We start from the raw sequence: 55,039 nt of genomic DNA, 5'->3' as shown, positions 1-55,039 counted from the left end.
TCTCTCTGACTCTCTCTGTCAGTCTGTCTGTCTCTCTGTCAGGTTTTTTGTTACCTGGGTGAATTTGGGACTTTCCATAAGTTGTATTTAAGGTAGAGAGAGAGGGAGAGAAAGAGAGAGAAAATAAAGATTAACGGAAAAACAGAGTTAGTGATAAAGTCCCCAGAAAGCCCAGAAATGCACTAATAATAATGATGAGTATTATTGTAACCCATAAGCAGCTGCAGTGGAAACGGCACCGGCCACATAGAGAGAGAGTGTAGGGACCTGCACATCTCCCTGAACTACACAATACTGCAGTACACTGCAGTGTAGTGCAGTTTAGTGTAGTGTAGTGTAGTGTAGTGTAGTGTAGTGCAGTCCCAGTTGACACACAACATTGCCAAAACATTGTACAACGTTGTAGCAACGTAAATTACATTGCTGCAATGTTGTGGCAATATTGTGTGTTAGCTGGGGTGTAGTGCAGTATAGTGTAATGTAGTGTAGTGCAGTGCAGTGCAGTGCAGTGCAGTGCAGTGTAGTGTAGTGCAGTGCCGTGCAGTACAGTACAGTACAGTGTAGTGTAGTGTAGTGTAGTGCAGTACAATGTAGTGTAGTGTACTGCAGTGCAGTACTGTGTAGTGTAGTGTAGTGTAGTACAGTGTAGTGCAGTGTACGTAGTGTAGTGCAGTGTAGTGCAGTGCAGTGCAGTGCAGTGTAGTGCAGTGCAGTACAGTACAGTACAGTGTAGTGTAGTGCAGTGTAATGTAGTGCACTACAGTGTAGTGCAGTGTATGTAGTGTAGTGTAGTGCAGTACAGTATATGTAATGTAGTGTAGTGCATTGTACAGTGAGGGAAAAAAGTATTTGATCCCCTGCTGATTTTGTACGTTTGCCCACTGACAAAGAAATGATCAGTCTATAATTTTAATGGTAGGTGTATTTTAACAGTGAGAGACAGAATAACAACAAAAAAATCCAGAAAATTGCATTTCAAAAAAGTTATAAATTGATTTGCATGTTAATGAGGGAAATAAGTATTTGACCCCTTCGACTTAGTACTTGGTGGCAAAACCCTTTTTGGCAATCACAGAGGTCAGACGTTTTTTGTAGTTGGCCACCAGGTTTGCACACATCTCAGGAGGGATTTTGTCCCACTCCTCTTTGCAGATCCTCTCCAAGTCATTAAGGTTTTGAGGCTGACGTTTGGCAACTTGAACCTTCAGCTCCCTCCACAGATTTTCTATGGGATTAAGGTCTGGAGACTGGCTAGGCCACTCCAGGACCTTAATGTGCTTCTTCTTGAGCCACTCCTTTGTTGCCTTGGCTGTGTGTTTTGGGTCATTGTCATGATGGAATACCCATCCATGACCCATTTTCAATGCCCTGGCTGAGGGAAGGAGGTTCTCACCCAAGATTTGACGGTACATGGCCCCGTCCATCGTCCGTTTGATGTGGTGCAGTTGTCCTGTCCCCTTAGCAGAAAACCCCCCCCAAAGCATAATGTTTCCACCTCCATGTTTGACGGTGGGGATGGTGTTCTTGGGGTCATAGGTAGCATTCCTCCTCCTCCAAACATGGCGAGTTGAGTTGATGCCAAAGAGCACGATTTTGGTCTCATCTGACCACAACACTTTCACCCAGTTCATTGGCAAACTTCAGACGGGCCTGTACATGTGCTTTCTTGAGCAGGGGGACCTTGCGGGCGCTGCAGGATTTCAGTCCTTCACGGCGTAGTGTGTTACCAATTGTTTTCTTGGTGACTATGGTCCCAGCTGCCTTGAGATCATTAACAAGATCGTCCCGTGTAGTTCTGGGCTGATTCCTCACCGTTCTCATGATCATTGAAACTCCACGAGGTGAGATCTTGCATGGAGCCCCAGACCGAGGGAGACTGACAGTTATTTTGTGTTTCTTCCATTTGCGAATAATCGCACCAACTGTTGTCACCTTCTCACCAAGCTGCTTGGCGATGGTCTTGTAGCCCATTCCAGCCTTGTGTAGGTCTACAATCTTGTCCCTGACATCCTTGGACAGCTCTTTGGTCTTGGCCATGGTGGAGAGTTTGGAATCTGATTGATTGATTGCTTCTGTGGACAGCTGTCTTTTATACAGGTAACGAGCTGAGATTAGGAGCACTACCTTTAAGAGAGTGCTCCTAATCTCAGCTCGTTACCTGTATAAAAGACACCTGGGAGCCAGAAATCTTGCTGATTGATAGGGGACCAAATACTTATTTCCCTCATTAACATGCAAATCAATTTATAACTTTTTTTAAATGCGATTTTCTGGATTTTTTTGTTGTTATTATGTCTCTCACTGTTAAAATACACCTACCATTAAAATTATAGACTGATCATTTCTTTGTCAGTGGGCAAACGTACAAAATCAGCAGGGGATCAAATACTTTTTTCCCTCACTGTATGTAGTGTACTGCAGTGCAGTGTATGTAGTGTAGTGTATTGTAGTGCAGTGTATGTAGTGTAGTGTTGTGCAGAGTAGTGTCATACCAATCCACAAGAAAGGGGACAAAACTGAACCAGAAAATTACAGACCAATCAGTCTCACCTGCATTACTTGTAAAATGTTGGAAAATTAGACATTATTATTATCATTATTATCATTATTAGAAAAATAGAGGAGCATCTTAAAGAAAACCATATTCTTGGAGATAGTCAACATGGGTTTAGACAAGGCAGATCAATTAATTTATTAGAATTTTTTGAACATGCAACTGCAGCTGTAGATCAAGTGAAAGCATATTATATGATATACTTAGATTTTCAAAAAGCTTTTGATAAGGTTCCACACCAAAGACTGATCCTCAAATTGGAAGCTGTAGGCATTTAGGGTAATGTAAGTAGATGGATTATGAACTGGTTGATGTATAGGAAACAGAGGGTGTCGATAACAGGAGTCACTTCTAACTGGAGTGAGGTTGTTAGTGGAGTTAGTGGGATTCCACAGGGATCAGTACTAGGGCCTTTGCTGTTTCTATTCTATATTAATGATCTGGTCTCTGGGATAGTTAGAAAACTTGTCAATTTTGCAAATGATACTAAAATAGGTGGCTCAGCAGATACAATCTTGGCAGCACAGGCTACTTAAAGGGACTTAGATAATATTCAGTTGTGGGCCAACACCTGGCAGATGAAATTCAATGTGGATAAGTGCAAGGTATTACATGCAGGTAACAAAAATGTCCACTTTAATTACACTATGGGAGGAATAGAACTAGATGAAGTAACGCATGAGAAAGACCTAGCAGTCTACGTGGACTCCTCACTTTCTCCATCCAAACAATGTGGGGAAGCAATAAAAAAGGCAAACAAAATGTTAGGGCAGGGGTAGTTATTTATTTTTTTGTCAGGGTCCAAAATTCTTGGTAAAGGTATAGTCAAAGTCCAGACTCCAGAGGGGGGGGGACTGGACGGGATGACGACATCACACCTTCAAATGCCCCCCCTGCTAACACACAACGTTGTAGCTGGGTTTCCAACACATACACACAATTCTGTGAATTAATAATATACCCCCCGTTGCTTATATTTAGTAAATTAATTTGACAAAGTACAAAAATAAAACTTTTAAATAAATGTAAATATTAGTACTAAAACGGTTCAGACCACTTTTAATTTGTATTTGTTAAAGAATATTGTAGGCATAAAGATTAACATAATATAAGCATTTTGTGTCTTAAATCAAGTCTTTACCACTTCCCTTTGCACTGTCCATTGCACACAAATAAAGTTAAAAAATGAGGGCAAAGAGGATTGAATAATTCAGGGCTGAGGGTCCTCCCCAATAATATTTTGAAAATTTGAGAACTGAAATGCTCAATTCTGAGTCAGTTCGAAGTCAAAAAACTTTGCTAAAAATTTCCATGAAATCAGGCAGATTTGGACTCAAGCATATCTTTGCTTCACAACCACATATCACCAGTGAAAAATCACATATCAACCGACATTATGCAGGCATTATTGCTTGTCAATCACAGATCAATTTCGGTGGAGCTGTGTAATTGAAACGGGTGAGGATTCACAACTGTCAATTTGTGTGCCTGTTAGAAATATGCGTCTTCCTTGAAAATAAGCTGTTTCCACCACTGATGTAGCAGTTTCTAGGTGAATACAAGCTATGGCACCATGCCCCCCTTCCCTAGTTGTGTGTATGCACTTTTATATTTTGGGGGCGAGGTTGAAATATATCCACACAACAAACCATCCGCAGTTTAGCTGTTTATTTATAGAAATCAGGAAAACAAACCAAATACCTGTGTTTTTGATTAGTAAAAAGTACCAGTACGAGTATGAGTAAGAGTACGCTCTTGCCCCAGTCCAGAACGTGTATAGAAACACCCGAACTGGGAATGTGCGAGCAATCACTAACTAACACAAGCTCTATATAGGACATCCCATATTAATATGTAACATCCTATTGGTTAATAACCAGGAAGGGCTGCTACTAGGTTACACACAATAACAAGCACTGAGTGCAACAAACATAAAAAAAAAAAATCAAACATGATAATAAGTTTAATTACAATTATTCTCGCGGTCCATTCAAAAGCGTCTGGCGGTCCGGATTTGGCCCATGGTCTACCTATTGACTACCCCTGTGCTAGGGTATATTGTCAAAAGTGTAGAATTTAAAACAAGGGAAGTAATGTTAATACTGTTCAATGCACTAGTTAGAGCTCATCTGGATACTGTGTGCAGTTCTGGGCTCCACACGTCAAGAAAGATATCGCTGCTCTAGAGGCAGTTCAGAGGAGAGCAACCAGACTTATTCCAGGTCTGAAGGGAATGTCCTACTTAGAGACTGAGGGACCTGAACCTTTTCACCCTGGAACAGAGATGACTACGTGGGGACTTGATTCAAGTCTTCAAAATCATGAAAGGCATCGACCACATAAAACCAGAGGAGCTTTTCCAGATCAGCAGGGACACACGCACCTGACGAGGGGGTGATCTGTGGAGTGGGGGGGTGCTGACGCTTTGTCAAAGTGCTTGAAAACAGTTTCCACATGGTCATAAAGTCTACAGGTTAGTTCTTCCACTTATCGATTAATTAAACAGTTATTTGATTGTAATATTTTCGGGGAAACTGACAGAAAATAGATGCCACTGGAACATGCACTTTGAGCAGGGGGGTGCTGTCAATATGGCGGGGGGGATGTGTCCCCTATGCCTGTGGTTCCAGGCACACATTATTGGGGTGGGGGGGTGCGATTTAAAGTTCTCTCAACATTGGGGTGCAGTGTGTAGTGTAGACCAAAAAACAGAGAGCTTCACTCTAGGCAACACCACCCTGGAACACTGCGCACACTGCACCGACTTTGGTCTGACTATCAGTGCATCAGGGAGCTTGAACCTGGCAGTGAATGCATTAATAGAAACAACACAAAGTGCTTTCTACTCAATACAAAGGCAAAGCTATATAGAGTGAATATACGTGTCAAACCTAGTTCAAAATAACAGCATCATCACGCCTTATTGGAATGAGATGTGGGGCCCAGTCAGCCATCCCAGCCTGACGGACACACATGTGTATACGCATATATGTATATATATACACGATCAGCCATAATATTATGACCACTGACAGGGGAAGTGAATAACACTGATAATTCGTTATCATGGCACCTGTCAGTGGGTGCGATATATTAGGTAGCAAGTGAACATTTTGTCCTCAAATTTTAGTGTTAGAAGCAGGAAAAATGGGCAAGAGTAAGGATCTGAGCGACTTTGACAAGGGCCAAATTGTGATGGCTAGATGACTGGGTCAGAGCAAAACTGCAGCTCTTGTGGGGTGTTCCCGGTCTGCAGTGGTCAGTACCTATCAAAAGTGGTCCAAGGAAGGAAAAGCGGTGAACCGGCGACAGGGTCATGGATGGCCAAGGCTCACTGATGCATGTGGGGAGCGAAGGCTGACCCATGTGGTTCGATCCAACAGATGAGCTACTGTAGCTCAAATTGCTGAAACAGTTAATGCTGGTTCTGATAGAAAGGTGTCAGAACACACAGTTCATTGCAGTTTGTTGCGTATGGGGCTGCATAGCTGCAGGCCAGTCAGGGTGCCCATGCTGACCCCTGTCCACTGCCAAAAGCGCCTACAATGGGCACGTGAGCATCAGACCTGGACCACAGAGCAATGGAAGAAGGTGGCCTGGTCTAATGAATCACGAGTTCAAGGTGTTGACTTGGCCTCCAAATTCCCCAGATCTCAATCCAATCGAGCATCTGTGGGATGTGCTGGACAAACAAGTCCGATCCATGGAGGCCCCACCTCGCAACTTACAGGACTTAAAGGATCTGCCGCTAACGTCTTGGTGCCAGATACCACAGCACACCTTCAGAGGTCTAGTGGAGTCCATGCCTAGATGGGTCAGGGCTGTTAGGGCGGCAATAGGGGGACCTACACAATATTAGGCAGGTGGTCAAAATGTTATGGCTGATCGGTGTATATATATACAGTACTGTGCAAAAGTTATAGACAGGTGTGAAAACATGCTGTAAAGTAAGAATGCTATACACAGACCAAAGGCAACCTTAAAGGAGCTACAGGACTTTCTGGCAGTAACTGGCCACTCCCTGCATATTATAACTATTGCAAATATTCTCCACAAGTCTGACCTGTGGGATAAGGAAGCCATTGCTGCCAAAAAATAACATCCTAGCCTGTCTAGTTTTTCAATAAGACACATTCAGTCTCCCAAAAACATGTGGGAAAATTATGGTCTGATGAGACCAAGGTAGAACTTTTTGACATTAATTCCAAAAGATATGTTGGCACAATGCCAACATGGCTCTTCACCCAGAGAACACATGGATGTCCACAGTGTGTACAGATGTAATGTTTAGTGTTACTGTTGATGTGTGTAGATGTGTAATTGCTTTGGCAATACTACACATGTTTTTTCCAATAAAACACAATTTTGAATTTGAATTTGACAACCCGACTAACAGATAATAAATCGCAAAACAGCACAGTGAAGAAACGGCGCCCTCAGGTGGCGATGTAGAGACTTAACCACGATTACAGTCACAACCGGCTATGGGTTTGTCAGAAAGTACGCAGTGAAAGTGATTTAAACTAAACATTTATTTAAAAGCTATATATTTATTTTGTGAATCAGAGATTTAAGATTTTTGTTAAATATTTGTTTCAAAGTGAAATGTTTAGTTTGCAAAGCCCATAATTAGGATTTAGCTAAATATTTAGTCAAACGATATAAGGGCAGTGGCTTGTAGTGGACAATAGGACATTCTCTGGACCGTATGGTCTGTGTATGTGTTTGTGTGTGTACTATATTTTACCATATTTTTACCATTATTTTACTATGTCTTGTTTACCATGATCATAATATTATGCCATATTGGAACATGATGTTACCGTGTTTTACTATATTTGTACCATGTTTTACCACGTTTTTTGTTTCCATGATTGTACCACTATTTTGCCACATAGATTTTACCATGTTTTTTTTAACTTTTGCTAGGATTTTACCATATTTTAGCCATGCTACACTTATACACAATACAGCCACGCATTATCTGAATTTTGAATCGGTTATAATTAAAATCATTTTTGATAATTTTATTCTCCGGCCTCTAGAGAGGGCAAATTCACAAAATAATTATTCCACACATTAACAATGTGCACAAGGTACATTTTATTTTTGCTACTACAAATCCAGACTCTAATTGTTTAAAAGCATAACAGAAAACAATTACTTGAATTACATTCTATAAAGGAGTGTGAAACTATATACATTTACATTACATGCTCGCTGTAATTCATCCTCAGTGGATATCTTCCAGAGATATGGACTGTCCACCTAGTGTGTTTTTGAATGCAATGCTTGAAGCCAGGGCTGTTCGATATGACGTTATATATCGTGTGACGATAGAAAAACGTCAATCATTTCATATTATGCTCTATCGTTTATAGAATTGTGTTGCAAATCCCATTCTTTACCGCAGTATTTTCGTCATTTGGACAAGGCTTAGCGTTCTTCCCGGTTCTTCCACACGTGCCAGTGTAGCAGGCAAGAAATGTGCATCAGAAACGCAAACAAACATAGAGGAGAGTGACCTGGACATAGAATAACCACAATAACAAAAAGATACTTTAATGCACAAGCGCACACGTTGCGCCCTCTCGTCGGCGGGCTAAACTCGATCTGCAAGCACACCCCACCCCCGCTAATTTAGATTTATACAATTTGTATAAAATTAAAGAATAATAAAGTTTGTATTTTAATAAATTGGAAAGCAATGCAAACACATGCAGAAAGTTTCATTTTATTTTTTTTAAGATGTTGAAGTGGTATTATTATTATTATTATTATTATTATTATTATTATTATTATTATTATAACTATCTTGTATTAACATGCTGTACGCGAAACGCGAGTCAGAGAAGATATGTACCCCTTTAGCAGATGTGTTATTAACTTGTGTTATTGTTGTTATGTGACAGTAAATCATACGGTGTATATGTATGTGTGTGTGTGTATATATATATATATATATATATATATATATATATATATATATATATACACTCACCTAAAGGATTATTAGGAACACCTGTTCAATTTCTCATTAATGCAATTATCTAACCAACCAATCACATGGCAGTTGATTCAATGCATTTAGGGGTGTGGTCCTGGTCAAGACAATCTCCTGAACTCCAAACTGAATGTCTAAATGGGAAAGAAAGGTGATTTAAGCAATTTTGAGCGTGGCATGGTTGTTGGTGCCAGACGGGCCGGTCTGAGTATTTCACAATCTGCTCAGTTACTGGGATTTTCACACACAACCATTTCTAGGGTTTACAAAGAATGGTGTGAAAAGGGAAAAACATCCAGTATGCGGCAGTCCTGTGGGCGAAAATGCCTTGTTGATGCTAGAGGTCAGAGGAGAATGGGCCGACTGATTCAAGCTGATAGAAGAGCAACTTTGACTGAAATAACCACTCGTTACAACCGAGGTATGCAGCAAAGCATTTGTGAAGCCACAACACGTACAACCTTGAGGCGGATGGGCTACAACAGCAGAAGACCCCACCGGGTACCACTCATCTCCACTACAAATAGGAAAAAGAGGCTACAATTTGCACAAGCTCACCAAAATTGGACAGTTGAAGACTGGAAAAATGTTGCCTGGTCTGATGAGTCTCGATTTCTGTTGAGACATTCAGATGGTAGAGTCAGAATTTGGCGTAAACAGAATGAGAACATGGATCCATCATGCCTTGTTACCACTGTGCAGGCTGGTGGTGGTGGTGTAATGGTGTGGGGGATTCAGACAGTCACAGATCATTCAGTTTCAATTGGAATTCTTTGCAAATAGGCTTGTTTGTTCAGAACAACCTACCGATTAATCCAGTGTATATTTGATGTTCTATCAAACACACTGAAGTTCAGATCCAATAATGTAAAATCGTACACTATAAAAAGAGTTTTCCATCCTGACATTTTGAGCTCTCTACGGGTGTGTGTTGCTTCTGCCAAATCATGGATGGTCTTGTTAGGATCAGTAGATTGTCTGGTTCCAGAATATGTCATAATTGTCAATATTGTCTAAGATTGTGTATTCCTACTCAGACCATGTATCCCCCCACCCCCCCATTTCAAATTACCGGGGAGGGGTCGTAAATGTGGGGGGAGCATATAAAAAACAAAATGTTCAAACCAGAGAATGCTTCACATCGTTAGAAAGCTCAGAGTCTCAAACAACACAACAGTAGAGAGTGCACATGGGATTAAAGAGAAGCACACAGATTTGGTGCCCTTTTAAGGGTACTACAGGGGTTTGTCAGCTTAAGGGGTTACATTTTGTTAAATAAAATGATTACATGATAGCTTTTTTATCTGCAGTTGTTTATTTGTTCTATGCTTTAATTTCAGAGTACATTGAGACATTAAATTGTGTACATTTCAATACAAACTGGAAAAATTGAGGGGTTTGACTTGTAGTGTATACAAAGAGATAACAGTTTGCAATGAGCAGAGCCAGCACTTTCCACCACAGCTGCATGCAGTGTACACTCTTAACTGCACAATACAGGAGGGAGCAACAGCAAGATGATTTATTGAAGAACTTAATGTTCCCTAAAATAAAGTTTGGCCCTAGACATGCAATACTGAGGTGGTCCACTAGATGGCAGCACAGTCAATTTAATCTCTTCCCGACTCGTGGCAATGGCAATGACAATAGAATGGTTACTCAGAGATTCAGGAATTCCCCCTTCCGTCTCCCCTGAACTATTGTGTATGTTTACTGTGTGTTTAATTTCTCTCTCAGACAGTTAGTATCAGTCAATCTCTCTCTCTCACTTAATTCAAATAAGCTTTATTGCTATGGCATTATGGTGTTGCCAAAGCATAAAACAAATATTGTAGTCACAGAAATACATGATAACAATAAGGAAAAACAAAACAAAAACACACAATAAATCTCTCTCTCTCTCTCTCTCTCTCTCTCTCTCTGACACACTCCTCTGACTGTGTCAGACTCACTCCTCTCACTGTATCAGACACACTCTTCTCCTTAGTGTAATACATTTTTTTTACTGCTCCTCATTTTATGACAAAAGAGTGAGGTATAAATTTGATTACATGCCGAACAACCTGGAGGGGTGTGAGAGGCTGTGGTGTGTCAGGTAGGTCTGTGCGCTCACTGACGGGGGGGGTTGTGTTTTTCTGATATAATCAAGAAGAAGGGTGTTTGGTGTGTGTGTGTGTGTATGTGTGTGAATGTGTGTGTGTGTGCGTGCATGCGTGTGTGTGGGAGGGAGTTTCAAGGATTTTTTTGTTCTTTATTTTTGACTTTTTTTTGTCAAAGGCTTTGTTATAAATAAATAAATATCTCTTATCTTTCTCTCTCTCTCTCTCTCTCTGTCAATGTGTGAAACTTATCTCCCTACATCTCCTCATCTTTTCTCCCTTCCCCTTTCATTTTGGCTGTCTCTTTTTCTGTTCAAATCCCACCCCCTCTCCGGACAGTCTGTACTACAGCTACCCTGTAAATAGCTGTTCAAGTCCTCAGTGTAAGACCGTCTGTCAATGCTCTGCCATCACTTAGTCCTGCCAATAAAGCTTTTTCACATTTGAATTGACACCATCCCCACCCCTCTCTCTCTCTCTCTCTCTCTCTCTGTGGCGAGTAGTGATGTGTCTCCACAGCACTGACAGAGGGCTACACTACAGTACAGAGGGACACACTCTTAAACACAATACTTCCTCTATCTCTCATCCTGTCTTGTTTCTCTCAGTCTCTCTCTCTCTCTTCTCTCAAATTAAAAATTAGCTTTATGGGCATAACAAGTTTACACAAGTGTTGCCAAAGCATTTACAGATACAGCAAAGAAAATTCAATATTTACAATAACAAAATACAATAAAAAAGTTAAAAACAGATTGTACAGGTGTACAGTTATTTTCCATGTAAGTACAGCCATTCACAGGGCTAGGGTGCTGTGTTGTCTCTCTTGCTCTCTGTGTGTCTTCACAACAGATGCAAACCAACCAGTTTGTCAGCATTGTACACCAGGAAACCGATAAAAGAGAAAAAAGGGGGAGGAGAGAAAGAAAGAAAGAGAGAATGTGACAGTGTGTGAAAGAGGGAGGGCAGCTTTTCGAAGACTATTCTCAAAAAGACGTATACAGAAGGAGGGGCGAAGCCAGTGTCTCTCTCTCTCTCTCTCTCTCTCTCTCTCTCTCTTTCACACACTCACTCGTTCAAAATGGAGGAAGGCCGCGGGACGAGGGACAGCCTGGGCTGGAGGCTGTAGAGTTGGACAGACGAGGGGACAGATTGTCTGTGGACACGGCAAATGAGGAGAAGCTGCAACAACTGACCACGGCAACAACAAGAACAACAAGAACAACAAGGACAACTGCAGCAACAATAATGGGGAATAACCTGACTGGTATTTCTACATTGACTTAAAAGCAAGAAAAGAAGAGACTCAATTATATGCCACTGCTTCTACTACTTTATTATTATTTTTTTTTTTTTACTATATACAGAGCATCATTTTTGCTGTACAGCTTGGCATGTTGATATTGTGCATGTATGTGTGCGAGATAGAGGGTGTGTGAGACAGTGTGTGTGTGTGTGTTTGAGACTGTGTGTGTGTGAGTGTGAGTGTGTGTGTGTGTGTGTGTGTGAGAGCGTGTGTGTTTGAGACTCTGTGTGTGTGTGTGTGTGTGTGTTTCTGTGTTCGTATTGGGCTATACTTTACTGTATTGACTGAAAAAAGTCTATACAGTCTGACTGTCTCTCTCTGTCTCTCTCTCTTGTTTTCTCCATTTCTATCACTTCAGCATCTCTCTCTTTTCTCTCCCTGATCTCTTTTTCACAGTCATTACACAGTTCCTCTCTCCTTTCTCTCTTTTTACTCCATCACGCACTCTTCTATCTCACTCTCTCCTTACCTCCCTTTCTCTACCACTCCATCCTTTTCCACTTGTCTCTTTGTCCTCACTTCCGTCTCTCACTCTCTTGTGCCCACCATCATATCTTTCTTTGTCTTCCTCCTTCCATCTACCTCTCTTGCAAAACAAAGCCTAACCCTTTCTATCTTTTGCTGAGCTTTTCTATTATATATATATATATATATATATATATATATATATATATATATAACTTCTTAGTTCTTATTGCTCTTGCCCGCTCTGTCGAAGGCTTTTTAAATCAGTCAGATATACCCCGACAGACAGACGGACGGTTGGACAAACGAAGACAAAGACAAAGACAAAGACAAAGACAGACAAAACTAACAGTAATACGGACAGACGCACAGACTCTTTGACACACTCAGACAGACGCACTAGCACAGACTCACTCGCACCCTCTCCCCCGATGGCATCCGGAGGGGGCTCTCGTAACAGCCGGCCACCCCTCCACCACCTCAGCTCTTACCCCAGCCATGCTCTCTCCCCCTCTCTGCCTCCTCGCTCCCTCTCTTCCCCTGTCCCCGTCCCCATCTCCATCCCCTCCCCCTCCCTGTCCTCCGCCGATCGCCGCGCACTGGACAAGGTGGTCCGACGGCTGGAGAAGCTCGGCCGCCTGTGTGACAACGCACGGCTAGCCCTGCGCAACAGCCCCCCCTACCTGCCGGAGCTGATGCACGAGACCCTGTCGCATCTGCGGCTGGTGTGGGGGACGCCCCGCAGGGAGAGAGGGGGAGGAGGAGGGGAGGAAGAGTGGGAGTACCTGAGGGCCCATCTGGGGCAGCTGCAGGAGAAGAGCAACAAGGCCATCCTGCTGTTCAAGGAGGGGAGGGAGAAGATGTACGACGAATCGTCCAGCTACAGGTGAGAAGGAGGGAGTGGGAGAGAAACAGGGAGGGAGAGTGAGAAGGAGAGATGATATGTATGTCTTACAGTGTGTGTATGTGTGTGTGTGTGAGTGAGAGAGAGGGACTGTGTTAAAGTGTCAGTGAGTGTGTGTGAGAGAGTGTGTCAAGTGTGGATATGTGAGAGGGATTGTGTCATTGTCTGTGTGTGTGTGTGTGTGTGTGTGTGTGTGAGAGAGAGTATGTCAGCGTGCGTGTGTGTGAGAGGGAGTGTGTCAGAGTGTCAGTGTGTGTGTGTGTGTGTGTGAGAGAGAGAGGGACTGTTAAAGTGTCAGTGAGTGTGTGTGAGAGAGTGTGTCAGTGTGGATATGTGAGAGGGATTGTGTCATTGTCAGTGTGTGTGTGTGTGTGTGTGTGTGTGTGAGAGAGAGAGTATGTCAGCGTGTATGTGTGTGAGAGGGAGTGTGTCAGAGTGTCAGTGTGTGTTTGTGTGTGTGTGGAATGTACTCAGACTAGCTCTGTGCTTCTGTTTCAGTTCCTTCAGAGGAGGGGTTAGTGTCTGGCAGCTTGACAGCAGAGAGAGCTGACACAAATACACACACTGACACAGTCACAGACACACACACTGACGCAGTCACAGACACACACACTGATACAGACACACACTGACACACTCACTGACACAGACACAGACACACACTGACATAGTCACAAACACACACTGACACACTCACTGATGCTGTCACACACACACACACTGACACTCACACAGACAAACTCACCCCGACCCACAACACACACTGGCAGACTCACACTGACACACTGAAACAGAGCAGTTCAATTATTAGCGTTGAGGACAGGAAATCAGTAATGGAAAATAAACAGATAGAGAGACCTGAAATGTCTTGTGACCGCAGAGTCCCTGAGAAGTTGTCACGGAAACAGCGGAGCAATGGCATCAAAATACTCGTAATGTTCTGGAGCCATAGAACAAAACCTGTGTCAGTTGGTTGGTCAGTTAGTCAGTGTAGTACAGTGTAGTACAGTACAGTGTAGTAGAGTTCAGTAGTTCAGAAATACAGAGATACACAAACATACTTAGAGACAGTAAGACCCACAGAGAGACAGACAATCAGAGACACAGAGAGACACACAGTCTGACCAACCAACTGACACAGGTTTTGTTCTATGGCTCCAGAACAGTGTGTCTCTCTGTGTCTCTGTGTCTCTCTCTGTGTCTCTGATTGTCTGTCTCTCTGTGGGTCTTACTGTCTCTAAGTACGTTTGTGTATCTCTGTATTTCTGAACTACTGAACTCTACTACACTGTACTGTACTACACTGTACTACAGTATACTACTGAGACATACTGAGACACAGATAGACAGAGACAGTAACATACAGTGACAATAGAAAGACAGAGAAAATGAGAGAGGGGGCCCAGAAAGAAACAATGTTTTTTATTTGTTTGATTTGATGGTGTTGCTATGGTGATGGGGTGGGGGGTGAGGGGGTTGTTGGTCAGTCAGTAACGGAACTTTCCATCACGCAGGTGACTAGCGTGATACAGGACAGGAAACGCAGCTTGTAACTTCCTGTTTACCACAGTGAGAGAGTGGCTGTGTGTGTGAGAGAGTGTGTCAGTGTATGTGTGTGAGAGTGAGAGTGTATCAATGTCTGTGTCAGAGAACATATCAGTGTGTGTGTGTGACAGAGTGTGTGTTAGTGTGTGTGTATCTGTGAGAGTGTGTGTTAATGTGTGTGAGAGAGAGAGAGTGTGTCAATGTGCATGTGCTAAAGAGTGTGTCGGTGTAAGAGAGTGTGACAGTGCATGTGTATCAGTTTGGTTTGTATGTGTGTGTCAGTGGTCAGTATTACATACAAAAAAGTCACCAATCAGTCAGTGAGACAGTCACTGGCAGATCCTCTGGCCCACTTGTTGCCTTGGCATAAGCGTTAGGGTGCTCTCTGGGCTGAAGGTTTATTTGACTGCAGTTAGAAACAAGGAAAAATAGGAACATTGAGAAGTCCAGGTGTGTTAGTGTGAATGCGTGTGCATCAGTGTGTGTGTCAGTGTGAGTGTGTGTCTCAAGATTGGTGTGCATCAGTTTGTGTCTGTGTCGTAAGTTCTTCCATGTATCAGTGTGTGTTTGTGAGTGTGTGTGTGTGTGTGTGTGTGTGTGAGAGAGAGAGAGAGAGAGTGTGTGTGTCTGTGGGCCTGAATGTACAAGTGTGTCTGTGTGAATACATGTGTGCTAAAAATATCAGCCTTGTGAAACTAAAAATAACTCTGTATCTTCACCTTTCTCTTTCTGAATCTGACTCTCTCTCCTACCTTGTGTGTTCACGGATACACACTTAAATACTGCAGTCAGTCTGTGTTACTGTACTGAAGTGTCCAGTCAGTCAGTCACTGTCACTGTACTGTAGTGTCGAGTCAGTGTAACTGTACTGTAGTGTCCAGTCAGTCAGTCAGTGTTGCTGTACTGTAGTGTCCAGTCAGTCAGTCAGTGTTACTGTACTGTGGTGTTGAGTCAGTGTAACTGTACTGTAGTGTCCAGTCAGTCAGTCAGTGTTGCTGTACTGTAGTGTCCAGTCAGTGTTACTGTACTGTAGTGTCCAGTCAGTCAGTGTTACTGTGCTTTAGTGTCCAGTCAGTCAGTCAGTGTTACTGTACTGTAGTGTCCAGTCAGTCAGTGTTACTGTACTGTAGTGTCCAGTCAGTCAGTGATACTGTAGTGTAGTGTCCAGTCAGTCAGTCAGTTACTGTACTGTAGGGTCCAGTCAGTCAGTCAGATATTGCACTGTCGTGTCCAGTCAGTCAGTGTTACTGTTCTGTAGTGTCCAGTCAGTCAGTCAGTGTTAGTGTGCTGTAGTGTCCAGTCAGTCAGTGTTACTGTACTGTAGTGTTCAGTCAGTCAGTGTTACTGTACTGTAGTGTCCAGTCAGTCAGTGTTACTGTCCTGTAGTGTCCAGTCAGTCAGTCAGTGTTACTGTACTGTAGTGTCCAGTCAGTGTTACTGTCCTGAAGTGTCCATTCAGTCAGTCAGTGTTAGTGTGCTGTAGTGTCCAGTCAGTCAGTCAGTGTTAGTGTGCTGTAGTGTCCAGTCAGTCAGTGTTACTGTACTGTAGTGTTCAGTCAGTCAGTGTTACTGTACTGTAGTTTCCAGTCAGTCAGTCAGTATTACTGTCCTGTAATGTCCAGTCAGTGTTACTGTACTGTAGTGTCCAGTCAGTCAGTCATTGTTACTGTACTGTAATGTCCAGTCAGTCAGTGATCCTGTACTGTAGTGTCCAGTCAGTCAGTCAGATATTGCACTGTAGTGTCCAGTCAGTCAGTGTTAGTGTACTGTAGTGTCCAGTTAGTCAGTCAGTATTACTGTACTGTAGTGTCCAGTCAGTTACTGTACTGTAGTGTCCAGTCAGTCAGTGTTACTGTACTGTAGTGTCCAGTCAGTCAGTCAGTGTTACTGTACTGTAGTGTCCAGTCAGTCAGTGATACTGTACTGTAGTGTCCAGTCAGTCAGTCAGTTACTGCACTGTAGTGTCCAGTCAGTCAGTCAGATATTGCACTGTAGTGTCCAGTCAGTCAGTGTTACTGTGCTTTAGTGTCCAGTCAGTCAGTCAGTGTTACTGTACTGAAGTGTCCAGTCAGTGTTACTGTCCTGTAGTGTCCAGTCAGTCAGTCAGTGTTATTGTACTGTAGTGTCCAGTCAGTGTTACTGTCTTGTAGTGTCCAGTCAGTCAGTCAGTGTTTCTGTACTGTAGTGTCCAGTCAGTCAGTCAGTGCTACTGTACTGTAGTGTCCAGTCAGTCAGTCAGTGTTGCTGTACTGTAGTGTGCAGTCAGTGTTACTGTGCTGTAGTGTCCAGTCAGTCAGTCAGTGTTACTGTCCTGTAGTGTCCAGTCAGTCAGTGTTACTGTGCTGTAGTGTCCAGTCAGTCAGTGTTACTGTACTGTAGTGTTCAGTCAGTCAGTGTTACTGTACTGTAGTGTCCAGTCAGTCAGACAGTGTTGCTGTACTATAGTGTCCAGTCAGTCAGTGATACTGTAGTGTAGTGTCCAGTCAGTCAGTCAGTTACTGCACTGTAGTGTCCAGTCAGTCAGTCAGATATTGCACTGTAGTGTCCAGTCAGTCAGTGTCACTGTGCTGTATTGTCCTGTCAGTCAGTGTTACTGTACTGTAGTGTTCAGTCAGTCAGTGTTACTGTACTGTAGTGTCCAGTCAGTCAGTCAGTGTTGCTGTACTGTAGTGTCCAGTCAGTGTTACTGTACTGTAGTGTCCAGTCAGTCAGTCAGTGTTACTGTACTGTAGTGTCCAGTCAGTGTTACTGTCCTGTAGTGTCCAGTCAGTCAGTCAGTGTTACTGTACTGTAGTTTCCAGTCAGTCAGTCAGTATTACTGTACTGTAGTGTACTGTCAGTCAGTGTTACTGTACTGTAGTGTCCCGTCAGTCAGTCAGTGTTACTCTACTGTAGTGTCCAGTCAGTCAGTGTTACTGTCCTGTAATGTCCAGTCAGTGTTACTGTACTGTAGTGTCCCGTCAGTCAGTCAGTGTTACTCTACTGTAGTGTCCAGTCAGTCAGTGTTACTGTCCTGTAATGTCCAGTCAGTGTTACTGTCCTGTAATGTCCAGTCAGTCAGTGATACTGTACTGTAGTGTCCAGTCAGTCAGTCAGATATTGCACTGTAGTGTCCAGTCAGTCAGTGTTACTGTACTGTAGTGTCCAGTTAGTCAGTCAGTGATACTGTACTGTAGTGTCCAGTCAGTTACTGTACTGTAGTGTCCATTCAGTCAGTGTTACTGTACTGTAGTGTCCAGTCAGTCAGTCAGTGTTACTGTACTGTAGTGTCCAGTCAGTCAGTGATACTGTAGTGTAGTGTCCAGTCAGTCAGTCAGTGTTACTGTACTGTAGTTTCCAGTCAGTCAGTGTTACTGTCCTGTAGTGTCCAGTCAGTCAGTCAGATATTGCACTGTAGTGTCCAGTCAGTCAGTGATACTGTACTGTAGTGTCCAGTCAGTCAGTCAGTATTACTGTACTGTAGTGTCCAGTCAGTTACTGTACTGTAGTGTCCAGTCAGTCAGTGTTACTGTACTGTAGTGTCCAGTCAGTTGTCAGTGTTACTGTACTGTAGTGTCCAGTCAGTCAGTGATACTGTAGTGTAGTGTCCAGTCAGTCAGTCAGTTACTGCACTGTAGTGTCCAGTCAGTCAGTCAGATATTGCACTGTAGTGTCCAGTCAGTCAGTGTTACTGTACTGTAGTGTCCAGTCAGTCAGTCAGTATTACTGTACTGTAGTGTCCAGTCAGTTACTTTACTGTCGTGTCCTGTCAGTCAGTGTTACTGTACTGTAGTGTCCAGTCAGTCAGTCAGTGTTACTGTACTGTAGTGTCCAGTCAGTCAGTGATACTGTAGTGTAGTGTCCAGTCAGTCAGTCAGTGTTACTGTACTGTAGTTTCCAGTCAGTCAGTGATACTGTACTGTTGTGTCCAGTCAGTCATTCATTTACTGCACTGTAGTGTCCAGTCAGTCAGTGTCACTGTATTGTAGTGTCCAGTCAGTCAGTCAGTGTTACTGTCCTGTAGTGTCCAGTTAGTCAGTCAGTGTTACTGTACTGTTAGTGTCCAGTCAGTCAGTGTTACTGTACTGTAGTGTCCAGTCAGTCAGTCAGTGTCACTGTACTGTAGTGTCCAGTCAGTCAGTCAGTGTTACTGTCCTGTAGTGTCCAGTCAGTCAGTGTTACTGTACTGTAGTGTCCAGTCAGTCAGTCAGTGTTACTGTACTGTAGTGTCTAGTCAGTCAGTGTTACTGTACTGTGTCTGACTTTTCCTCTGCCTCCTTTTCTCTGTTGACATATCCCCCCGCCCCTACAGGAGGAACCTCACCAAGCTGTCCCTGATCTTCAGTCACTCTTTGGCAGAGTTCCAGGCCTTGTTTCCAGGGGGACAATTTCAGGGTGACACCTACAGGCTGGCCAAGAGCGAGGCAGGAGAATTCTGGAGGAAAGCGTTTGGGAACAAGTGAGAGAGAAAGAGAGAGAGACTGGTTTTATTATTTAATTCGATATTGTTCTTGGTTTTTTTTTTACATCCTAACATATATTATTATAATTTTATTGTATTACTCTGTGTTGTATTGTTCCTGTGATGTAATACATTTTGAAAGCTTTGGCAACACCAGTGCACTCCAGTAATATCAATACAACTAAACTGAAATTGATTTGAGAGAGAAAGAGAAAATGAAAGAGTCTGCGCAGTGTGAGGCTTTGCACGTTTTAATCTGTGTGCGTCCGCGCAGGGTGCGTGTGCCTTGGGAACAGTTCAAGCAGCAGCTGCGCACGGTGCACAGTTTCCAGGAGGGCATGGAGGCAGTGGCGCTGCGCTCCACCCTGGACCTCACCTGCAGCGACCACGTCTCCATCTTCCAGTTCGACATCTTCACCCGCCTGTTCCAGGTACCACACACGCACTGCACACGCACCACACACGCATCTTTATCAACCCCTCATCTCCATCCTCTCTACCTTTCTCTTCCTCTGTCTCTCTCCAGCCCTGGTCCAATCTGCTGAGGAACTGGGACCAGCTCGCAGTCACTCACCCAGGCTACATGGCCTTCCAGACCTATGACCAGGTCAAAGAGCGGTTAGAGAGACACCGCCACCGCCCGGGCAGGTAGCCACTGACCACTAACCATTGACCACTAAGAACTACACTGACTGACTGACTGACTGACTGACACATTTGACAGAACAGTATCTTTGACCTCTCCCTCTCTCTCTCTCTCTCAGTTATATCTTCCGTCTGAGCTGCACTCGGCTGGGCCAGTGGGCAATTGGTCATGTGACCCATGATGGCACCGTGGTTCAGACCATCCCCCACAACTCCCCTCTGTACAATGCCCTAATACAGGGCCAACGCGAGGGGCTGTGAGTACTGACACACCGACTGTTGTTGTTTATCAGTGTGTGTTGTTGTGTAGTTGTGTGACAGTTTGCATTGTTGTGTAACAGTGTGTGTTGTTATATACCGCTCTGGAAAAAATTAAGAGACCACTGCAAATTTTTCTTAAATCAGTATGTCTACATGTATGGTCATTCCATTCCAGTGTCTGTTGAAAAAATAACTATTGACCATGCCAAAAAAGTTGAAAAGTAAAGTTTTGAGTGAGGAAAAGAAGGGTTCAATTCTGGCTTTACTGGCAGAGGGATACAGTGAGCGTCGGGTTGCTTCCATCCTTAAAATTTAAAAGACGGCGGTTCATAAGAACAAGGTCAAGCAGCAGACATTGGGGACAACAAAGCTACAGACTGGCAGAGGGCAAAAACTACTCTCCACTGACCGGGATGACCGCCAACTAATTTCAATGTCACTCAACAACCGTAGGATGACGTCAAGTGACCTACAAAAAGAATGGCAAACGGCAGCTGGGGTGAAGTGCATGGCGAGGACTGTTTGAAACAGGCTTCTAGGGGCAGGGCTGAAGTCGTGCAAAGCTAGAAAAAAGCCCGTCATCAATGAGAAGCAAACAAGAGCCAGGCTGAGGTTTGCAAAAGACCATAAGGATTGGACTGTAGAGGACTGGAGTAAGGTCATCTTCTCTGATGAGGACCACCAGATCCAGACCCTGTCATGGCCAGCCCAATCTCCAGACCTGAACCCCATTGAAAACCTCTGGAATGTGATCAAGAGGAAGATGGATGGTCACAAGCCATCAAACAAAGCCAAGCTGCTTGAATTTTTGAGCCAGGAGTGGCATAAAGTCACCCAACATCAATGTGAAAGACTTGTGGAGAGCATGCCAAGATGCATGAAAGCTGTTATATCAACAAATATTGATTTCTGAACTCTTCCTAAGTTAAAACATTAGTATTGTGTTGTTTAAAAATGAATATGAACTTATTTTCTTTGCATTATTCGAGGTCTGACAACACTGCATCTTTTTGGTAATTTTGACCAGTTGTCATTTTCTGCAAATAAATGCTCTAATTTACAATATTTGTATTTGGAATTTGAGAGAAATGTTGTCAGTAGTTTATAGAATAAAACAAAAATGTTAATTTTACCCAAAACACATACCTATAAATAGTAAAACCAGAGAAACTGATAATTTTGCAGTGGTCTCTTAATTTGTGTCTCTTAAGTTGTGACAGTCAGTAGTGGTTCCTGGCCATTTATACTGGTAGTGCGGTACCTGAATCGCTAACCACACCCACTTTTGAAATCGTTCTTTGAATAATTATGTGAAAATTAAATGTAATTCATACAAGCAGAGAATCACCTGGGACTGAGTTTTAGGCTATAAGAGAATAGACAGTAAATAGTCTACTTGAGACCATTGCAGCTAACAGCCCACAAACCATTGTGGTTGCCTACATACTTTAAAGATGGATTTAATGTATCCTATAACCCAAGTGTCCCAGACAAAAACTGCACAAGGATAAACTAAAGTCTAAAAGTCTACTCTAATTTAAACATATTTTCACAACAATGAGAAGGATATGTTAGTTTTCAAATTGACAATAAATAGGATCGACCTTCAGGAGAAAGAGGGTTGCATCCTCTTTTCAGTTTAGTCTTGTGTTTCATGTTTCTTAGTCCGTTCTGAAAAGTGTTTCAAATCTCTCACCCCTGTTTTAGTCCATATATCTAATGATGCTAACAATTGCCCCAGTCATCATGTTAACGATGACCGGGGCAATATGCAGGGAGTACAGAATACTCGTGTAGAGCAGCCACAGAGTCAAGTTTTCTCGTCACACCATGCACTTGAAAATGTCCTGTTTTACCTTTTCCCCTTTTCCTTTGTTTGTTGAGTAATGTTAATGTCTAGTCTGTCGGGGTCAAGCTGCAAATTGTACCAATTGTAATCTTTCAAATGTTGTGTTTTCAAAGAAACTACAGTTAACACAGTAGCGCAGCTGCATTGATCGCCATTTTCTCAAGCGCCTAACCGTGCAGACTGACACAAAATACCAGTACAGCGCTCAGAGTTGTGGAGTGTGAGGGGCAACGGCTGCCCCAATGAGCCTCTATTAGCGCTTCTTGCAAGTTCCCATATTTGACCACTAGGTCCCATAATAAACCTGTCTGCAGCGAGCTCCCCAGCCCCAATATTGCACAATAGCTGGATTGAGACTGAATCGCTGAAATTGTGATTTTAACTCTGAAATATCGACACTTGTTGTCTAATTTAATTCACTGATTGTATCAAAACTGGGTAATATTCATAACAAAGTAATTTATGATGTATTGATTTGGATAATGAGTTCATGAGGAAGTGTTTTTTAGTTTTTTGAGTTTTGCACATATTAATGAGATGCTCCTGGTGACAGTGTGTGTTGTTGTGTGTAGCTGTGCGACAGTGTGTGTCATTGTAAGTTTTCTGCCATGTTGTGTTGCAGCTATCTGTATCCTGATGGCAGAGACTTCAACCCAGATCTGAGCAGTCTGTACCAGCCAGTCACCCCGAGCCGAATACAGGTCACTGAGGTACAGCTCCATCAGTTTTCTGTCAGTCAGAGTGCCTGTGCCAACCCTCCTCCTCTCAGTGCAGGATCAGTGTACTGTCCTGCCCAGTCTCTCAGGGTCTATATACTGTATTAACCCCCTCTCCCTCCCTCTTCCACGCCCTCCCTCCCTCTCAGGAGCAGTATGCGCTGTACTGTGACATGGGCAGCAGCTTCCAACTGTGTAAGATCTGCACGGAGCGGGACAAGAGTGTGCGCCTGCAGCCCTGCGCACACCTGCTGTGCCTGCCCTGCCTGCACGCCTGGCAGGTGCGCCAGCCACTCGCCTCACCCGCCCGCTAATTGCTTGATGGGGGTCATTTAAAAAAAAGGCAGGGAAATCGATAAAATTGTAACTCTGCTGTCTCTCCCTCCCTCCTTGCTTCCCTCCCTCTCTCCCTCCTCTCACGCTCTGCAGAAGTCGGATGGTCACTCCTGCCCCTTCTGCCGCTGTGAGATCAGGGGCACCGAGCAAATCACCATCGACCCCTACGAGCCCCCGCCTCCCCACAGACAGGGAGCCAGAGAGGAGGGCAAGGAGGACGAGGATGAGGACGAGGATGAGGAGGATCTAGAGGATGTGGAACTGGTGATGCAGAAGGTAGCTCTGATGAAGGTGAGTGTGTGTGTGTGTGTGTGTGTGTGTGTGTGTGTGTGTGTGTGATACGAAGGGTGTTTGTCTGCTGTCTGCTTTTAAAACACATGCCGCCACAGTGCATGCTGGGACTTGAGCTGGTCAAGCATCCACACTGTCAGGATTAAATGCCAGCGATGCAGCGATGCCAGCGAAATGTGCCTATTACACCCCTCTCTCTCTCCCTCTCTCTCTCTCTCTCTCTCTCTCTCTCCACAGGCCAGTTCTCTGACAGAGTCATCTAACTCCCCCAGTTTGGCACCCCCAAGTCTGCCCCCACGCCCCAACAGCCCTGCGCCCCCCACCCTGCCCCCCCGCCCCTCCGTCTCGGACATGCTCAGAAAATACTCCAACTTTCGAACCGTGAGTTACACACCACAAGAGTGAGAGTGAAGGGAGTGGGAGTGGGAGAGGGAGAGAGAGAGTAATATTTCTGTGTTCCTGCAGGGTCTCAACAACAGTAGCACAGAGAGAGAGAGACTGGCAGTGGATAGGTAAGAGTTAAACAACACCCACACACATACACATTCTCTAAAAAATACTAGAGTCCAGTACATGGTGTATTTTATGTCTCCTCCAAGTTGCACTGGTTATTGATGTCAGTCAAACGATGGTGACCAATTTATGAATATAGCTTATATTAACTGCATTGTGCTGCATGAGTTAATTAGGGGTTATTTGATTGATTTAAGGTGTTTAATCATCTCACTCTCTATATACCCATAAGGCACTGGGATGAGAGGTCAAGCAGCGAAGAGGACAATTCTGGGGGCTCGACGCACTCTCAGTTCACAGCCAGGTCAGCACTACCCCTTACTGTTCAAATGGAACACTGTCCTGTAGTGTCCAGTCAGTCAGTCAGTCAGTGTTACTGTCCTGTAGTGTCCAGTCAGTCAGTTAGTGTTACTGTACTGTAGTGTCCAGTCAGCCAGTGTTACTGTACTGTAGTGTCCAGTCAGTCAGTCAGTGTTACTGTACTGTAGTGTTCAGTCAGTCAGTGTTACTGTACTGTAATGTCCAGACAGTTTGTCTATATTAACCCTTCACTCCTCTCTCTCTCTCTCTGTCTAGTGGAATCTCCAGCACTGAGTCACAGAGGCCCCCAGGCTCCCAGGACAGCAGAAACAGTGAGTGAGAGAATAAGATGGAGAGAGAGAGAGAGAAAGACGGAGACAGGCAAAGAGAAAGAGAGATAAGAGACAGTAGGGACAGAAAAAGATAGGAGGGACAGAGAGACAGTAACAGACAGACCTCCTCCTCTTCACACTCCTCCTCTTGCTCCTCCTCCACCTCAGGTAGTGTGCCGTGGCAGCAGGGAGCACGGGATGAGAGGGAGGAGTGGACGGCGGTGCTGCTGAGCGAGGGATACAGTCGGGCCGAGGTAGACAAGGCCCTGTCCATCTCCCCGCAGGACCTGGATCTGGCCAGAGACATCCTGCACTCCTTTGCTGGGGCACGGCTATAGACTCCCTCCATCTCTTCATCTCTCTATCTTTCTTCCTTTCTGTTCTCTGCCCATCTCTCTCCATCTCTGCTTTTCTCTCTGCTCTTCTCTGCTCCTTACCATCTCTCTCTCTGTTTCTCTCACACTTAATTTCTTTCTCTCTTTTCATCTCTCTCTTGCTCTCCTTCCATCTCTGTCAGTCACATTCAAAATTCTACCTATAAAGCAGATTTTATATTTAACATTTTGTAATCAACTGTAAAGAAAATAAACTGACTTTATTGTGTAAAAAATAAAACACTGAAGAGCAACCATTAATTCTGTATTTCATTCTATCTATCTGTCTGTTTTTGTATCTATCACTACACAGACCATTATCCCAAACCAGAGTACATCACTAAAAAATACATCTCTGTCCCGCTCATTTTCTAACACCAGGTGGAGCCAAATACTTATTTTCTTGGTCTCGCAATTGCTTTTTTCATCAACAGGTGGCAGTAGAGCCTTATTGCGCTCCAATTGCGCACAGTAACAGGTGCTTTACTTTCCGTGGTTGTGTCTGTGTATGTGTGTTACTTGTGTGCGTAAGGGTACTGTGTGCATTTGTGTTACTGTATGTGTTTTACTGTGCGTGTAAGGGTTACCGTATGCATTTTCGTGTCTTACTGTGTGCGTATGTGTTACTTTATGTTTTAAAGTGTGTTTGTGACTGTGTATGTGTGTTACTGTAACTGTGCAAATTGTGTTACTGTATGTGTGTTACTATGTTTGCATGTGTTACTGTGTGTGTTATACTGTGCATTTGTGACTGTGTGCATGTTATTGTGTGCATGTGTGTTACAGTATGTATGTCACTGTGTGTGTGTGTATGTGTAACTGTGTGCATATGTGTTACTGTGTGTGAGTGTATTAGTGTGTGTGTGGTAATGTGTTTTTAGTGTGTGTTGGCTGGGTAGGGAGAATTACAATTTTAATAATAATTGTAATAATTATTATTGAATTATTATTATTATTCTTTTTCTGTGTGGTCTCTATTGTAAAGTTTTCAGATACTACAAAACACCATCTCCGATCATCTCTCTGTCTTCACCCTGTGCTCTGTTTCTCTCTCTCTCTCTGTCTCCCAACATATTCCTCTCTCTCACTATAGATCCTTTACCTCTTCCCTCTCTCTCACATCTCTCCCTTCATTTATCCCAGAACCACCCCTCTTTCTCTCTCCCTATCTTATATCTCTTTGTTTCAGGACAGTGTTAAGTTACTGTACTGTCCAGTCAGCCAGTGTTTCTACATATCTGCACTGTATTAACCCCTCTCTCCCTCTCTCTTGCTCTCCCTCCTTCCTTCTCTGAGTGTTGATGGCAGGAATGCAGAGAATGTAAAACAGAGATGAGTGATAGCAGCAAAGGGCGAGAGCGATACTGCTGAGCGAGAGCGCTTTGGCAATACCACAGCACTCCGGTAATAAAGCTCATTTGAATTTGATTTCAGAGAGAGGGATTTCACCCCAATACAGACACTGGAAGCATTGAGTATGATTTCCCTCATGTTTTCATGGAGGTTTGGAATGTGGGATTGTGATGAAGAGGACAGGGGGCTACTGACCGGTGTGAGGACTCACAGCTGTACTCTACTGCACTATAGAACTGCACTGTACTGCACAGTACCACAATATAGAACTGTACTGTACCGCAATATAGAACTGCACTGTATGGCGCTATATACTCAAAAACTCACGCAATCATACACACTTTCAGACACACACACACACACACACACACACACACACACACAAACACACTCTCATATACATACACACACACACACACACACTCACACACACAATATACAAAACAGTTGAATACAATTAAACTCTCCTCACTCTCTCTCTCTTCTCACCTAATAGTCTGTTTTAATAGCTCTCATAAAAACTCAGCAGTGGAGGGGTGGGGGGGCACTTATATGGCCTCCCCCGAGCGACAGATTATAGACACTAGCAGCCTCATTAACTCCCTCACAGCCCCCCAACCCACTGCTCTCACAGTCTCAGCACTCTTCGTGCAGTAACAATAAACATCACCTCGAGACGAACTGAAACACTGAAACACACACAGATTAGAATGAAGCATCGAAGTCAAAATCGCTGAGCTGAACTGAGAAATGATTTAATATTAATTTGTATTTTGTATATGTTGATGGATGTTGTTAATAATAGTAGTAATAATAATAATAATAATAATAATAATAATAATAATAATAATAATAATAATAATATCATCATCCTTTCTTTGCAGAAGCATTTAGGAATTTCAAACATTACTGACACACTGACTGACACTGACTGACTGACTGACTACCACACTATCTGACACACTGACTGAAGCACCTTATATGCAACTTTCCCTCCTTCCATCTCTCTCAATTTCAATTGAATTCAAATGGTGCTTTATTGACATGACACACATTTGGAGTATTGCGAAAGGAATTACACATACACACATCAATAGTAACACTAAACACCTGAACACTACATCTGTACACACTGTGGCCATTTCGTAACACAGGGAGTGCGATAAGGCAGTGAAAATATTTGAACAGTAAATACTTATACAATAGATGCATACCTACATACATGCGTATATATTATACACCAGAAAGGTTTGGCCATTGAGGCAAAGTGAAGAGCGGGGGGGGTCCTGATGAAGTGAAGTGTAGTGGGGTGCTGATAAAGTGACAGGATGATGACAACAAAGTGAGAAGACGAGCCGGGGCACTGGGGCAACTGACTCATGGGGCATGGGGTCATCCCGATTGGCCTATTGGGGCGACTTCCATATTCGGCCACACCTTGGCCTGACGTGTTGTGCTTGTCATAAAATTAAACTTTGATTTGAGTAAATGAAATAGTCTTGTCCTATACATTCACAGTGAGAGCGCAGCTACATATACCATTTTTCATTATATATATATATATATATATATATACACTGTCTCTCTCTGTCTCAGGAGTCATCCCATCTTTTCTCTCTGGCTCATTAATTGCAGGCAGCTTCGTTAGTGTTGGGGTTTAATTGCGATCCATTAGGTGGCGTGGTCACACACCGTGTCATAACGAGCTCGGGGGGAGGTGGTGTGACTAACGAACTCACTAACGAACTACAGAAACAAACAAACAAATAAAGAAAATGACACTGTATCAGCTGCTGACACTGCAGCACAGGGAGGGAGAGGGAGACGGGGAGAGTTTTTCTACTGGTCTGTTAATAATTGGGACTATAATTGCAAGGCTGTATCTACTGTATATCCATGTTTAAGTTTATGTGTACTTCCAAATGTAATTCTTATCATTCCTGTTTCTGTTGATCATTTCTATCTCCTTCTGTAATGTTGTGGCAACACATTATATATGGCAGACCGATAAAGCACCTGGAGTTGAACTGAACTGAGAGAGGGAGGATGGGCGAGGGTGTGTGGGGATGGGCGAGTGGGGAAAGGGGGTGGGGAGAAAAAGGGATGGAGAGATGGTAGGAAGGAGGGAAAGACTCTCACTCTCTCTCCCCTCTCTGTGTTATATTCAGTTTTTATTTCTTGACTCTACCTCTCCCTCTCCCACTCTCTCTGCAGTGCACTTTCTGTTACATTGTGGAATTACGGTCAGGAACCCTCTCACCCTTCCTCCCTTCCTCCCTCCCTTCCACTCCCACAATTCCCTGGTACCACACACTACACACCTTTCTGACATAACATAAAACATCACAACTATTAATCAATCACACACTCACACACACACACACACACACTCTACCCCCCTCCGTCTCTCGCTCGCTCACAATGTTAATCTCTCCCCTGTCCTCTCCTCCTCTACCTCCATCTCAGAACCGATTCCATTTCATTTTAATTTCCTAATGGGTGAGCTGTGTGGGGGAGGGCGGGATACACAGGCGGATATGACAGTGTGACGGAGTGCTCTGGCAGGCTGGCTCGGACCTGTTGTGTCCAGGAGGCGATGTTCCCACGGCAATGTGGCAAGTGTGCGACCAGTGTGACAGGGCTTTCGGGGGAAAGTTCCTTAAGGTGTCAAGTTCTTTCTGCTTATCAACATCGCCCGTCGGTCTCTGTGGGCTGATCTTCAGTTGGATGTGTAGAACTATTTTCTTCCACAAATGCAGTCAGAGTCTGGAGTCAGCAGGTTTTTATAATGAGTCAGTCTCCCTCTGAATTCAGACCATCATTTGACATACATTTTTAGTTTAATGAACAGCATCTCCATATATGGAACATGCAGACAAAGCATGGACAAAAGCAATGATTTCATACTTCTGCTTTTGATCCCCCTGAGGTTATTATTGGGTCAAGAAGTCATTCTGTATCCAGGACAGATGCCAGCCTTGCAGATGCTACTGCGGTTTTATATATTAAGGATTGACGAGCAACCTGTCTGCTGAGATTATGGACAGATATGTTTTGGAGTAAATGAGTAATGCAGTCTGCTTGTATTTTTGGGATGGTACTGTCTGTAAAGCACACAGTGACCAGCTCACAGGGGTCTGAGTAAAATTCTGAGAGAGAGAGAGAGAGAGAGAGAGAGAGTCAGAGAGAGACAGAAAAATGTACACAGAGACTCAGAGAGACATACGGAGAAAGTTAAGGCGGGACAGAGTGAGGGTGGGAGAAAAGGATTCCCAATAAAATTGTAAATAAAAGTCGCAAAAGCACTAACGGAAGTGCAGGAACAGGTTTACAGAAGGTGTCCCGTAAATCGATGTGATCATAAATACGTAATTTTTGTAAACTTTTGTAAACTTACGATACCGATTTTTCATAACTATAACAAAAAAGGTAAAGATGCTTTATTCACGTTTTAATAACTAACGATCAATGTTATGTACTTATATGAATAACACAGCATTGTCACAAAAACAATCTACAGTGTGACATCTGTCTCTGCTCCTCCTCTCCTCCAGCACGGGACTGGATTTTTTAAACAAATACATACACATTTTTGTATTCGTATTTAGAAATACGGCATAGAATTGTCTTTACATTTTAGTCACAGTGCAGAGAAAGTAGGCCTAACATAAATCGTGTTTTAACAATTATAAGAGTGATCACGTATAATATATCAATGTTATTAATTCAATGGTTTGGTGTTGTGTGGGTTTAGATTCTCCACTCACTCTACTTAACTAACTCAAAAACTCCTTGAATTGAGTAGGACAACTTACAATTAGGGAAATAAAGATTTTTAATTATGTATAATTATAACTAAATATGCCTTTCTCCTCATTCACATGCACCCACTCACACACTTTAATCTTCATCTTCATTTACATACAATTTTAGCCACATTTTGGCAAATGTACTACATCACAAACACTCACTCTCATACTCTGACACACACACTCACACATTCATACACTCTGACACACACACATTCACTCACTCTCACACTCACTCACTTACATACTCTGATACACACTCACACACAGTGCCAGTCGGACTCATGCAATATTACATGTGCACAGCCCCTGACAGCACCCTGTTGGATACGATAGGCTTTCCCCACCCCTCATGCCTGCCCCCAACACACCCTGATCGGACATCCAGAGAGATTCGATTGCTGCTGATAAGGGAGTATTGATCAGTGTGGCGTAAGCTGTTCATTGATTGTGTGGAGTAATTACTTGTGTAATTACTGGACTTAAATGAGACTTGGGCAGGACCTCCTGAGAGAGAGAGGGAGGGAGAAGTGTGTGTGTGAGAGAGACAGCAGGGAGAGAGAAACACAGCAAGAGAGACAGCCAGAGAGAGAGGGGGGGGGATTGAGACACTAACTCTGGCACACAAAGAAATAAGCAATGACAGCAGAGGCGACATTTTTCTCAGACTCTTATTGCATTCCAACACTTCACACTTCATGACATAGGACTCATACCTAGGGGCTCCCCTTACACACGCAGTACACAGACACGACAACAGTACAACAGTCACGGTCATCACAACACCAACAAGAACAGCAACAGCAACAGCAACAACAATAAACAAATAAAGTTGCAATCTGAATGCAAAAATACACTCTCGTCTCCCTCCTTGCCCCATCTCCGCACACCAACAGAAAACAATTATAACAATAATAATAATAATAATAATAATAATAATAATAATAATAATAATAGAATAAGAAACATCAACATCATAAAAAATACTGGGTGCAACTAAATAATGAACAGTAACATGAAGCAGACATCAGTAGTTTCATCAAGGCAACAATCAACTCTTAAAAAAATACAGTAGAAATTATAACTTTTAGAAGTTTCAAAGATTGTGATTTTTTTCTTTCTTCTTTCTCTTCCATGAATAAGGGAGGGTCTTGGTGAAAGGGTGGGGAAAGTGAAGTGAAAAAACTTGTTCACACAATCAAAAGGTATACTTGGATAGGATTCATGATTCATAGCAGTGGAGAATTACATAGGGAAGGTCCAGTCCAGTCCAGTCCAGTAAAGATGGCTGCTGGAGTGGACTGTAGCTCTTCAGGACCAGGGCCGGGAGGACACTGACATACTCCCCTCAAAAATAAAATAATCATAATAAAATTCCCAGCATGCACATCTCTCAGAACCAAGAGACACACCTCACCACCCCTCACCCTCTCCCAGAATCCGCCAGCTCTTCTCCCACAATGCAGTTCAGTTCTCCATCAGTCATTCTATTTGTGTTTCTTCCTCTTTTGGTTTGTGTTCATCATTGAGTTTTTCCTTTCTCATTGTTGTTATCCATCCCTCCATCCATCTCTGCTCATCCTGTCTTTAAATTTGTTTTCACACGTGTTTCTTTTCTTTACGTATTCCCTTCTTTCGGCCATCACTGGGAAGAGGAAAAAGGGGGGGTTGACTTCAGAGCCGTAACTTCATCTCCACACTATCACTGCTGCAGCTGCTACTTTGAGAATGCAACTATTGCTACTGCGGCCCAGCATGACCTCTGACCTGATTCCCGATTGGCCGCTTGCCCGTGCTGGGGTCCAGGAGCCCTGCCTCCTCGTTGGCCTTCTCGGATTTCATCTCCACCACGATGTCATTGGGGTTTGACTCTGCACTCGTCCTAAGAGAGGGGGCGGGAGAGAGAGAAAGGGGTAAATACTATCCGAATGATACCCTGACTGCCTGGCATACTGACCCTACCAATTGCCCTCCTTCCCACCCACTCCCAGCACTGCCTCCTCCTCAGCGTGAATGAGTGTGTGTGTGAGAGTGTGTCAGTGTGTGAGCATGCGTCTCCCTTTCTCCTCAGTCACATGGTGTCACTGTGTGAGTGTGTCAATATGTAAAAATATTTGCTGTCCACATATTTCCACTGCCTTATTCCACTTCCCTGTGTTCAGGAATGTCCACCGGGTGTAGTAATAGCTTTGGCAATACTACCAATGTTTGCCATGCCAATAAAACACCATTCGAATTGGAATTTGTGTTTGTGCTTGTGTTTCCCTCTCTCATCTCTCCTCACTCACGCAGTGCTCTTGTCTTGGCGTGCACAGGGCAGCTTCCCACTCTTCTGCAAGCAGTACAGCAGCCCCGCCAGGAGGAGGAGCAGCACCACACACACCACCACTGCCACCACCACCGTCCGGCTGCCCCCTTCCTGCTTCCCCGCTGAGAGAGAGAGGGGGAGAGAGCGGTTAATACACACTCGTACACACACTCTGACTGATTGAGAGACAGACACAGTGACACACTGACAGACTGAGTGACACACTGACAGACTGACTGATACCACAGTACACCGACACTGCACTGAGGAAATGGGATGCAGAGAGTTAATACAGAAACAGTAACAAAATAGCTACAGTACACAAACACTGAAGAGAGAGAGAGAGCGAGACAGAGTGGAACAGGTGGGGGAGAGAGAGAGAGAAAGACAGACGAGCGACAGGTGGCGGCTAGACAGAGAGAAAGGGGGGTTTAATACAGATAAAAGGACTGACTACACAGTACAGACAGAGAGAGAAGTGGAGATGGGCACACTGACTGACTGAACAACTGGACACTAGCTGCACTGGGAGACTGAGAGACATGGGTAGACAGAGAGAGAGACAGACAGAGACAGACAGACATAGAGAGGCTGACAGAAAGACAGACAGAGAGAATCAGATGGTCTACAGACCTGTTAGTATAGGGTTTCCTGAGCGCAGCAAGGTTGAGACAGAGAGGAGAAGCTGAGAGGGCAGTCGCACAATGCCACAGAACGACACAAGTTGCACAATGCCACAACAGTCACACGCCGCACAAGACACCTACACTACAGCCACACGACACCATTGCACACACAACCACAAATGTCACACAGTCTCACCAGACAATTACACAACACAAGATACTGCACACCTGCACATCACAGTCCCCCAAGCACACAACTACACAAAACATTGCCTATATAATATAGAGAGCAGTGGCAAAACTCTCTCCCACTTCACAACTACACAATACACTATACAATGCTTTGCCACCACAAGCTCTGTACTGCTACAGCAGAGGGGAGAGGAGAGGAGAGGAAGAGAGAAGGGGGAAGGGTGTAGAGGGGAGAAAAGAGGAGAGAGTTTTACCTCCGCCAGGCTGTGAAGGAGTGGAGGATGCATCTGTGATAGAGAGAGAGAAAGGGGGGAGATTATTGCATTAGAAACAGAAATATAAATAAATTAAATACTCAATAGTACAATACGCTCTTTATTAACCATTACTCTTGTCTTCCAGTCCTTCTCTCTCATCCTCCTTATCTCTTTCTCTATACCTCCCTCCCCCCTCCCTCACACTTTTCATCTCTCTCTTTCTCTCTTTCCTTCCTCTTCATCTCTCTCCCTCCTTTTCCCACTGATTAGCCGATTAATTGGTTAATGAATTGATTTAGGTTTGCGAGGCCTGGCTGTCTGACCTTTGCCCACTGCGACCTGGAAGCGCTGTGTTTCCTGGCCGTGCTCATTGGTCGCCTCACAGGTGACCCCGCCCTGCAGGATCTTGGCGGTTGCATGCAGGGTCACAGTGCTGGTCACTCGGTTACCATTGATAGACTCCGACTGAGGGGAGAGAGGAAGAGAGGGGTGGAGGGAGAGAGAGAGAAGGAGAGGGGCAGGGGGGAGAGAGAGAGCAGTGTTAATACAGGAAACTGACTGGATGCTACAGACATACAAATACATACAGACAGATACAGACAGACAGACCTGCTCAGTGGGGTGACTCCAGGTGATCTCGGGAAGGGGGTTCCCCTGCGCAGAGCAGGTCAGGGTCACGAGGTCACCCTCCTTTAGCACCATAGCCTCCGATGGGCTGTCAATCACAGGCTTCCCTGGAGGGACAGACAGACAGAAAGTCAGTAAATCGGTCAGTGTCTTAGTGTGTCAATCAATCCGATTTATTTCTTTACCAGAGACAGTGTAACAGTCAAGTGACACAGGGGCACAGTACCTATGACATTGAGGGTGAGGTTGCCCGTTTTTGTTGCCGTGGGGATGGAGAGGAGGAAGGCGTGGCAGCTGTAGACCCCCGCATCGGAGAATGACAACTCACTGAGGTACAGTGTTTCGGACTGGGACAGCACCTTCGAGCCCTGGTGCAGAACAGCACAGAGTTACACAACTACAACCACACAGTGCACCTTCGCAACACAGCACAGCACAGCACCTTGAGCCCTGCTTCACAACACATAACACTACCCAGTACCACACTGGAGCAAACCTTTCTCTTCACATTCCCTTAACAAGCTAATTGGTTAACAAGACTGATGTGTGAGCTTGCCTTTCTCCACTCCATGCGGTGAGGGCCGGAGCCTTTGGTTTCGCACAACAGATTCACGTCACCCCCTAATGCCACTGACACCTCTTTAGGCATTGAGATTGGGTCCAGGTCTGGGGGAGAGAGGGAGAGAGAGGGTGTTTGTTCATACAGATACACTGACTGACTGTTTTAAATTCTCAGGACATGACTGTGCCTGTCTCCCCCCCAGGGTGCTGTCTCAGGGTGTAAACACCTGTAAACACCCCCTTGCCTACTTTCCCAGGAGGAAACTCGAGTTGTTTATAATATATTCTAACGTGTGATGTGATGTGCAGGAAGCAACTGGACTGCACTGGGAAACATTACACTGGACTGTACTGGACTAGCATGTAGTACTAGTATAGTCCACTATACCATGCTGTACTGTACTAAAGTGTAATATAGTGCACTATACTGTACTGGAGTGTACGGTTATAGTTCACTATGTTATACTGTATTACACTGCACTGGACTGTAATATAGTGCATAGGACTGTACTACACTATACTATATCAAACACAGTGACTGACACTCACAGTGCACCACTAGGGTCAGCTTTTTCTTGAGCTCCACAGAGGGTGGCGAATCAAAATCCAGTGCCTCGCACAAGTACTCGCCCTCGTCGCTGCGGGATACCGAATTAAGGGTCACTACTCCATTGGAGCCTGGAATAGAGACATCCTTGTCATCCTAGGAGAGAGAGAGAGAGAGAGAGATATTTAGGCAGTTACCCACTACTATTTACAGTTTTGCTCGATTGCTTGAGCACATTTGTCCAAACAGAATTCACCTTTTCAAAACAATTAACACACAGCCCCGAACTGAAACATGTTGGCCAGAATGACACATTTAATTTGCAAAATGCACTATGACTCTCAAAACATTAAATACTTGACACAAAATCAACTATCTCCATCAAAACACACAACTTGTTATCTAATGAAAAGGTATTTCAATCATTTGTTATATAATAGCCCAATAACTACTATCAATATACCCTAACATGGTTAACCCACTTTGACATGTCTGTGCCATTTGCACACTTACATTGCTCCAGTAAAATACCTAGCTGTATAAATGGGTACAAATATAAGTCACCCTGGATAAGAGTGTCAGCTAAATGACAAAAATAATAAAAATAATAATATCCAGAACCAACAGGCTATATTTGACCTTTTTTCATTTTCTCCTTTACAAATGCAATGATGCTGTAGATACAGAGAATACAAATAAAATACTCCAATCAAAACAAAGCAATGTCAAAACAGGCAACACAAATACACTATAAACCACAGTCAGTCCATTCGTTGTTGTCGATCAGGTCACATGTTTTAATTAAAATCACACTGGATGCTTTCCCTCGCAATGCAGCGAGGAACAAATCTCCTTGCATGGCACATCCACGCTTGGCCATCCTCTGCAATGATTTCCAGAGAACTGGCATTCATTGCCATTCATTCATCTAGGAGGGACATCTGGTCATGTGTACAGAAATCATGAACTTTGCACCTCCAAGCAGAAAATAATTCCTCGGCTAGATTGAGAAAAAGAAAGTATAGTGGGAGACCATTCAGTACCCAGATGGAAGAGGTGGAAAGCAACATTGTCCCATATGATGAAGAAGCAGGACATGTCAGGTCTCAACAGCCCTCTCTCATCTGGTGGAACCACTCTCTGTGAAGAGATGTTCTGTATTGTATTGCAGGGGTAAAGAACCCCACCGCTGGAGAGAGCGGCACACATGGTGATGTGTGCACCCATTTTTGCACATTCACAGTGGCCCTCTTACCAGTGGGGCTCCTCCCTCGACTCCTTACATTTGAAAGGTTGAAGGCGGCTTCACTCACATAAATTGCAGTCATTTATGGGGAATTGCGTTGCCCAGCCTCTCTCATGGAAAGGCCATGATTGACAAAATGGTCAATAATTGTGGCACAAATGTAATCTGAAACATTAGCTCTTTGTATTACCCTCCACCACCTACACACATCTGATCCCTCCTTCCTTTAAGGACAGCTCTACCTCTCCTTTGTCCTTGTCCTTGTGCATGTACTTGTCCTTGCCCTCACCCTCACCCTCAGCCTCTTACTTGGTCCATCCTTGCAAACAGCCCAAATGTGAGCTCTTTTATACATGAATAAGAGCTGCTTGTTGAATGAACAATTGTGCAAAGAAGTTTTGCACATGTGCAGAAGAGGTTCACATTCATGGGAGTAATTTGTAGTAGATTTAATTTTGTTTGACATGATTTACTCAACTGCGTTTTATGTCTTTTGTAGAGAGTTGTGTTTACTGTTTTGAAAAACTGTGCTTAATATTTGCATTATGTGTGAAAGCAATGAGAAATGACTTAGTGTTTTGCAAAAATTAATACAGTTTTGCTCATTAGGTTAAGATGGAGATCAAGGTGACCCCAGTTTAAAAGTGTCTTAGCAATCAAGAAAAACTGTAAAGCCCCAAAAAGAACATTGACCCCAGTGATCTCTGACCTGCTCCAGCCCAGCACTGCTCACACAGAACCAATCAGAGCTGACAGATTGAATGTGTGTGAGTTTCTTGTATTTTTGTCAGTTTCTTTCAATTTTGTTGTGGTTTGCTTTGTTCCCACTGTTGGAACCAAGGTGGTGTTTGAGTGCCAGTTGGGTGAGTTGGCTGTTGTTGGAGATGTGCTTGGTGCTTGGTGTGTCTCAGCCAGGCTCAGAAGGACCCAGAATTTGTCTGCTCTTTTTTTCAGCAGGGTTAAGGGACCTAGCTCAGCCTTGCACACATTGTGTGGGGGATTTCTATGTGTGTGTATAAGATGTTGTTACAGAATTCTAAATGAAATATTTTCCATTTTGATTTTATCCCAAGTTTTACATTTACTGTTCATAAATGGGGCCACAGTTTCACTCTCATAAAGAAGAATCAAATCCTTACTTGGGGCTTGAAACTGTAGAGTGTTTTATGGCATAGTAAGCCATGTGTGCTTTATCCCTCATTAAGCCATTTTGTCTTTTTCTCTCTCTACCTCTCTCTCACCTCTTTCTTGATGAAGTCGAATTCAGGGGTGGGGTTACCGTCTGCCTCGCATCTCATTCTGACACGATCGCCCTCTTTGATTGGCTCGGTATTCACCAGGGTAAAGGTCACCTTCTCTGTGTGATCTGATTGGATGGATCAGGGAAGTCTGTCAAAAATCTCCACCAAACTGATGTTATGTTCTCATTGACCATGTTCGGTAGGGCAGAGAAAGAGAGAGGGCGAGAGAGAGAGAGAGAGAGAGAGAGAGAGAGAGAGAGAGGAGGTAGAGGAAATCAGGACAGACAGAAAGAGAGACATCAACACTCCCACGCCCTCCTACTCCCACACACACACACCATCTCCCACTCCCACCCACAGCCCTACACTCTCCCACACCCACTCTCACAGCCTTCCCACTCCAGCCCCCGCCACCCCACTCACAGTGCAGGGAGAGATTGAACTTGGGCGAGTCGTTGTGCTCGCTGGTGTCCCCTGGCATGCTGTAGATGGCACGGCAGTGGAAGGAACTCTTGACGTCGCTCTTCTTTGGCTGCAAGTACAGGGTGCTGGTCACCGTGTACAGACCTGACGCCTCGCGCACCACCCTAGGCACCATGTACAGCTCTGAGAGGGGTGGGGGGAGCAGGGGACAGGGAGGAAGTGGGAGAGAGAGGGGGAGAGAAAGAAAAAGGGAAAGCAAAAGATGGAGGGAAAAGGGGGTTAGGAGGAGAGGGAGGGAAGGAAAGAGTGGGAAGGAGGGGAAAAGGAGAGAGAGATTAATAAACACTGACTGAACACCATAACTACTGTTTGTAGTACTGATAACAAAACTACTACTACAAATGAATAATAAGAGAGACAATAATATTACAATACTATTATTATTATTATTATTATTAATAATAATAATAATAATAATAATAATAATAATGATCTGGAGTTGCTCTCACTGTTGTTGGCCTCCATGACTTCAGGCAGGGGGGAGCCGTCCTTGTACCAGACGATCTTACCATCTGGGAAGCCATTCCGACTGCTGCACTTCCCCACCTGAGAGATTAATATAGGAAAACTAACAAACTGACACACTGACTGATTGATACACTAACTGACAAACTGATAAACTGACTGACTGACTGTAACACTGACTGACTGACTGACACACTGACTGAAACACTGATTGACTGATTGACATACTGACTGAACACTGACTGACTGACATACTGACTGACTGATTGACACACTTACTGACTGACTGACTGACTGTAACACTGACTGACTGACTGACTGACTGACTGACTGACTGACTCACCTCAGAGACGGTGGACTCGGTCACAGAGATCAACTGATTGGAGGTAGTCACCTCCGGCTTCTCCGGAGCGACTGAGAGGGAGAGAGAGGGAGGAGAGAGAGGAGAAAGAGAAAAGGCGGAGAGAGAGAGGGGGAGGTAGAGAGGGAGAGAGGAGAGAGAGAGAGAGAGAGAGAGGGGGGGGGGGGGGGATAGGGGATTGAGGAAGGGAGAGAATGAAGCGGAGAGAGGGAGAGAGGAGAGAGAGAGGGGTTAATACAAACACACTGACTGCTTCACTGACTAGGCACTACAGTACATGAATGGTGACAGAGAGGCAGAGAGAGAGGGAGAGAGGGAGGGAGCGAGACTGGAGGAGGGAGAGATGGATGGTGCTACCCTGTTATCAGTGGAGGACAAGTTGACACAGGCAGGAGGAAAATAACATGGAAGGCATGGAAATGGAGAGATGAGAGAACAAGAGATGGATCAAGATAAATGGATTAAAAACAACAAATGAACAAAATCTCTGACTAATACCGACACAGACAGCTGAGCACAGCCACAACATGAGCACACACACTCACTTATAAACACACTCACACACTCAAAAACACACATGCACTCACCAGCACACACAACCTCACAAACACACACACTCTCACATGCACATACACAGGCATCCACAGTTCCCCTCCTCACCATAGACTCTGAGCTGTGTGCTGCCCTCTCCGCTGCCCGTCGCACCCGCTGTGACCTGGCATGTGAACACCCGTTGATCACTGACCTTGGCACTGGTCAGTGAGAGGGACAGGTTTGTCTCCACGCTGACCCGCCCAGACAACGGTGTCCCCGTGTCTGAGCCTGCTCCATCCCCCGAACTGTACCCTACCCGCACACGACTGCCCCCCTCCTCCTGAGACACAGAGACACAGAGAGAGAGGCATATAGTCCCTGACTGACACACTGACACACTGACGAACAGACACAGACTCTCACAATACTCACAATGAACCACTCAGTCAGTACTGTGCTGGGCTTGATGCCAGTGAAGCTGAAGGAGCAGGGCAGAGAAACTGACCCCCCACCCAGCACGTCCACCTCCTGCGGGACCATCACTGTCACTGTGGCTGCTACCCCTGAGAGAGAGAGAGGGGGGAGTTAATACAGTACTGATACAGTAACAGTGACTGACTGACTGGACACTACAGTACAGCAACACTGACTGACTGGACACTTCAGTACAGTAACACTGACTGGACACTACTGTACAGTGAAACTGCACTGAGAGAGTTAGAGGGAGAGAGGGAGGGAGAGAGGGAAAATGGGGGGTGTCTACAGTCAGGTGATAATTTCTGTCCTTCCTGTGAAATTCCAAAAGGTGACAGAGGTCACACGCCACTCTGAACCTGCTAAGCTCTGGGTCAAAAGTCACAGCAATGTTGACATTATCCAGCAGAGTGCCACTTACTGCCCTCCCTTGCTCTTTCAGTCAGTGTATCAGTCAGTCAGTGTGTCAGTCAGTCACTCAGTCAGTGTATCGGTCAGACAGTGTGTCACTCAGTCAGTGTATCAGTCAGTCAGTCGGTGTATCAGACAGTCAGACACTATAATTTTAATCCCCCCCCACACTTTGGAATTGCACCCCCACCCCCCCGTTGAGAGCAGATGGCCAGACAGAGATGACTAATTAGGGGGTAATTAGCAGACCCCCAGACCAGGCCTGTGCACACAGTGGGTGGGTGGTGGGGTTGCATCAGCTCGTTAGCCAACGAGGAGGAGCTCAGGTGGATAATCGGATTTTCCAACACTCCCTCTCCCCCAAAAAAATAAAATAAAGGCGCGAGAGAGATGGAGACAGGGCAAGAGAGGGAGAGAAGTAGAGGGATCTGTGACAGATGGTTGGCAGACAGTGGGATGTTTCCCCCTTGCATCTGACAGACCCTCACACTGTGCCCAACACACACAATTACACCGTCCATCAGGAGAGAAAGAGAGAGAGAGAGGGAGGGGCAAAGAAAGTGAGAGTGGAAAGAGACGGAGGTAGAGAGGAGTAGTGGTGGGAGAGGGGGAGAAGGAGAGAGAAGGGGAGAAAAAGAAGGTTGGAAAGGTTGATCAAGGAAGTGTAGGTTTACATTAACACTGAATACAGAAGAATATTGTATTGACAGACACATAGACACAGAGAGAGACAGACACACAGAGAGAAGATACACAGACACACGCAAAGCCTGACACACAGACAGACACACACAGACAAAGACAGAGATGGAGAGACAGCAGGTGCAAACTGTCTTTTGTTACATCTACCAGCTGCCTGCCTCCCTCCCTCCCTCCCTCTCTCGTCCGTGAGAGAACAAAAGCACATTTACCTTCACCTGGCTCTCACCCGGCTCTCCTCCTTCCCACCCCTCCATCTCTGCACCTCTGTCTTCACCCTCCCCCTCTCCATTTCTCTCATGGCAGTCCTCCCCCTTTCTCTGTCTCTGCCCTTAGATGCACTGTATGTGTCTCCTCATTATTACTATTAGTAGTATTGGCATTAACGCTATTGTCTAGCGTGTTTTTTTGGTCTGTAGTAGCCCCGCCCCCTGACTCCTTCCATAACTCTGAGCAAACAGGAAGTGTGTGCTTGACCTCTGAACACACTTCCTGCAATCAGAAACCCAACCCACTGACCACAATAATACATTGACATGCACACTGCGACACAGACACACACTGACACAAACACAACACACAAAAACACACCCACACACACTACTACTGTTACTACACATACTAAGTTCTCTACTACTATTGTTACTGCTATACAACTACTACAATTAATAGTACTACCATTACTGCTAATATTGCTATTACCTTTACTGCTACTACACACACTACTACTGCAAGACTGCTACTAGTACTACTACCACTAATGCAAATAGAGGGGAGAGAGAGGGTGGGGGGGTGCTGAGAGACACAGAAACAGAGTGATTGACAGAGGGAGGAACAGAGAGACAGAGAGAGAGGGATGTAGGGAGAATGGAGAAAGTGAGAGAAGGAGGAAGGCGAGAGAGAGAGCCAGGCCAGCAGTGTAGAAAGTATAAAAAAGAAAGGGACAGAGAGATGTATGGCGAGGTCGAGAGGGAGAGAGAGGTAGAGAGAGAGCAAGAGAGGCAGAGAGAGAGAGAGATGGAAAAATGCAGAAAGACAGTGGGGTGGAGTGTCAGAGGGAGTTAACAGACGGAGGTAACAAGGGGATGGATGGGTGGAATGAGACAGCTGGAGTCACAGTGGTCACAGACTTTACAGCATGACAGAGAGAGAGAGAGAGAGAGAGAGAGCACAGCCTGGCCAGAGACCAGCCGGGACAGGAGACCTGACTGCCCAGAGAGGACAGGCTGTGCTCCCAAGGTCAACCACAAGAGCTCGAGACAGAGCTGCACTTAATTCAATTCACAGCCCTGCCAAACTCCTAAACAGTCCCTGTCCTCCTGGGAGAGGACACCAGCTGCATATCACTGGCAGCCCAGTATCCACCTGCCTTCCACAGCCTGAGGGACACACTGAGTCCACACACACTGGGACAATGAGTCCACACTCTGGGTTAATAGTATTTAGTTCAGAAAAAAGTGGAATTACTCTCATTCTTATTGCTGTTATATTTTTATATATATTACACATTTTCTATATATTATTAGTATATTTTTTTATGATTGCTATTAATGCTCTATCAAATCATTTATTATTACTTGATCTACTCAGCAACTGTTTTTTTTACAATTAGATTAAAATGATGAACCTATTTTTATTTATATAAATTGACCTGTTTGTTATTTTGTAATTGTTTGCCATAAATACCTGTCTGTATATATGTGTATGTACATTGTGTACATGTGTGTGAAACTGTTTGACATTTATTACTGTTTGACTTTATTACTGTGTTCTCTCTGTCTTCTATCTCTCTCTCTCTGTATTTGTCTCCCATTCTATTTCTTGCTCTCTGACTCTGTGTACATTACAGTAGTCAACAAAACAAACAGCCCCTGTGGAAATTAAACAGAAGCAGCTTGGTTCCAGATGTGTGAGTGTGTGTGAGTGAGTGTGTGTGCTTGTGTGACTGTGTCTTACTTGTTTCTTTCTAAGTCTTTCTTCTTTGTATTCACCTGTCACTCCCCCGTCTCATCTTTCCTCTCTCTCTTTCCTCCCTCTCTCTCTCTCTCTCTCTCTCTCTCTCTCTCTCTCTCTCTCTCCCTCTAACTCTTCATTAACTGGAAGGACTAATTGACATTAGTGTTGCCAAAGCATTGCAGACAAGCCTAGTGCTCAAGAACAGGGAAAAGTGAACAATAAATACAGGAATTATTATTATTATCTCTCACAATCTCTCTCCCTCTCCTCTTCCTCCTTTCCTTCTCTCTCTACCTCGCTCTCTGTCTCTCTCTCTCCAACTACATTCCAACTTGAGATTCCTGTCGTCATGGAAATGGAGGTCAAAAGTCAAGTCCTGACAAGTGTGCATGACCCCTCTCATTATAGCGCTGAGAGAGAGGGTGGAGAGAGGGAGGGAGGGGAGGGTATAGGGAGGGGAGTTGGAGGCAGAGGAAGATATGATAGAGAGGGAAAGAGAGAAGCAGAAACAGAGGGAGAGATGGAGAGAGGCAGGGAGAGGGAGAGAGGGGCAGCGATAGAGGAGGGGGAGGAGGAGGACGATAGGAGAGAAAGGGAGGGAGAGGGAGGAAGAAGAAGAGTGTGAAAGAGACTGAACAGCAAGTCAACATACTACCCTCACACCTCTCCCTCTTTCTCTTTTCCTAACAGCATCCCCTTTCTCTCTCTCTCTTTCTCTCGCAGTTAGTCTGTTCTCTACCGACAATCATTATGACTCGGCGACCAGTAACCGTGGCAACCCTGACCCCCCCCCCAACCAGCCAGCCAGCCAGCCAGCCTGCGCCAACCCCTCCCTCCTTTTGCCCCCCAATGTGAAAATTCCCCCTGGAAAAACAAAAACAAAAAGGAATGGATTGGAGATTTTAAAGAGCAAGACTTGGATGTGTGGAACAGCTCCCCGCCCCCCCAGGGAAGAGAGTACAGAATCCCCAGGTTTGCTACTGTGCAGAGACTACAGACACAAAGCACTCACACACTTATTGACACACTCACACACACACAAAGAGACAAATTCACACACACAGAGCCACCCAAACACAGAAAAAAACACACACACCCCCACAGACATAAACACACACAGACGCACAGAGAAAGAGAAGGACACACAGACAGAGAGAGAGAGGGACATAAACATAAACATGGTTAAAAACAGTCTCTCTCTCTGTCTACCTCCCTCCCTCCTTCCCTCTCTCTCTGGGTCAGTGCAGATGTCCCAGTCTAACACTCTATAATTGGTAAGAAGTTGAAGTTGCAGTTGGAAAATATGGTGACCTCTGACTTAATAACAGTGCCGGTCCCCCCACCCCTCCCCCGAATGAACACCTGACTCCTCACTCACTCACTCACTCAGTCTGTTTCTCTCGATTGGCCTCCCCCTAAGCCTCTTTTTCTCTCCCTCCATCTCTGCCACACTCCATTTCCCTGTTCCTTTTCAATCTCTCCACTTTCTACTTTTTCATTTCTCTCTCTCTTTCAAAGTAAAGTGAAACAAAGGAAAAGAGAGAGAGAGGTAGAGGGAGAGATGCACAAATAAGGGAGACTTTTACCCAAAGAATCCCCCATTCTCTCCCCCAATATCTCAAATTAAGACACAGACAAACTAATAATTGTCCCGGTAGAAGAAGAACACACAGACACATATGTAGCGGCCCATCCCAGCCTGAGGGGCCACAGTCAGCACAGCGCTGCGCAGGCAGACCCTGTGGGGCCCCTGGATCCTTGGCTGGCTGCAGCTGTTACGTTAATCCTGCTGTCATTACTAGTCTTGTCACTGAAATGTATTATTTACATATTTATGTATTTATTTTGTTGCTGTGGTTCTGGTTATTCAGTTTTATTGTGTATTCTGTGTAAAACTGTTTTAGCAACATTGCTCCTGTAGGTCAAAGCAACTTTAGAGAGAGAGGCAGAGAGAGGTATTGAGAGATTTAGAGAGGGAGATAGGGGTAGAGAGGGAGAGTGAGGGAGAGAGAGAAAGAGAAGGAGAGAATGAGTAATAGAGGGGGTGGGAGAGAGATTGTGAAGTTGCTGATGCCTATTTTACTTTTTTCATTCATTTTTTTATTTTTTCCTCTTTTACCCATTTGTATTCCATTGCCAAACTACTCTCTTCATTACAGCTAAATGGATTTCTGTGCAGTAATGAGACAGGCAGAGAGCCAGAGAGAGGGAGAGGGAGGGAGTGGAGAGGGAGAGAGAGAGAGAGGGAGAGCGAGGGGGAGAGAGAGAGGGAGAGAGTTATCAAGGGTCTTCAATGTCATCAAAAGGAGATGAAACAAAATAAACACCAATCAGAATCTGAACTAGGCCACTACCTACTGCTCACACCCATCCAGAAGAGAGCAGTAAAGTTCTGGATGCACCTGCAGGAGAGCCCCTGCTCTTGCTGCAGCACAAGGCCCTGAAACTCCAAGAGCTTAGCCCAGACCCCCTGAAACCCTGAAGCTCACAACACTGACCCATAACAATACTGAGCAGCTTTAGGTCAGCACTGCTCTCTGGCCACAAATCAGAGACAACCAAATTATAGAACAAACCAAAGACTTATCTAAATCTCAAAGCAAACTAGATTGCTATCGGGCCCTAATCAGAGAATACACCCTGGCAGAGTCTCTTTTCACTGTCAGAGTTACGAAGTGGAGACAGATCCTGACCCAGTACAGTCTCAGTGACCACAGCCTGGCCAGAGAAACTGGCCAACACAGGCAGACCAGGCTGCCCAGAGAGGACCGGCGCTGTGGTCACTGAGACAGGAGAGGTGGACACAGAGATGTACTTTCTCCTGCACTACACAGCTGGAGAGAGAATGTCTCCACCAATATCATTGAAAATACAATTGTATTTATTTATTTTCTACTATTTTCCTACTACTCTGTTTATACTATATTATTATATGTTACTGTAATAACAAAGATGTATTGTATATACTTTTTTAATGTATGCCTATACATTTACATTTAAATCTGTTAATGTATTATTAGTTTATCCCCCCTACATTATATATTATACTTTCTATCTTCTGTAATGCTGTGGCCACACATTGTATATGGCATGCCAATAAACTGAACTGAGAGAGAGATGAGATTTCTTAAAAGCTTTTAGTATGATTACAGTGTGTATTACTGTCAGAGGGCCATTTATACTATATCCATCTTTTGAGAAAGGCTCTCTCTCTCTCTCTCTCTCTCTCTCTCTCTCTCTGTGTCTCTGTCTCCCTCTCCCTCTATCTCTAAGTGCAGATAAAAGCATGACACAGTGCAACACAACATAACACAACTCAACAAGCAGTGTAAAGTCAGTCAGTGTTACTGTACTGTAGTGTCCAGGCAGTGTGTCTATAGTACATTAACCCCTTTCTCTCTCTATTTCAATCTGTCAACATCTCGCCTTTTTCATTTTCTTTTCATTTTCTCTGCTCAAAATATATTTTCAAATAAAGGGAATTGAATGAGAGAGGGAGGGAGAGAGTAAGAGAGAGAGGGAAGGAGAGAGGGTTAATGTGAGATTGGGTAATAACTGAAACACTGCCTGGGGGGTAAGAGATGGAGAGATAGAGAGATGGACAGAGAATGTGAGAGTCAGAGAGAGAGAGATGCCGAGATACAGTGTGTCCCCAAACATTAATTATTAACCACTCTCTCATTATAGCAACTTCTCTTTATAGACGCTCCCTAATTGGATTCTGTGACCCCCTATGTATTCCTTTTGTACCTCCTATATTACTTTTTGACAGTCCCTTAGGGCAACTGGTGAAATTGACATTGACTTTGATTTAATTTGGAGACCCGTGCCTAACTTTTTCTCTCTCACCACGATCAGTTTGTAATTGGCAGATGGTCCCTTGGCCCAAAACAGTAGCCAGTTCAATGTAAGATTGATAAGGAGACAGAGGGAGAGAGGAAGAGAGATGGATGAGAATTAAAAAAATGTACAAGTTTCAGCAGGCCCAGCAGTCTCTCTCAGGGCTGTATGGTCACCAGTATTAACACCCCCCACCCCCTTTACTCACTCTCTCTCTCTCTCTCTCTTTCTCTTTCTCTCTATTCAAATTCGAAACAAGCATTATTGACATGTTTATACAAGTATTGCCAAAGCATGTATGTTACAGGTGAAAGTACTTTCTCTCTCTCTGTGGTGTACAATTAAGTGAATAGTTCAATAGTGGTGTTTCATTCTCTCTTTCTAATTGTATCAAACAAAAGTTATCCTAAATGTCAACACTCACACTCGCTCACACTCACTCACAATCACACACACACACACACACACACACTCACTCACTCACTCACACACTCTCAAAGGCAATCAAGACAGGGCACAGGTGTGCAGATTTGAAAACAGATAACACAAAGACAACGCAAGAGGGATTACGACAACACACAACATCAGAGGGACGCCAGCAGAGACCCGGCAGCCAAAACAACAAGAGCAAAACCCCAGAAAATCCCCCCAGTAAACAACACTGTGCAACTGAACAACAGATAAGTGGGGGGGGGGAGGGCAGACAGACATCTCTGTATCACTCTCATCTGGGCTACTGCATTCCAGAGTGATTGACTGATGGGAAAATAGAAAATGAGTGATGGACAGAGAGAGAGCGAGAGCGAAACTTTTTTTTTTACTTATTAATCTCTTTATTGAAACATTCTCCAAAATCAATGCCGAAAAGTGCTCAGTGCAAAGCAGCAAGAAACAACAAACAGCAATGGAACGAATGCACCAATTTACCGATAGCGCAACACAGCAGAGTCAATAAACAGAGACAGGAACCTGCCCACCACCTCCCCCAATTAAAAAAACATACATTTTAAAAACAAGTTAACAATAAGAGGGAGGGAGAGAATGATGGCGAGGGGCAGTGAGAAGGGGAGAGATATATAGGAGAGGTAGTGATAGCTTCACCCACTCCCTCCTGTCCTCCTCTTTTCCCCTTTCATTTACTCTCTTCCCCCTCTGTCCCTATTCCTCCATCTCCCTGTCTCTCTCTCTCTCTAATCCTCACCCTCTTTGTAATATGAGATTGCTACATCTTTATCCAGCTGTCCAGTAACCTCACTGCCACGTGGATTGACCGACTGACGGACAGACAGCCAGACATGTGGCTGCACCCTGACCAAAGACAACTGTTTACACTAAGACCCTGCCTATCTGGCACAGAGAGCGAGAGAGGGAGGGAGGGAGAAAGGGAGAGAGAGAGAGAAGATTAAGCATTGACTGGCTGACTGAATATTGTGGTGTATTAGCACTGCACTGAGAGAGAGACAGGGGGGGTAGGAGATTTACATTTATTTATTCTTTAAAGTTCCTGTAAATGCTTTGCTAAACCTGTGTAAACTCAACATGCCAATAAAGTTGTTTTTTAATTTAAATATTTAAATTTGAGAGGGAGATCTGTCAATGCATGTTAAAGTGTAAAATGTATAAAAATGACTGTTCCTGAGGGCTTGGCCTGTCTGTCAATGCTCTGGAAAACTGACATCACTTAGTCCTGTCAATAAAGCTGTTGGAGTTAAATTGAAGTGTGAGAAAGGGAGAGAAAGCAGTTAGTACAGTACATACTGACTGCACACTACAGTACAGTAACACTGACTGACTGACTGGACACTACAGTACAGTAACACTAACTGACTGACTGGACACTACAGTACAGTAACACTGACTGACTGACTGGACACTACAGGACAGTAACATTGACTGACTGACTGGACACTACAGGACAGTAACACTGACTGACTAGACACTACAGTACAGTAACACTGACTGACTGACTGGACACTATAGTACAGTAACACTGACTGGACACTACAGTACAGTAACACTGACTGACTGACTGGACACTACAGTACAGTAACACTGACTGACTGGACACTACAGTACAGTAACACTGACTGACTGACTGGACACTACAGGACAGTAACACTGACTGACTAGACACTACAGTACAGTAAAACTGACTGACTGACTGGACACTACAGTACAGTAACACTAACTGACTGACTGGACACTACAGTACAGTAACACTGACTGACTGACTGGACACTACAGTACAGTAACACTAACTGACTGGACACTACAGGACAGTAACACTGACTGACTGACTGGACACTACAGTACAGTAACACTAACTGACTGACTGGACACTACAGTACAGTAACACTGACTGACTGGACACTACAGGACAGTAACACTGACTGACTGGACACTACACTGCACTGAGAGAAGAAGAGTGAAAGAGAGAGAGGGAGAGAAAGACAGGTCTCCAGTGATTGTACTGTAATTGGCTCAGTGTTGTACCCACCCCCGCCCCCCACCCAACCACTTTCTTAGTTATTGAACACATTCCACACAAACAACAACCAGGTCATAAACAACAAATACAGAAACACTGCACAACCCCCTCCCCCCCACTCTCTCTTTCTCTCCCTCTCTTTCTCTCTCCCCCCCTTTCCCCTTCCCTCCTTCTACCCTGTATTTATCTCGCTCTCCTCCTCATCTATCTTCCTGTCTCTCTCTCTCTCAATTCATATTCAAATTCAAAATGAGTTTTATTGGCATGACAAGTTTGCACAAGTGTGACAAGAAAGCCTTTACATACACAGTAATGGAAACAGACAAACTACAATCAATTGTCAAATTAAAGAAGTTGAAAAAATAAGTTAATCAGCATCACAGATTTAACAAATATAGTTATTTTCCAAATACTCTCTCTATCCCTCTCTCTATTCTTTGAAAATCTACCTGCTTCACCACTCCCTCTCTCTCTCCCTCTCTTTGTGAACAAGCACACATTGTTAAGACATTCCTGCTGTCACTGGAATGTTGATGTTTAACCAGGGTGATTAGGGAGAGAGAGAGAGAGAGGGAGAGAGGTAGAGAAACAGAGACAGATCCTGAGCCAGTTCAGACAGAGCTGCCACAGCCTGGAGAGAGAGAAAGAGAGAGAAAGCCCAACGCCTGAAGTGGAAGCCCAGAGACGAGAGAGTGTGTGGGGTGGAAGTGAAGGTCCACTTCCGGCTGCACTGCCCCAAACACACTGCCGTCAGGGCCGCCTGCTCCCACAGACTGGCAGGCCTGACCCCTGACCTCAGATCACCAAGCAGGGACAACAGAGCGGCCATGCTGCTGGGGGAGGAGCACAGACAGCAGAGAGAGCGGTGCCATACAGCACTGCCCAAGCAGCACTGCGGGTCCATGACAGTGTGTATACAACAACTCTATAGAAAAAGTATGTAAATGTGAAATGCATCGTTTTTGTATTTATTGTTCCCATCACCCTGTTCCTGAGCACTGGGCTTGACTGTCAATGCTTTGGCAACACTGATGTCACTTAGTCCTGCCAATAAAGCTTTTTTGAATTGAATTGAATTGATTTGAGTGGTGGGGTAGGGTGAAGATTAGTAGTGTACTGGGATTTAATTATTTTTCTTTCTCTCTCTCATTCTATCCTTCCTTCTCCTGCTCTCATCCTTTTCCTCTCTCTACTCTAAGGTTTTCTGGTCTCGTCTGTGGAACAGTACAATGACTCTGCAGCAGTACAGTACAGTGCAGTCAGTGACTCAGTTCAATTTTATCCAATTCAAAAAAGGTTTATTGGCATGACTAATTGGCATCAGTGTTGGCAGAGCATTGACAGTCAGGAACAGGGCAATGGGAACAATAAATACAGTAATTAACCATTTACAGTACAGTCAGTGACTCAACAGCAGTCCAGTCCAGTCCAGTACAGTGACCTGTCTCTCTCTCTCTCAGTACATCTGTGCTTTATGCTCTCTCGCTCCCTCATCACAGAGTCTCCATTGGCACTTACAGACTAATAACAAGACAGCCCTGGAGCCACAACAAAGACACAGTCTCTGCATCTCCCTCCCTTCCTCCCTCCTGGTCTCTGTTCTTCCTTTGCATTGTTGTGAGGGGCTTATCATCAAGGTAGATGAGTAGAGAGAAAGACGGAGACAAAGACGGAGAGGGAAAGAGGGATTAGCACTACTACTACAGTACGAAGAGAGAAAGAAAGAGAAAGATTGCGAGATGGGGGTGAAGGGGGGAGAGGGAGAAGGGGATTAACTGAGACACACTGACTGCTACTACAGTCCTGAGAGAGGGGGATTAACACGGACACAGTGACTGACTAGCACTACAGTGCATCCACACTGCACTGAGACGGAGCGAGGGAGGAAAGGAGGGAGGGAGAGAGCAGACACCTCCCGTGTGAGTGCACTGGTGTGTGCCAATACCCCCAGCCACTTAATTTTCTGTGGATTCAGGATAGGGGCGTTGTCACACTCACACACACACACACACACAAACAATCTCTCTCAGACACACACTCACACAATATCTCTCACTAACACACATAAACGCACACAGTGCATGTGTGTGTGAGTGTGTCAGTAAGTTTGTGTGTGTGTGTTTGTTTGTTTAAGTGACAATAAGTGTGTGAGTGTCATTAAGTGTGCGTTTGATTGTGTTATTAAGTGTGTGTGTGTATGATTGTGTGTCATTAAGTGTGTATGTGATTGGGTCATTAAGTGTGTGTGGGTGTATGAGTGAGTCATTAAGTGTGTGTGTGTGTGTGTGTGTGTGTTGTACCACATCTCATTTCCTAGGGGGCGACAGATGTGTCCGAACGAGGAATAAAAAGTTACACCCGTTTCTTCATATACTTTAAAAACAGGCGCACATACATTTCCGTTTCCCCATTTAAAGATTCCTTACTTTAAATCCCCTGGAAATTGCATCGCGGCGGGGGGCGTTTGATAGCTTTAGCTTCTAAGTCTCGTTGTTATATAAAAAAAAAAAACATACGGAATTAATTGCACGATCGAAAACACTGTGGAAGTCAGGCTTCTGGTCCAGTACAATGGCGAGCAGACCGCGTCTCCGCCCGCCCGGCTGAATGGAAGTGACGGCCTGTCGGGGGGATTCTCTCCGCTGCGGCGTCTTTGGAACAGTCATAAGAGGGGGGGCGAAACAGAGCCTGATACTTCACTGCTAATTACTTTAATTATATGAATACATTTCAGTAATTGGTGTGATGGCCCATAGTTTCCAGGTAAATAAATAAACCCATAGATTAACAATCCTGCCACTCATGCCTCTCTCTCTCTCTCTCCTTCTCTCCTGCACACTATTCCACACACCATCACATTTACACACACTTAGTGAAAGCAGTATGTAATGAGAATGAATAGTGGTATTCTGACTGTGTAGTAGTGGTGTTGTACCTACAAGATGTTATTCAGGCCACTCTCTGTTCTCTTCTTTCCCTCCATCTATTGTACTATTGTAGCCCCCCCCCCCCTCTCTGGTGCAATAGAGGGTAACTTTTATTTTATCTTGTCTATCTGTCCGTCTATTGCTCCCCATGTCTCCACCCTCTCTGTCCCTGTGATTGACAGGCCCTGGGGGAGACAGGCCGCCCCCTATTAATATCGCAGCTGGTCATTTTACACAGTGAGAGGGAGGGGTGCGAGGGGGGGGGGTGTTGGTTGGGGGAGAGAGGGAAAGAAAAGAATGAAAGAAAAACGAGGTGGAAATACAGAGGCAGAGAACAGCGACAGACAGTTGTCTGATGGGGTATGTGTGTGTTGGCGGGATGACATAAAGCGGTAACCAGAGTTAAAACAAGGAAAGTTAAGGAGAGAGAGAGAGAGAGGGTGGGGGGGTCCGCCACACAGCGCTGCCGTCGCTCAGTACAGCAGCTGCTCACAACCAGCCTCGCACACCGGCATAGGGGGGTGGTCGTCATCGCGCCAACGGTTCAATAATTGGGGAGGTAGTGATATCAAAGCATTCACAGTGGATCCAGATCAATACCACATACATAATACATTTCAACTACAACTAGCAGTCCTTAATGTCTCACTGTGCTACACAAAGGTGTGTGTGTGAGAGAGGCGGTAGGGCGCTACTGTACACAGCCCACTCCAGAACACAACACTCGGGGCGCTTAGAACCGCAGTGCGTCGCCGCCCCGCTTCAAACAACCCGCCCGACCCGCCACGCCCGGAGCCGAGCTCAGCAGAACCGGACACCGCCTTGGCAGCGCCTCGGGAGGGACTGTCCCTCTTCAGTGACAGCATCTCCCAAAACAGCCCCGGACCGCAGCATCTGCCGCTGCCTATCGGAGGATACAAAGACACCGGCGACACTGAGCCGCGCTGCGGCTGTCGAGTCCGCTGCCCCGTCAAACACACGTACACCAAATAGCTTCAAATGTGATTTATAGTCCTAGCATACGTTTTTTAACAATATCCCTTTGAGCAGATATATTGTCTACATACAGAGAGAGAGAGAGAGAGAGAGAGAGAGAGAGAGAGAGAGAGAGAGGTAGTATCGCAGAATATAATTACGTAAAAGTTTAAAATATAATTTATTCAGAGTATAACGCAAATACCGAAAAACATGTGTTTCACAACTCAGGGCATATCAAAAAAGAGCGGCTTTACCTTCCAGGGAGAAAATCAGCAAAACGGTCAGCAGGAAAGTGCGTCTTAGACTCTTGATAGCGTCCATCTCCGAGCGACTTCTCTCTCTGTTGCAATCTTTCTTTTTTGAATCGCTCACTTGCTTGCTTGCTTTCTCTTCCACTCCCTCTTTCTCTTGATCTCTCCTTCTCCCCCTCTCTCCTCACTGGCTCTATAGCAGTTCTGACTGTTGCGTCTCCCGCTTAATATACAAGTACAAAAGGTAACCCCCCCCCACGGGCTCCTTCTCCTCCTCCTCCTCCTCTCTCTCCCCCCCTCTTTTTCTCGCTGAGGTGCAGAGACCGACTTCTCCTACCCTCTGTAGATTGAAATCGATCGGATTGACAAACCGACTAACCGACCGACAGACCAGGCTGGAGTTGGAGATAAACGTAAAAAAAAACAAAAATACAGTCTGGCCGGGCGCCGCAGAGCCGCTATAAGCAGAGTCCCGTTTATTTACATCAACCCGCTTCTCTCTAATCCTGCCCAAGTTTCTGTATAGAACAAAGACACCGAGGGCTGACAGAGTAGTAGTAGTAGTACTAGTAGTAGTAACAGCATACGCTTATTAACTATTTATACTGTCACCTATGCTGCTATTGCTAGTATTATTACTAACATTACTACTATATTTCTTTATTTGTTTGCTTGAGTACTACTCCTGCAAATTTTCTACATCTACTACTAATGCTACTCCCACTGGTAGGATCCATGGCATTCCTACTACAGTAGTACTACTGTGCTACTATTACTATCTACTACTACTAGTAGTAGTGTTTTACTGCTACTATTATAGTAATACTTTATTGTTACTTCTAATAATACTACTAAGTACTGCAACTGCTACCGTAATGCAATTCCCACTGCTACTACAAGCTGTTACTATTCCTACTACTGTTACTCATGCCCCTGCACCCCAGTGTGTGCCCCTGCCCCTGTGTGTGCCCCTACGCCTGTGTGTGCCCCTGCGCCTGCCCTCTCACTGCTGCACTAATAACAGTTGTGACTGAGCAGCATTCCTGACATTACACACCGCTGCTGTACAGGAGGAACAGCTGTTACACTCACACACATATTCAAACACACACGCACACATGGACTCATTCATATATAATAATAATGATAATAATATAAATATATACATATAATATACAGCTCTGGAAGAAAATGAGACCACTGCAATTTTTTCTTAAATCAGCATCTCTGCATGTATGGCAGCCATTCCATTCCAGTCATATTTTTATTTGGAATTTGGGAGAAATGTTGTCAGTAGTTTATAGAACAAAAATCTTCATTTTACCCAAACACATACCTATAAATAGTAAAACCAGAGAAACTGATAATTTTGCAGTGGTCTCTCAATTTTTTCCAGAGCTGTAGATAATAGAGAATGTATGTGTGAGAGAGGGAGAGAGAAAGAGATAGACAGGGAGAGGAGGGTAAAGAGAG

At 44.5% G+C, this 55,039-nt stretch overlaps 2 protein-coding genes across 3 annotated transcripts; one reads left to right on the top strand and one right to left on the bottom strand.

The window, feature by feature from the left end:
* The first annotated feature begins 11,593 nt into the window (after positions 1-11,593).
* cblc (Cbl proto-oncogene C, E3 ubiquitin protein ligase) lies at positions 11,594-25,186 on the top strand. The gene is made up of 13 exons (XM_066719332.1): positions 11,594-13,311; positions 19,166-19,312; positions 19,590-19,746; positions 19,842-19,963; positions 20,080-20,217; positions 22,693-22,780; positions 22,936-23,067; positions 23,216-23,413; positions 23,651-23,794; positions 23,879-23,925; positions 24,159-24,230; positions 24,503-24,558; positions 24,727-25,186. Exons 1-13 carry the CDS (start codon positions 12,857-12,859, stop codon positions 24,894-24,896), a joined length of 1,926 nt encoding a protein of 641 aa, XP_066575429.1. The 5' UTR covers positions 11,594-12,856; the 3' UTR covers positions 24,897-25,186.
* Positions 25,187-30,747: 5,561 nt separating this feature from the next.
* On the bottom strand, positions 30,748-53,791 carry bcam (basal cell adhesion molecule (Lutheran blood group)). Of its 2 annotated transcripts, XM_066719330.1 has the most exons (17): positions 53,570-53,791; positions 39,975-40,105; positions 39,669-39,882; positions 38,991-39,061; positions 38,632-38,728; positions 38,123-38,305; positions 37,700-37,824; positions 35,215-35,368; positions 34,661-34,770; positions 34,331-34,472; positions 34,087-34,211; positions 33,801-33,942; positions 33,475-33,507; positions 33,036-33,053; positions 32,383-32,524; positions 31,862-31,976; positions 30,748-31,739 (listed from the first exon to the last, which is right to left on the bottom strand). In XM_066719330.1, the coding sequence occupies exons 1-17, from the start codon at positions 53,634-53,636 to the stop codon at positions 31,737-31,739; spliced, it is 1,872 nt and encodes a 623-aa protein (XP_066575427.1). In that variant the 5' UTR covers positions 53,637-53,791; the 3' UTR covers positions 30,748-31,736. The 2 variants fall into 2 exon arrangements, with proteins under 2 accessions (XP_066575427.1, XP_066575428.1); XM_066719331.1 differs by lacking the exon at positions 33,036-33,053 and having other exon boundaries at positions 53,570-53,790.
* Positions 53,792-55,039: the final 1,248 nt, after the last annotated feature.

This window comes from Amia ocellicauda, chromosome 12, assembly GCF_036373705.1.
Source record: "Amia ocellicauda isolate fAmiCal2 chromosome 12, fAmiCal2.hap1, whole genome shotgun sequence".
Taxonomy (NCBI): Eukaryota; Metazoa; Chordata; class Actinopteri; order Amiiformes; family Amiidae; genus Amia; species Amia ocellicauda.
Note: the sequence above shows the minus strand (reverse complement) of the source record. Positions and strands in the feature narration are given on the sequence as shown.

What these genes read in the sequence shown, in the direction of transcription:
- bcam (XM_066719330.1), bottom strand. Translation starts at nt 53,636, where the DNA reads ATGGACGCTATCAAGAGTCTAAGACGCACTTTCCTGCTGACCGTTTTG. An exon ending in CCGAGTCCACCGTCTCTGAG is followed by an intron (nt 38,729 to 38,990) that starts GTGAGTCAGTCA and finishes TTAATCTCTCAG; the next exon opens with GTGGGGAAGTGCAGCAGTCG. An exon ending in CGCCAAGACAAGAGCACTGC is followed by an intron (nt 31,977 to 32,382) that starts GTGAGTGAGGAG and finishes CCCCTCTCTTAG; the next exon opens with GACGAGTGCAGAGTCAAACC.
- cblc (XM_066719332.1), top strand. Translation starts at nt 12,857, where the DNA reads ATGGCATCCGGAGGGGGCTCTCGTAACAGCCGGCCACCCCTCCACCAC. An exon ending in GACGAATCGTCCAGCTACAG is followed by an intron (nt 13,312 to 19,165) that starts GTGAGAAGGAGG and finishes CCGCCCCTACAG; the next exon opens with GAGGAACCTCACCAAGCTGT. An exon ending in GAGAGACTGGCAGTGGATAG is followed by an intron (nt 23,926 to 24,158) that starts GTAAGAGTTAAA and finishes TATACCCATAAG; the next exon opens with GCACTGGGATGAGAGGTCAA.